Source organism: Dendrobates tinctorius, unplaced genomic scaffold (assembly GCF_039654945.1).
Source record: "Dendrobates tinctorius isolate UK_male_01 unplaced genomic scaffold, ASM3965494v1 ptg000211l, whole genome shotgun sequence".
Classification (NCBI taxonomy): domain Eukaryota; kingdom Metazoa; phylum Chordata; class Amphibia; order Anura; family Dendrobatidae; genus Dendrobates; species Dendrobates tinctorius.
In genome coordinates, this window is record NW_027361878.1 from 16576998 (window position 1) to 16641781 (window position 64784).

A 64784-nucleotide genomic window follows, 5' to 3' on the forward strand; every position below is an offset into this window, starting at 1 on the left:
GGCATATTATTTCTTCAATATATATGAATGATATTTCTTATCAATTGGGGCATTGTTTTCTGTGATTTACTTATGACCACGTGATATTTCAGTTTTTCTTTTTTAATAAATTTGCAAACATTTCTACATTTCTGTTTTTTTCAGTCAAGATGGGGTGCAGAGTGTACAGTTGTGGCCAAAAGTATTGACACCCCTGCAATTTTGACAGATAATACTCAGTTTCTTCCTGAAAATGATTGCAAACACAAATTCTTTGGTATTATTATTTTCATTTAATTTGTCTTAAATGAAAAAACACAAAAAGAATTGTCCTAAAGCCAAATTGGATATAATTCCACACCAAACATAAAAAAGAGGGTGGACAAAAGTATTGGCACTGTTCGAAAAATCATGTGATGCTTCTCTAATTTGTGTAATTAACAGCACCTGTAACTTACCTGTGGCACCTAACAGGTGTTGGCAATAACTAAATCACACTTGCAGCCAGTTGACATGGATTAAAGTTGACTCAACCTCTGTCCTGTGTCCTTGTGTGTACCACATTGAGCATGGAGAAAAGAAAGAAGACCAAAGAACTGTCTGAGGACTTGAGAAACCAAATTGTGAGGAAGCATAAGCAATCTCAAGGCTACAAGTCCATCTCCAAAGACCTGAATGTTCCTGTGTCGGTTCCGAAGATTAGCAAGGCATGCATTTAAGGTCAACAAGGCGGTTTCCAAATTCATAGCACGGAACGGGGGGAGTGATAGTATGCCATGCAGTTCTAGATCTTATGGAAGAGGATTTTTGGTTAGCGGATGGAGTGCACTTGAATGCGGTGGGAATAGATTTATTGACTTTAGGGTTAAAGAGGGATAGAAAAGGCCACAGCATTGCTGGATGGTGGGGACTCGAGTACTTGAGGTGGTCAAGGTGCTCTCGGTGTGGCGTTGGTGGGTCCTCGAAGTTGGTTACAAATTCGGGATTGATTAAATATGTGGATCTCCCTTATTGGATGGTTATTTGATGGTGGTCTGGTGAGATTTGGGGGATCCGGCAATGGAACGTCAGGTTCACATTAACGGTATTGGAGGACAACCTCTTTCCTTGGTTTCACGGTGCTCCTGAGCAGGTGAACACAGCTAGGAGTAAGTCTGGTAAGGGGAGGGGCAATGTCATGCAAAAATCACCAGATTTTTTTGTAGCTTCGAGGACCTCACCAATTGTTTTAATTATCAATAAATTGGCTGCTATGGCCATTTTTATCCAAAGAAAATGGATTATCTGAGTTTTTATTTATGGGAGGGGGGTTGGGAGGAACTTCCTGGGAGAGGTAGGATTGGTGTTAGTGGTCAGGTCACAAAATCGACCTTACCAGAGTCATGCACAATGTATGCACGATGTATGCCCGATGTGGGCCCGATGTAAGCCACAACATTTCATAATACCAGCGAGGTGGATGAGTTTTAACTTAATCTCGTCCACATGCGGTGTTTCTTTTGCATGTGGATGGTCACGATTCCTCTGCTCAGTGCTGTATGTCTTGGACACGGTGACTCACAGCTCAGTTGTCCAATCTGGCGTGTTGAGCGGTCGGTGTTTTTATGGATGGCTCAACCATCCAATCTGAGTCTGGAGGTACTCAGCTTTTTTCAGATATCCGCCGTTTCAGGTGATTACCCAGCTATTTAGCTGAGCTGTCAGTCCCAAACCTCTGTCAGACGTACCTGCTCTGTGGTTTACTCCTTTGCTCTGATTGGCTATCTTCCTGGTATTCCAACCTTGGACCGTAACCTGACTTTGCCTTTGTTTTTCCCCTTTAGTTTACTACCTGCACTGTTAGTAACTGATCCCGAAACATTGGACTATCCTGCCTCATGGGCTGTCTTTGAGTAGTGACTAACGTCACATGGATATTGGGTTTTGTTGTTTTTAAAGGACTTTTCCACTTTTAGAAAAGTGTACACTCAATAAAATACCTGAAATAACACAGCAGATACTCTCCCTCATTGGGTCTAGCATCAGCTGACTGCCACTGCTTGGGTCTCGGTGGTGTTTTGTCTATAGCGGTGAATTCTTGAACTTTGACATCTCAATAGCTTCCAAATATAATTTCGGACACAAAATACTATTTTGCAGCAGTGGGCGACGCTTGTTTAAAGCAGAAATTGACATTTTGTAACTGTTCTGTCTCCAACACGAATAATGACTCTTAACTGTTTATTTCCATTACATACAGTCATGGCCAAAAGTATTGACACCCCTGCAATTCTGTCAGATAATACTCAGTTTCTTCCTGAAAATGATTGCAAACACAAATTCTTTGGTATTATTATCTTCATTCAATTTGTCTTAAATGAAAAAACACAAAAAGAATTGTCCTAAAGCCAAATTGGATATAATTCCACACCAAACATAACAAAGAGGGTGGACAAAAGTATTGGCACTGTTCGAAAAATCATGTGATGCTTCTCTAATTTGTGTAATTAACAGCACCTATAACTTATCTGTGGCACCTAACAGGTGTTGGCAATAACTAAATCACACTTGCAGCCAGTTGACATGGATTAAAGTTGACTCAACCTCTCTCCTGTGTCCTTGTGTGTACCACATTGAGCATGGAGAAAAGAAAGAAGACCAAAGAACTGTCTGAGGACTTGAGAAACCAAATTGTGAGGAAGCATGAGCAATATCAAGGCTACAAGTCCATCTCTAAAGACCTGAATGTTCCTGTGTCTACCGTGTGCAGTGTCATCAAGAAGTTTAAAGCCCATGGCACTGTGGCTAACCTCTCTAGATGTGGCCGGAAAAGAAAAATTGACAAGAGATTTCAATGCAAGATTGTGCGGATGTTGGATAAAGAACCTCGACTAACATCCAAACAAATTCAAGCTGCCCTGCAGTCCGAGGGTACAACGGTGTCAACCCGTACTATCCGTCAGCATCTGAATGAAAAGGGACTGTATGGTAGGAGACCCAGGAAGACTCCACTTCTTACCCCGAGACATAAAAAAGCCAGGCTGGAGTTTGCCAAAACTTACCTGAAAAAGCCTAAAACATTTTGGAAGAATGTTCTCTGGTCAGATGAGACAAAAGTAGAGCTTTTAGGGCAAAAGCATCAACATAGAGTTTACAGGAGAAAAAAGAGGCATTCAAAGAAAAGTACACGGTCCCTACAGTCAAACATGGCGGAGGTTCCCTGATGTTTTGGGGTTGCTTTGCTGCCTCTGGCACTGGACTGCTTGACCGTGTGCTTGGCATTATGAAGTCTGAAGACTACCAACAAATTTTGCAGCATAATATAGGGCCCAGTGTGAGAAAGCTGGGTCTACCTCAGAGGTCATGGGTCTTCCAGCAGGACAATAACCCAAAACACACTTCAAAAAGCACTAGAAAATGGTTTGAGAGAACGCACTGGAGACTTCTAAGGTGGCCAGCAATGAGTCCAGACCTGAATCCCATAGAACACCTGCGGAGAGATCTAAAAATGGCAGTTTGGAGAAGGCACCCTTCAAATATCAGGGACCTGGAGTAGTTTCCAAAGAAGAATGGTCTAAAATTCCAGCAGAGCATTGTAAGAAACTCATTGATGGTTACCGGAAGCAGTTGGTCGCAGTTATTTTGGCTAAAGGTTGTGCAACAAAGTATTAGGCTGAGGGTGCCAATACTTTTGTCCGGCCCATTTTTGGAGTTTTGTGTGAAATAATAATAATAATCTTTATTTTTATATAGCGCTAACATATTCCGCAGCGCTTTACAGTTTGCACATATTATCATCACTGTCCCCGATGGGGCTCACAATCTAAATTCCCTATCAGTATGTCTTTAGAATGTGGGAGGAAACCGGAGTACCCGGAGGAAACCCACGCAAACACGGGGAGAACATACAAACTCCTTGCAGATGTTGTCCTTGGTGGGATTTGAACCCAGGACCTCAGCGCTGCAAGGCTGCAGCGCTAACCACTGAGCCACTGTGCCGCCCTATGAAATGATCAATGTTTTGCTTTTTGCTTCATTCTCTTTTGTGTTTTTTCATTTAAGACAAATTAAATGAAGATAATAATACCAAAGAATTTGTGTTTGCAATCATTTTCAGGAAGAAACTGAGTATTATCTGACAGAATTGCAGGGGTGTCAATACTTTTGGCCATGACTGTAAATTCAGTTATAATGCTCAGTTTGCCATACAGTTTAATGTTTATTGTTCCCTTAGCTCCATCTAGTGGCCAAAAGATATAACTGCAGTGTTATTCTGTTCCTCAGTTTCATTTTCATTCTTGATTTCCCTCCAATTCCTGATGCACCCTGGGTAAGTTGCATAGCATCAAGGTCTAAGACTGCCCCCTTTCTCTGTCCAGTCGGCCATTTCTGCCAAGCCTGCTTCTTGTGGACATCTCATTTCTCCACCTCCCCTTGTGTCAGCATCGTCGGTACGTAATAACCCTATTTCATCTAATTCTTTTTCCTAGATCACCCTCCTTAGTCAGCTCCCCTGTTAGCTGTTAGTGCAGGTTGTCTGTATATGTATATATGTATTTTTATGTATCCATACTGATTCATTGCATTGTATGTCTTATTTGTAGTTTCACCGTGCATCTATATACCATCGTGTTCAATAAACACAGATTCAACCTACAGTCTTCTTATTGGACCCCCGGTATAGCAGTTTAGCTACCCGTATAAGCTATATGAGCCCCGTGCATTTAGCTGAGGACGGAATAGTGAAACAACGGCTGTCCAGCTAATGGGAATACAGAGAGGAGCTTTCCATCTTGCAGGACCCTAGTAAAACACCGGCTCTTCAGCTAGTGGGAATACAGAGAGAACAACCTTCCATCCTGCGGAGGCCACTTACACAGCGCTATGCAGCTAGTGCTATTCAGGGAAAAGACACCCCTTCATCCAGCTTGCAGAAACTGGTGATGCTGCAGAAATCCATCTAGTGAGATTCAAGTCACCGGCTACGCAGAGACTAATACAGCTACAGCAATCTCTGCAGAGCCAAGCGTTTCTCCCAAGACACCATGTCCCACAAATCACACAGGACAAAATCTGCTACATCCGTCTCCTCAAAGACTGTATCCATCAGCAGTGCGGTCGCCATTGCCCGCGCAAACGCTGAAGCCGCCAAAATGCGAGCAAGCTTTGTCGCAGAAGAGATGGAACTTAAATTAGTGAAAGCACGCATAGATGACCAAGAGAGAAGGTCACGCATAGAGAAAGATGACCAAGAGAGAAGGATACAGTTAGAGAAAGCATGCCTAGAAGACCAAGAGAGAAGGTCACGCTTAGAGAGAGATGAGCAAGAGAGAAAGATGCAGTTAGAGAAGGCATGAGTGGATGCAGCCTTAGAGAGCCTAGCTGCAAAAAAGGAAGCGGCTGCAGCACTGGCAGAGGCAGAAGCACTGGAAGCCGCACACAACCCAGAGCTGCATAGTCGCAGCAGTGCGTCAAGTCTGAAGTTGCCACTGCAAGATTCGCCACAACACACATCTCAATATGTTAATGAACTTCCTGATCCAAACTATAACCAAGATCACGACACATCCAGTGAAACGAGTGAGAGTCATCATGAGGCTCAGCTCCAGGAAAACGTGAAGCAAAGCAACTCTCCTGTCTTCCTTGCCCCTCACCAGGTAACCAACGTGAATCACCTTGCTGACACACTGCATGTCAGACCGAAGCAATATAACACCGGCTGGCGCCACCCTGAGGATACTAACAGGTATGACGCACCTCACATCACTATCAGGGTGACCCATCACCAGTATACTCTGCTGACAACCGGTTCACATCAGAACTAGGATCTTCACACGACGCAATCTAGTTGCCAAGGGACTCATGAAATTCACTGACCACGCTGAGGTTACAGAGCTTGGAAAGCTTCCTTTCAAAATGATACTAGAGACTTGGGGCTAAAAAACAGGGAAGAGATAGACCTCTTAGTCAAATACCTGGGAGAAGAGTCAGTCAAACACGCAGTAAGGATCAGAGACATTAATATAAACTACCCTCAAATAGGCCTTAAAGAGATCTGGAAGAGGCTAGATGAGTGTTACGGCTCTGCAGAGGTAATAGAGAGAGCCTTGTTCAAAAGAATCGATGACTTTCCTAAGATATCTAACAAAGGTCTCCCAAAACTTAGAGAGCTTGGTGACCTGCTACAAGAGGTCCTAGTTGCTAAATGTGAAGGTGACCTACCGGGACTTGCATACCTCGACACAGCCAAAGGTGTTAACCCTATAGTCCAAAAGTTGCCCTACAATCTACAGGAGAGGTGGCTCACACGTGGCTCCACGTACAAATACACAGTGTTTCATTCCCTCCCTTCTCCGTTTTTGTAGACTTTATACACGAACAAGCGGCATTCAGAAATGATCCCAGCTTTGACTTTACAAAGTCATATGCCGCACCACCAACAGCTGCAAACCCACGCAGAACATCTGTAGCAGTGCACAAGACTAATGTTTCTTCTCCAAGTTCCAATTACAGGTCTGCTGGCTGCTCCAAGTCAGAGACAAAGGTACGAAAACCTGACAAATTGCCCGCTTCATCAGAAGCCTCATCCTCTCCTAAAATGCAGAGCCTTCAGAGGAAAATCTATGCCGGATCGCAGAATCTTCCTGAAAGAGAACAGTATCTGCTCATCCACCACTCATCTCGCCAAGGATTGTAAGGTCAGTGTAAAATGCACAGAATGTGGTACCACGGATCATAACAGTGCACTTCACCCTGGCCCAGCTCCATGGGGTGCACAAAACACGCTGGCTGACAGTGAGCATGGCGGGGAGGAAAAGAGCACTGATACAGCTAAGCCAGAGATCACTTCACAATGTACTTAAGTCTGTAAAGGGGCAATAGACAGTAGGTCTTGTTCAAAAATATGCCTCGTCAGAGTGTACCCAAAGGGCCATAGAGACAAAGCTGTGAGACTGTATGCTATCTTGGATGATCAAAGTAATCAATCCCTGGCTAGATCAACATTCTTTGACCTATTCAACATTAAAGGACCAAGCACTCCTTACTCATTAAAGACATGTGCAGGTACTGTGACAACAGCGGGTAGGAAAGCCACTGACTACCAAATTGAGTCCTTAGACGGACAATTCTGCCTGCCACTACCTACAATCATCGAGTCTAATCAGATCCCAGACAACAGGTCTGAAATCCCTACACCAGATGTGGCAATCCATCATGCTCACTTAAAACGCATAGCACACCTCATACCGGAACTCGACCCTCAGGCACAGATAATACTGCTGTTGGGAAGAGACATCCTGCAGCTTCATAAAGTGAGAAGTCATATCAATGGACTCAACAATGCTCCCTATGCACAAAAGCTAGACCTAGGATGGGTCATAATAGGAAACGTATGCTTGGGACACATGCACGCCCCATCTTCTATGACAAGCATGCTAACAAATACAGTGGAGAATGGGCGCCCATCTCTGTTTCAACCTTGCAACAACGAGTTCCATGTCAAGGAACTACCACACAGCATCCAACTACACAATCACCTAATAGACTTTGCTCATGACAGCAGTATGGTGTCAGGAAGCTATGAGGATCAGCTGGGGTGCACAGTCTTCCAGAGAACTAAGCAAGACAACCAAGTAGCAATGTCAGTAGAGGATAAGTTGTTCTTAGAGGTAATGGACAAGGGACTCGTAAAAGATGAGACCAACAGCTGGGTCGCACCTATTCCCTTCAGAACCCACAGACCACGTCTACCAAACAATAGAGATCAGGCACTCAAACGTTTCTCCTCTCTCAAACATAATCTGCAGGAGAAACCAGAGATGAGAGATCACTTCTCCTTCATGTCGAAGATATTTGAGAACTATCATGCAGAACTAGCTCCCACTCTCAAAGACTTTGAAGAATGCTGGTTCTTACCCATGTTTGGAGTATACCATCCTAAGAAACCAGGCCAGATTAGAGTGGTGTTCGACTCCAGTGCTAAGTTTGATGATGTCTCCCTGAATGATGTTCTACTGACAGGACCAGATCTCAATAACAAACTACTGGGAGTACTTATGCGCTTCCGTAAGGATTCCATTGCCTTCATCGCTGACATCCGGCAAATGTTCCAGTGTTTCCTTGTGAGAGAGAGAAAGAGGAACTTCCTAAGATTCTTCTGGTACAGAGACAATGATCCTACTAAAGAAGTCACAGAGTACCACATGAGAGTGCACATCTTTGGCAATAGCCCTTCTCCTGCAGTCGTCATCTATGGACTCAAAAGGTCAGCTCTAGAAGGAGAAACAGAATACGGGTCAGATGTCAGACAATTCATAGAGAAAGACTTTTATGTTGATGACTGTCTGAAAGCCATGCCTTCAAATGAGACTGCCATCAGTCTTCTCAAGAGAGCCCAAGAGATGCTTGCTTGCTCTAACCTCAGGCTTCACAAAATAGCCTCAAACAGCCAAGAACTCATGAAAGCATTCCCTTCACAAGACTTGTGTAGTGGTCTCAGAGACCTAGACCTGGGGTCAGACCCCATGCCAATGCAATGCAGCCTAGGGCTTCTCTGGAATCTATAGTCAGACACTTTTACCTTTCAGGTCAGCCAGGAAGAAAAGCCTTTCACACGCAGAGGTGTCCTGTCTACCATCAACAGCCTGTACGATCCCTTAGGTTTTGCAGCTCCTGTTACTATCCAAGGCAAAGCCATACTAAGAGACTTAACCAAGGAGTCTTCTGACTGGGATGCACCTCTGCCACCTGACAAGAGAATCCAGTGGGAAGCATGGAGAACTCTTTAGCAGCGCTCTTCAACCTAAATGTGCCAAGGCCATACACTCCTGTGCCATCTACAGAGATACAGAGCCAAAGACTGCATGTATTTGCAGATGCTTCTGTCAAAGCAATTGCTGCTGTTGCCTATCTGAAAACGGTGGACTCCAAATGTCAGAGCCACGTTGGATTCGTCATGGGGAAAGGCAAACTTGCTCCACAACCAGAGCACACCATACCAAGGTTAGAACTTTGTGCTGCAGTCTTAGCCGTCGAGTTAGCAGAGTTCATCACATCAGAGATGGATATCGACCTGACACAAGCCAAGTTCTACTCAGACAGCAAGGTAGTCCTGGGATACATCCAAAATGAAATCAGGCAATTCTACGTTTATGTCAACAACAGAGTGCTACGAATTAGGAGATCAGGTCATCCAAAACAGTGGCATTACGTCCCCACAGACCACAACCCTGCAGATCATGCAACTAGAGCAGTGGACGCAAGTCGACTAGAGAGTACAACATGGCTCTCAGGACCAAAACTATTGTACACTGAGGAGCATTGTCCAGACACCTTTGAACTGATAGGAGAGGACTCAGATGCTGAAATCCGCCCTCACGTGTCCACACTTCATACAATGGCTTCTGATATTAAGCTTGGATCCCACAGATTTGACAAATTTTCAAGTTGGAAGTCACTTACTCAAGCCATTACCTGCCTGACTCATATAGCTCGCTCATTCAAGACCACCAGAGCTTGTGACACAGAAAAATGTAAAGGTTGGCATCTTTGCAAAAACACCTATGTTACCTCCGACTTGGAATCTTCCAGAAACCACATCATCTTTACAGTTCAGAGAGAAACCTACTCTGTGGAAATCCAATGTCTCATTAACAAAGCTTCAATGCCTGCGAGCAGCTCATTGAGAAAACTCGACCCATTCATCAACAACAACGGCCTGCTGAGAGTAGGAGGTCGCCTCAAAGAAGCTAAAATAGAGTTTGAGGAGAAATTCCCTCTTTTCATTCCTGGAAAATGTCATGTTGCTTACCTAATCGTGCAACACTACCACAATCTGGTCAAACACCAAGGAAGACTATTCACAGAAGGAGCCATCAGAACTGCTGGCCTGTGGATTATTGGTGCAAAGAAACTTGTTAGCGTGGGTGGTCTGGAGCAGGAGACTCCGGGAGTGGACCCTCTAGACTGTGGCACCGAGGGACCCCAGGCGAGCTGCCAGGTGGAGCTGATCCCTATACAGGGACCGTTAGGAGCAGGCCCAGGAGTTCGAGTACCACGGTAGCCGGTACCGAGAGGGGCGGCTCAGGATGGACCGGAGTAAGACTGAGACTGGAGTAAAGAGTGACAAGAGTAGGAACACTGGAGACAGGACTGGAGTAGGACGGCAGGAACACTGAAAGCAGGACTGGAGTAGGACGGCAGGAACAATGGAGACAGGACTGGAGCAGGACAACAGGAACACAGGAGACAGAACTGCGGAAGAGAACAAGGAAAACGGGTAGCAGGACTGAGAAGCTGCTGCAGGGAGCAGCCGAGAACGAAACTGCAGGAGCAGAGTGCACACGATGAATCGAGGCCAGAGTGCTAGGAAACACAACGATCAGGCGCCTCTGTTATGAATGAGTCACCATAGGAGGCAAAAACAGAAATACTAGCCAAGTCCAGAAAACCAGAGAAGTTGGCAGCTATCGGATTGCAGACCCCTGAACCTATCAACAACAACTAGCAGTAGCCATGGGGGGTTCCTACGGTGCCCTAGACCCCTCGATCACAGCCGGAGAACTAAATAGCCTAAAGACAGAAAGGGAAATCTAAACTGCCCCAGAGCAGACCCCAAAGCAATAGGCAGCCCCCAACATATAATGACGGTGAAGCAAGATGAAAAAAACACTCACACAGATAGAAAGATAGGCTGAGCAAATGATGGGGCCCAAGCTAACTAAATAGGACAGGATAGAAAAGCTGCTGTCTGCAATCCGCCCAAAACAAGAGCCAACAGACTGATAGGGAAAAAAGCCCTGAAGACGCTAGGCTTCAAAAAGACTATATCAGTACTCAGGTATTTTCTGAAGACAGAGCAAAAAGGAATTCAGCTCACCCCAGCAGGGAATGGCAGAAATCCAGAAAAACAAGGCAAAACAAAACCAAAACACAAATGCAAAAAGCAGAGCAGAAAACTTAGCTTTTGAGGAGCAGGGATCAGACTGGTCTCCTAGAATCCCTCAGAGAAATCACCCGCAAGGCAGAAGGGCGTCGGCTGCCTTATATCCAGTCAGCAATTCCAGTCACCCAGTCATCATCATCCTGCACATGTGCTTGGTAATCAGCCTCACTACCTTCCTTCACCAGAATAGGGAGTTCATCAGACCTCAAAGGTGAAGGGGAAAATGAACTCACAACAGTACCTCCCCCTTAAGGAGGGGTCACCGAACCCTCATCCACGCCACCAGGGCGATCAGGGTGACCCCGATGAAAGGCACGCACCAATCTTTTGGCATGAATATCAGAGGCAGAGACCCAGGAATTATCCTCCTGACCATAACCCTTCCACTTAACCAAATACTGGAGTCTCCGTCTAGCCAGACGGGAATCCAGTATCTTCTCTACCTCATATTCCATGTTACCTTCAATCAATACAGGGTCCGGAGGTGCCACCCCAGGAACAACTGGTTCAACAAGCCTCTTCAACAAGGACTTATGAAACACATTATGGATTTTAAATGTGACAGGAAGAGCCAAACGAAAAGAGACCGGATTAATAATCTCCAAAATCTTGTAAGGTCCAATAAATCTAGGCTTAAACTTAGGAGAAGCCACCTTCATAGCGATATTTTTTGATGATAAACAAACCATATCACCAACCTTAAACTGGGGACCAATGGTTCTATGTCGGTTGGAAAACCACTGGGCCTTTTCCTGGGAGAGAGATAACGTATCCACCACTTGGTCCCAGATCTGGTGCATTCTCTCCACCACAGTGTCAATACCTGGGCAGGCAGAAGGCTCCACCTGCCCTGAAGAAAATCGAGGATGAAACCCAAAGTTACAAAAAAAAAGGTGACATCAAAGTGGCAGAAATAGCTCTATTATTTAAAGCAAATTCGGCCAAGGGCAAAAATGAAACCCAATCATCCTGATCAGCGGAAATAAGACATCTCAAATACGACTCCAAGGTCTGGTTTGTTCTCTCCGTCTGCCCATTGGTCTGAGGGTGAAAAGCAGAGGAGAAGGACAACTGAATTCCCAGCTTGGGACAGAAAGTCCTCCAAAATCTAGACACAAACTGAACTCCTCTGTCAGATACAATGTTCTCAGGAATCCCGTGCAAGCGAACCACCTGTTGCAAAAACAGGGGCACCAACTCAGAGGAAGATGGCAACTTAGGGAGTGGTACAAGATGAACCATCTTAGAGAACCTATCACAAATCACCCAAATAACAGTCATTCTCTGAGAGATAGGCATATCAGAGATTAAATCCATTGAAATATGGGTCAATGGCCTCCTGGGGACCGGCAAAGGCATCAACAACCCACTAGAGCGAGAACAAGGTTTAGACCGGGAGCAAGTCCCACAGGACTGCACAAAATTCCTGACATCACGAGACAAGGCGGGCCACCAAAATGACCGACTCACCAGATCTCTAGTACCAAAAAAAACCTGGATGACCAGCCAATGCAGAGCAATGAACTTCAGACATCACTCTCTTCTTCCGCTGGTCAGGAACATACAACTTTCCACTGGGACAACGCTCAGGTTTGTCCCCCTGGAACTCTTCCAGAGCACGTCTCAAATCGGGCGAGATGGCACAAAGAACTACCCCTTCGCCTAAGATGGTAGCAGGCTTGGTCACCACAGGAGAATCAGCAAAGAAGCTACTAGAGAGAACGTCAGCCTTGACATTCTTAGTGCCAGGAAGAAAAGAGACCACAAAATCAAAACGTGTAAAAAACAAGGCCCACCTAGCCTGTCTAGGGTTCAAGCGTTTGGCCGACTCCAGGTAAATCAAATTCTTGTGGTCAGTGAGGACCACGACTTGATGTTTAGCTCCCTCCAATCAATGTCTCCACTCCTCAAATGCCCATTTCATGGCTAACAGTTCCCGATTCTCCACATCATAGTTACGTTCAGATGGAGAGAACTTTCGGGAAAAGAAAGCACAGGGATTCATTTTAGATGTTACAGGATCCTTTTGGGACAAAACAGCTCCTGCACCAATCTCAGAAGCGTCCACCTCTACCTGGAACGGGAGTGAGTCATCAGGTTGCCGCAAAACCGGGGCAGAAGTGAATCTTCGCTTTAGCTCCTGAAAGGAAGAAACAGCCTCCGGAGACCAATTCAACACATCAGCACCCTTCTTAGTCAGATCAGTCAATGGCTTGGCAATACTAGAAAATTTTGCTATGAATTTCCGATAAAAATTAGCAAAACCCAAAAACTTCTGGAGGGCCTTCAAAGAAGTGGGCTGAACCCAATCATAAATGGCCTGTACCTTGGCCGGGTCCATTTCAATAGTTGACGGAGACAAAATAAATCCCAAAAATAAAATCCTCTGTACCCCAAAAAGGCATTTCGATCCTTTGACATACAGGGAATTCTCCCTCAAGATCCGGAACACAGTCCGAACATGTTCCACATGAGAATCCCAATCCTTGGAGAAGATCAAAATATCATCCAGATAGATAATCAAAAATTTATCCACAAAGTCTTGGAAAATGTCGTTCATGAAGCACTGGAAGACAGAAGGGGCATTAGTGAGCCGAAAAGGCATCACCAGGTACTCAAAATGTCCCTATTAAACGCCGTCTTCCATTCATCCCCATGCTTAATGCGGATAAGATTATACGCCCCCCTGAGGTCAAGCTTAGTAAACCAGCAAGCACCTTTAACTCTGGAGAATAGACCCGAGATCAGGGGTAACGGATACCGATATTTAATAGTAATTTTGTTGAGGGCACGATAATCAATACAAGGCCTTAATAAACCATCCTTTTTGGCCACAAAAAAAAACCCGGCACTTAAGGGTGAAGAGGATGGTCTAATATGACCCTTCTCCAATGCCTCCTTAATATAGGATCGCATAGCCTCGTGCTCGGGTACAGATAAATTGAAGAGCCGACCCCTGGGAAATTTACACCCCGGTCATAACTCCTATGAGGAGGCAAAGACGCAGACTCATTCTCACTAAATACATCATAAAAGTCCGCGAAATAGTCAGGAACATCATGCGACTGAGGAGAGGTGGAAAAAACCGGAGCCTCACTAAGGGCACACCGACAACCCCAACTCACCACAGACACAGATTTCCAATCCAAAACTGGATTATGAATTTGCAACCAGGGAAACCCCAGAACAATAGTATCATGCAAATTATGCAACACCAAAAATCTGCAATTTTCTTGATGGTCTGGGGCGACCCGCATTACCACCTGGGTCCAAAACTGAGGCTTATTTTTCGCCAAAGGAGTAGCATCAATCCCCCTCAAAGGGATAGGCGTCCGCAGAGGCGTCATCGGAAATCCACAACGTTTAGCAAAATCCAAGTCCATTAGGTTCAGGGCTGCTCCCGAATCCACAAAAGCCTTGGCAGAAAATGTGGATAGGGAGCAGATCAGAGTAATTGCCAGAAGAATCTTAGGTTGAACACCACCCACAGAAAACGTGTGTGCAAAACGTTTCTCTCGTTTAGGACAGACAGAAATAATATGCGAGGCATCTCCACAAAAAAAAACACAGCTTATTACGCCTTCTGAACTCCTGACGTTGCTCCCTGGACAAAACTCTATCACATTGCATAGGTTCAGACACTTGTTCAACAGGTGGCAACAGCTCTCGTGCAGTCCTGCGTTCACGTAAACGCCGATCAACCTGAATGGCTAATGACATAGAATCGTCAAGACCAGAGGGAACAGGAAATCCCACCATAGTATCTTTTACGGCTTCTGACAAACCCTTCCGAAAGAGAGCTGCCAAGGCATTATCATTCCAGGTAGTAAGGACCGCCCACTTTCGGAATTTTTGACAGTACAATTCTGCAGACTCTCGACCCTGGCTCAATGCCAACAGGGTCTTTTCAGCCTGATCAATAGCATTAGGTTTGTCATACAACAACCCCAAGGCTTGAAAAAATGCACTCACATTAGTCAGAATAGGATCATCTGGTTTCAAAGAAAACGCCCAATCCTGGGGATCGCCACGCAGCAAAGAGATGACAATTTTAACCTGCTGCGCGGAGCTCCCTGACGAGTTAGGCTTCAAGGCAAAAAATAATTTACAATTATTTTTGAAATTCAAAAATTTAGACCGATCCCCAAAAAACACATCAGGAGTAGGGATCTTTGGTTCAGCAGCATGTGAATGAGCAAGGTAGGCGGAAATTCCCCGCACTTCCGCAGCGAGCTGCTCCACACGATCAGACATTTGCTTTATCTCCATTGAGAGAAAAAAAATTCCCCCTACGGCCTCAGAGATATAGAGGAAAAAATATACACACACTTTTTTTTTTTTTACAATTCTTTCCTGCTATTGAGTACCCTAGGATCTGCGGTATGGCGGGTGATTCTGTTATGAATGAGTCACCGTAGGAGGCAAAAGCAGAAATACTAGCTAAGTCCAGAAAACCAGAGAAGTTGGCAGCTATCGGATTGCAGACCCCTGAACCTATCAACAACAACTAGCAGTAGCCATGGGGGGTTCCTACGGTGCCCTAGACCCCTCGATCACAGCCGGAGAACTAAATAGCCTAAAGACAGAAAGGGAAATCTAAACTGCCCCAGAGCAGACCCCAAAGCAATAGGCAGCCCCCAACATATAATGACGGTGAGGCAAGATGAAAAAAACACTCACACAGATATAGGCTGAGCAAATGATGGGGCCCAAGCTAACTAAATAGGACAGGATAGAAAAGCTGCTGTCTGCAATCCGCCCAAAACCCTATCAAAAACAAGAGCCAACAGACTGATAGGGAAAAAAGCCCTGAAGACGCTAGGCTTCAAAAAGACTATATCAGTACTCAGGTATTTTCTGAAGACAGAGCAAAAAGGAATTCAGCTCACCCCAGCAGGGAATGGCAGAAATCCAGAAAAACAAGGCAAAACAAAACCAAAACACAAATGCAAAAAGCAGAGCAGAAAACTTAGCTTTTGAGGAGCAGGGATCAGACTGGTCTCCTAGAATCCCTCAGAGAAATCACCCGCAAGGCAGAAAGGCGTCGGCTGCCTTATATCCAGTCAGCAATTCCAGTCACCCAGTCATCATCATCCTGCACATGTGCTTGGTAATCAGCCTCACTACCTTCCTTCACCAGAATAGGGAGTTCATCAGACCTCAATGGTGAAGGGGAAAATGAACTCACAACACGCCTCCCTCAGGGGGAAGCGGCCTATGGCCCCGTCTGGTCAGCCATTGGTCCAAAGGTGCTTCCGGGTCAGGGCACAGCCGAAGCATAAGAAGCAGGAAGGAGGCGTGGCGGCGGCCTATGGCGCATACACATAGCATGCAGGGAAGGCATCGGTCGCGAGCCCGTCTCAGGTGACCGCCGCGGCCTTTGGGTGGAGAGAGGCTGCGGAGTGGGAGCGGAGACCGACTGCAGCGTGGGAGCGGAGGCCGGGTGAGTATGGCGGAGTGGTGTAACAGTACCCCCCCTAAGTAGCCCCCCCCGGATGTTAGCAAGAAACCTCCTGAGGATACGGGGAGCATTGATATTCTCCCGAGGCTCCCAGGATCTCTCCTCAGGACCACAGCCCTTCCAATCAACAAGAAAGAAAGTCCTACCTTTAACCCTTTTCACAGCGAGAATGTCCTGCACTTCAAAAACGTCGTCGGCACACACCGGCTGAGGACCAGGATCAAGCGAGGAATGGAAGCGATTCAGCACCACAGGTTTCAGGAGAGACATGGAAGGTGTTTGGGACCCGGAGCGAAGCAGGCAACCTCAATTTGTAGGCGACTTCGTTGATACGTCCAAGAATTTCAAACGGACCGATGTAGCGTGGCCCCAACTTGTAGGAGGGCAGTTTCAACCGGATGAATTTGGATGAGAGCCAGATCTTGTCCCCAACATGATAGGGTGGAGGATCCAATCTCTTCTTGTCGGCAAAATTCTTCATCCGATCAGCAGACTTCTTGAGTGACGTGTTGGTCTTGGCCCAGATCTTGGAAAACTCGGAGGACAAAGCGTTGGCCGCGGGTACCTCGGAGCCAGGAGTTATCGGAAGAGGAACACCAGGATGACTGCCAAGAACAGTGAAAAATGGAGACTTGGCCGAAGACTCACTAGCATGGTTGTTATAAGCGAACTCTGCCCAGGGGAGTAAGTTGACCCAATCGTTCTGGTGGGCGTTGGAGAAGTGACGTAAGTACCCCGTAAGCATCTGGTTGGTATGCTCTACCTCTCCGTTGGACTGTGGATTGTTATGAATGAGTCACCAAAGGAGGAAAAAACAAAAATACAAGCTAAGTCCAGAAACCGGAGAGGTTGGTAGCTATCGGATTGCAGACCCCTGATCCTATCCACAACAACTAACAGTAGCCGTGGGGGGTTCCTATGATGCCCTAGACCCCTCGATCACATCCGGAGAACTAAATAGGCCTAAAGAAAGAAAGGGGAAATCTAAACTGCCCCAGAGCAGACCCAAAAGCAATAGGTAGCCCCCGACATATAATGACGGTGAAGCAAGATGAAAACACTAACACAGATAGAAAGATAGGTTGAGCAAACGATGGGGCCCAAGCTAACTAAAAAGGACAGGACAGAAAAGCTGCTGTCTGCAATCCGCAAAAAACCCTACCACAAAATGTGCCAACCGTCTGATAGGAAAAACAGGCCCTGAAGTCGCTAGGACTTCAAAAAGACTATATCAGCACTCAGGTAAATTCTGAAAACAGAGCAAAGAGACAAACTGAACAGAGACAAAAATGGAACTCAGCACACCCCCACCGGGGATGGCTGAACTCCAAAAAACAAGGAAAACAAAACAAAACTAATAAGTTCAATAGCAGAGCAAAAACTTATCTTTGGGAAGCTGGAATCAGACTGGTCTCCAAGAATCCAGCAGAGAAATCACCAGCGACTCAGAAGGGCGTCGGCTGCCTTATATCCAGTCAGAATTTCCTGTTACCCAGTCATCATCTACCAGACCAGGTGTTTGGTAATCTGCCTCACTACCTTCCTTCACCAGAAGAGGGAGTTCATCAGACATCGACGGTGAAGGGGAAAATGAACTCACAACAGTGGATGGTAGGCCGAGAAGTCGAGGGAAACGTTCATGAGATTACAAAGCGAACGCCAGAACTTGGAGGTAAACTGAACCCCTCGGTCAGACACAATGCGTCGAGGTAGTCCGTGAAGTCTGAAGATTTGACGAATGAAGATTTTGGCCAGCTCCGGCGCAGAGGGAAGACCGGGCAAAGGGACGAAGTGAGCCATCTTGGAAAAATGATCCACCACCACCAGGATGACTGTGCAGCCCGCAGAGCAGGGTAGGTCGGTGATGAAATCCATGGCGATGTTTTCCCAAGGAACCGTAGGGACTGGCAACGGAAGCAACAAGCCGGACGGAGGTCTCCGTGGCACTTTGTTTTTTGCACAGGATGGACAAGAAGCCACAAAGTCAAGTACATCTTGGCGAAGCATGGACCACCAGTAGTGACGCGTGATAAGGTCAAGGGTCTTAGTTCCGGCATGGCCGGCCAGTTTGGAGGAGTGCCCCCATAGAAGAACCTTTTGCTTGAGATTCTCTGGCACAAGCGTCTTGCCAGGTGGGGGAGTAAGTCAGTTCACCGGAGCCACGGTGATTATCCTAGTGGGATCAATGATGTGCGAAGGTTCTTTCGTGGATTCGTGTGGCTGGAAGACCCTGGACAGGGCGTCGGCTTTGGAATTCTTGTTGCCAGGACGGAATCGGAGCTCAAAATCAAATCGGGCGAAAAATAGGGACCATCTGGCCTGGCAAGGGTTAAGTCTCTGGGCAGACTGGAGATAGGCCAGATTCTTGTGGTCCGATGACAAAAGGATGGACAGCTCCTTCCAGGAGGTGGCGCCATTCCCCCAAGGCCAACTTGATGGCCAAAAGTTCCCGGTCGCCGATCGAGTAGCTACATTCGGATGGAGAAAAGGCCTTCGAGAAGAAGCCACAAGGGTGCAGGCGACAGGAGGCGGTTCTCTGGGATAGTACCGCCCCGGCACCCATCGAGGAAGCGTCCACCTCGAGTACAAAAGCTCGATCGCTCTCAGGGCGATGCAGGACCGGAGCCGTGGAGAAAGCCTGTTTTAGGGTCAGAAAGGCCTCCTCTGCCTCAGGAGACCAATCCTTGGAAGTAGACCCTTTACGGGTGAGCGCAGAAATGGGTCTTGTGATCGCGGAGAAGTGGAAGACAAATTGCCGGTAATAGTTGGCGAACCCGAGGAATCGTTGTATCGCCTTTAATCTGACGGGGCGAGGCCATTTGAGGATGGCAGACAACTTCTCAGGATCCATCCTTAGACTAGTGTCGGAGATAATGAATCCCAGAAACGGCAGAGAGGTCTGCTCAAAGAGACATTTCTCGATCTTCGCATACAGGCGGTTCTCCCGAAGACGCTGAAGCACAAGGCGGACACTCTTTCTGTGGGACGAGAGGTCCGGCGAGAAGACGAGGATGTCGTTTAAGTACACGACCACACGAGAGTACAAGAGATCCCGGAAGATCTCATTGACAAACTCTTGAAAGACTGCAGGAGCATTGCAAAGACTGAAGGGCATGACAAGGTACTCGAAATGGCCACCTCGAGTGTTGAAAGCGGTCTTCCACTCGTCACTTGCACGGATACGGACCAGATTGTAGGCTCCTCTGAGGTCCAGCTTGGAAAAGAACTGAGCCCCTCTGAGACGGTCAAACCGCTCCGGAATGAGTGGAAGAGGGTACCTGTTCTTGATGGTAATCTCATTCAAGCCCCTATAGTCAATGCACGGCTGTAGAGTTCAGTCCTTCTTTCGGACGAAGAACCCGGCTCCCACGGGCGAAGAGGATTTCCGTATAAAGCCTTTGGCGAGGTTCTCTCGGACGTACTCGGACATGGCGGTGGTCTCTGCGGGAGACAGAGGGTAGATTCTGCCCCTTGGAGGGGTTGAACCGGGAACAAGTTCAATTGGGCAGTCAAACGGGCGATGTGGAGGGAGGGCCTCCGCTTCCTTCTTATCAAAAACATCAGCGTAGGAGCTGTAAGCTGGAGGAAGACCCGGGAGGTCTGGAGGTGACCGAGGAGCGGCCGCCAGGCGGACAGGAGTCAGACAGCGAGCTTGGCACGGATGCCCCCAGCGGAGTATCTCCCCTGAAGACCAGTCGAGAACAGGCTGATGAGTCCTTAACCATGGTAGACCGAGTAGAATGGCGTGAGAGAGCTTAGGCAAAACGTAAAAGGCTATCTTCTCTTGATGTAAGACTCCGACTTGCAACTCCACCTCTTCAGTGACCAAGGTGACGGTCACCTGTAGCGGTTTGCCATCCACGGTGGCAATTTGAATTGGGTTAGAGTGACTACAGGAATTTGGTATTTGTCCACCTCTTCCGGCCGAATGAAGTTACCCGCTGAGCCCGAATCCACGTAGGCCACCTTGGAACCATGCCTCCCTCCTGAAACCAAAAGCACAGAAATCGTAAGGGATTGAGAGGGATCATCACCTAGGAAGGCCTCTCTTACCTGACCTAGGTGGAGTCATTTCCCTGTCTCTTAGGACAGGTGCGGACATAGTGTGACAAATCACCGCAATAGAGGCACAGACCTTGTGCCCGTCTCTTTCTCTGACGCAACTCGGCCAACCTGAGATGTTCTATCTGCATGGACTCACCCGAAGAGAACCCGACCAAACAGGAGCTGGCAGACGGGTGAAAGGAGAAACTGACCTGGAGGGTCGCCTATCTCTCGCTGACTCCCGAGCGCGCTCCAGGAAGCGCAGGTCAATGCGGGTAGCCAGCGAGATAAGGTCCTCTAAGGTGGACAGGGTATCTCAACCTGCAAGTTCATCCTTTATTCTGCAAGAAAGACCGCGCCAGAATGCCCCCACCAAAGCCGCATTACTCCAGCTGAGCTCAGAGATAGTGTGAAAGCAAATAGCGTACTGTCCGACCGTGAGAGAGCCCTGGTGTAAGTTAAAGAGTGACTCAGTGAGAGAGGCTAACCGACCCGGCTCATCGAAAACCTTATGAAACGTATCCAGGAAAACCGGGAGACTCGAGACGACAGGGTCGTCACGATCCCAGAGCGGGTTTACCCAAGAGAGGGCCTCTCCCTCCAGATGGGACATGATGAAGGCCACTTTAGCCCGATCCGAGGGATATTGCTGCGGCAGCCATTCAAAGTGGAGACTACACTGATTTAAGAACCCCCTACAGAGCTTAGGATCCCAGGTGAAACGAGGCGGCTTGGCGAGGCGTCGGGAGCAGTAGACGCAGGAGGAGGAGTCAGCACTGCAGTGGCAGCCTGGAGGGCCGACAAGCGACTATCAAAGGAGGCCATGTAGGACAAAATGTGGGCTTGAGTATCTTGCTGCTGACCCAGCTCCTGTTGGAGACTGGCCAGCCGAGTGGCATTTCCAGGATCGGCCACGTGTAAGGCCGACAAACGGGTGTCCATCGACTTCATGACTGACATAATGCGCCCCTGATTCTCCCGTAGGAATAGCAACTCTTTCTGGGTAGCAGCCGTAGTACCGGCGGAGTCCATAGCCTGATCGTACTGTTAGCGTGGGTCGTCTGGAACAGGAGACTCCGGGAGAGGACCCTCTGGACCGTGGCACCGAGGGACCCCGGGCGAGCTGCCAGGTGGAGCCGACCCCTATACAGGGACCGTTATGAGCAGGCCCAGGGGTTCGAGTACCACGGTAGCCGGTACCGAGAGGGGTAAGACTGAGACTGGAGTAAAGAGTGACAGGAGTAGGAACACTGGAGACAGGACTGGAGTAGGATGGCAGGAACACTGAAAGCAGGACGGCAGGAACACTGGAGGCTGGACTGGAGCAGGATGGCAGAAGCACTGGAGGCAGAACTGGAGCGGCGTGGGAGCGGAGGCCGGGTGAATATGGCAGAGCGGTGTAACAAAACTCATCTGTAGTGTCATCTACAAATGTATTACCTGCTGTAAGCTTCGTGGTTCCACTCAAACCCAAAAGATGGCTGACCTACCAGCAGATAGACTCAGCCCAGACCCGCCTTTTACCAACGTTGGTCTCGATGTGTTTGGACCTTGGTCAGTTGTTACTCGTCATATGAGAGGCGGACAAGCCAATAGTAAACGTTGGGCCGTCATGTTTACCTGTCTGTCAATCAGAGCCGTCCACATAGAGCTCATTGAGTCACTTGACACCTCAAGCTTCATCAATGCTTTGAGACGTTTCATTGCCATCCGTGGTCCTATCAAGTATATACGTTCAGAGGTACCAACTTCATTGGTGCAGCAAAGGAATTGGGCATACCTTCAAATTTAGACCATAGAAGTACCTCAGTGACCAAAGTTGCACCTGGTCATTCAACCCACCTTACTCCTCACACATGGGTGGGTCTTGGGAACGAATGATTGGTCTAGTACGAAGAATTCTTGACTCTACTCTTCTTCAAGAAGGAGCAGCGAGACTTGCCCACGAAAGTCTAACCACCTTCATGGCAGAAGCCGCAGCTATAATCAACGTAATGACCCTGAGGAGCCCTTGTTACTGACTCCAGCTACTCTTCTAACCCAGAAAACAGGACTATCCAGTGCCCCTCCAGGACGATTCGATGCTAAGGACTTCTACAAGCACCAATGGAGGCAGATACAAAGTCTAGCCAATACATTCTGGGACAGGTGGCGCAAGCAATATTTGTCTACCTTGCAGCCACGGACAAAGTGGCAATCTTCAAGGCCTAATCTTCGGATTGGTAACCTCGTCCTTGTTAAAGACTGCCAGGCCCATCGGAACCATTGGCCACTTGGACTAGTTACTGCTACATTCCCGAGTAAAGATGGCCATGTCCGCAAAGTCGAACTGAGGATGGCCAAAGGAGATGGACCCAAGACATTCTCCAGACCAGTGACTGAGCTGGTCCTATTGTTGTCTTCACAGGATAAGAATGGTGGCATCCGTTCAATGCCAGACGGGGAGTGTTCTGTCTCCGACACGAATGACTCTTAACTGTTTATTTCCCTTACATAAATTCAGTTATAATGCTCAGTTTGCTATACAGTTTAACATTTATTGTTCCCTTAGCTCCATCTAGAGGCCAAAAGATATAACTGCAGTGTTATTCTGTACCTTAGTTTCATTTTCATTCTTGATTTCCCTCCAATTCCTGATGCACCCTGGGTAAGTTGCATAGCATCATGGTCTAAGACTTCCCCCTTTCTCTGTCCAGTCGCCCATTTCTGCCAAGCCTGCTTCATGTGGACATTTCATTTCTCCACCTCCCCTTGTGTCAGCATCAATCGGTACGTAATCACCCCATTTCATCTAATTCTGTCCTAGATCACCCTCCTTAGTCAGCTCCCCTGTTAGCGCAGGTAGTCTGTATATATGTATTTTGATGTATCCATACTGATTCATTACATTGTATGTCTTATTTGTAGTTTCACCGTGCATCTATATACCATCGTGTACAGTCTTCTTATTGGACCCCCGGTATAGCGGTTTAGCTACCCGTATAAGCTATATGAGCCCCGTGCATTTAGCTGAGGACGGAATAGTAACACTAAATAAACTTGTGTTGTTTTCAGACAAAGAATAATAAAATACTATTCTCTAGGTCATAATTTCTGAGAACTGTGCCGCGCAAGTGCAATATTTACTCGCAGTTTATTTTTGGCAAAAAAGTATCTTGTGTTCTAAATATTGTAACTTTATTCTGAGCTTATAAAATATTCTGTGACCAAAAATGGTGCCGCATACATTTTTGTCACTAAGCCTATAGTGAGCGACTCCGCCAGACCTCCATAACCGCTTGGACATCCGGAGTCATCCGCCATAAGTGGTTTGCAGGTAGTTCAAAGCTTGGAAGTGAGTTTCAAAAAAGTGACTTATAGGAGAACTCCAACTGAAATAAGTTTTTAGAAATGTCAAATATGTATCGGAAGAGAACATCGATGAACTCTATGACCTGGGATCACCACCGATTTTCACTATAAAGGGGCCGAGATCCTCTTTATAGCCTTCAAACCTATCCGGGCTACCACTCAATGTTAGGTTTTGTAAAATGTTGCATTAGATTTCTGCTAAAAATAAAATAATCTGTGGTTCTAAATGTGATTTACTCCTCTCTATAGTATGAAACATACAAGTGGTGGATAAGTTTTCTTTTTATGTTTTGCCATATTCATGGCATAGTGAAAATTATAATAACTTTTTTTAGGCCACGTTCACACATTCAGTATTTGGTCAGTATTTTCCATCAGGATTTGTAAGCAAGAACCAGGAGTGGGTGATAAACACAGAAGTGGTGACGGGTCTCTATTATACTTTTCTTCTGATTGTTCCCTCTCCTGGTTTTGTCTTACAAACATTGATGTAAAATACTGACCAAAAACTGAACGTGGCCTAAAAGATATGTGCACCTTCAGGCCCATATGTATTTTTAGCTGAAAATCATTTTTGCTATTTTGCCTTATAAATCCTTTGTGTTGCACTGGCTGCAGAATGAGTTAACTAAGAATGCGTTAGTGAGCTCTTTCTGATAACTCTATATCTGCTGAATTATGGCCACATGAAAGTTGAGCTGAACTTTGTGGTCATAAATCAGCTGAGAGGAGCTTCAAAAAAAGACTCTTAGATAACTCATTCTGCAGCCAGCAAATGTTCATGGAAACAAAAGAGATTCCAAAAGCCAAAAGGTGCAACGTTTTTTAATTGCAAAAATGATTATCAGCACTAAATACATGCATCGAGTGAAGAATTTGTCCTTCACAGGTGTCCACATCCTCTAATACCAATCTTATGGAGGGTCCTAATATTGGGGTAATCACACGGTGTCTATCAGATGTCTTTTTTGAACGAGATGTTGTTTCTGGTTCTGGGTAAGAGGAACCTCTTCTTTATAGATGACCTTTTGTAATTCTTTTTTAGATCTGCAATAAATAAATTTAAAAAATGATTGTCGAGTTTATGTACAAGTCAGCTGAGAGGAGCTCAGAAAAGACAGATAAGAGTTATAAACGCTCTCACTGGACAATCAGAATGAGCTCACTGACAGATTCTCAGTTAACCCATTCCGCAGCCAGCCATATACAGGACAACACAAAGGCAAAAAAAAAAAAAAGGTGCAAAATTTTTATTGAATCCCAAATCTACAAATTATTTTTAGCCAAGCAAATATACAACGAAGTAAGAAAAAAAAGTTGCCACCAAAGGTGGATAACTTCTTCTAAACTATAACTTTCCATGCGAACCATGAGTTCAAGGGACTCGTCATGGAACCTCATGAGTCATGCGTTCCACCACCGTTACATAGATAGGTACCAAGTAAAGAGCTTTTTTTTTTCGGGGTGGGGGGGTGAGGGACCTTACCTGGCTTCCACTTCTTCTATTGTATCTGGTAATTGTTGGTTGGATGTTTCATTCAAAAATGTCGCAGCTGTCCCAGATATAATGGCAGCAATGCCATAGATAGCAGGGGGGAAAATGGGAGAAATCTCCGACAGCATCAACACCAGAGGGGCCACCATGGAGCCTGCTCGAGCCTTCATGCCAACAACGCCCAACCCGCTCTGTCTGCAAGAGAGAAGAAGGACAAGAATTAGCAGCAGCATGGATCCAATTATAATGCTGGATTCCCACAGGGCAAAAAAGAGGGTAGTAGTGCAACGCAGGGATGCCCCGAGGCTGCCATACGCCTTATGGAACCTGGCCTCCCCGAGGCTGCCATATGCCTTATGGAACCTGGCCTCCCCGAGGCTGCCATACGTCTTATGGAACCTGGCCTCCCCGAGGCTGCCATACGCCTTATGGAACCTGGCCTCCCCGAGGCTGCCATACGCCTTATGGAACCTGGCCTCCCCGAGGCTGCTATACACCTTATGGAACCTGGCCTCCCCGAGGCTGCCATACGTCTTATGGAACCTGGCCTCCCCGAGGCTGCCATACACCTTATGGAACCTGGCCTCCCCGAGGCTGCCATACGCCTTATGGATGTCTGACATTACCTAATGACAGTAGGAAACAGCTCACTGGAATATATGTAAGCGCAGCAAAATGATGAGGCCAGAGCACCTTTGCCAAACACAGCCAACACTAACCGTGCCATCTTCACATCTGGAAGAAAAAAAAAAGAGAAATTAAATTGAAATAATTCAAAAAAGCACTAAACTGATATCCCTGATAAAAGGAAAAAAAGTTGCACGTGATTAAAAAAATATATGGTCGTTTTCTTTCAGAAATCTGCTTGGGTTGTGTCTGATATTGCAGAATGAACCAGCTTACATTCATGACATTTTCTTAGAGCAGGCGCACACGACCGTATTTTAGATACAAATGCAATCCGACAAGACATAGGATCACGCTGAGACCAACATTAGTCTATGGGGCAGCGCAAATGTCCGATTTTTTTCCTTGGACCATAGATTGTTAGAGCTAGAAGGGACCTCCAGGGTCATCATGTCCAACCCCCCTGCTCAATGCAGGGTTCACTAAACCATCTCAGACCGATATCTGTCCAGCCTCTATCCAAGGAGAAAAGTCACTGCTTGCTTGAGTTTGAAATGATATTCGGATTGCACTAGGCAATGCAAGTCAATGAGTGCGCGGAAACAAGCAGACTGCACTCAGATGACATCTGAGTGCAGTCCGATTTCCAAGACTTCACAAAACGGAGACTTTTTTTCCACGTCTTCTCTTCATCTGAGAGCATTTGATCACACTATGATCACATTCTTATCAGGGTGTGATTTGCATAAATTGCCCCAATGAGAGAATGTCCGGTCACCTGCTCCTGTCCCTAGAATAAACAAATAAACATCAACATGATTGGTTGGTTTACAACCCTCTGCAAAGTCAGCTGTCAATCAAAGTACATGGGAGTGATGACAGTGTATTGATTGGTGACTGTAACTGCTTCCTGAATGACTGGCCGCTGCTCCAGTATGCCGGCCAGACGTGATGGTGTTTTTGGAGCTGACAGATTCTCTTTAACAAGGAATTACAATACTAAGACCGATTTGACAGGTCTGACTTTCACAGTCCGAGTACAGACCATGATGTCCGAACCGACTTGAGCTTATATAAGGCTTTCAAGTTTGACAGTGGCCAAGCCGGACATTACAGTCTGGACACAAAAAAATCAATAATTATAACTGATCAATAACAGCAGCTTCTTGCATAGCAACTACAGATTTTTTCTATATTGCTTAATTAAAAAGTATATTAGGAAATTACAGAAAAAAAAAAGCAAAAATTTTGCCATTTTTGATGTTGGATTTTACAATACCAGAATTATTATTTATTATAGTGAACTTTAACATAAAATGACAGATAGTTTCACCTTGAGGCACGAAGGCATTACATAGCAATGCTACACCCGCCAGTATCAGGGAAGCGGCCTGCGTCACTCGTCGCCCAGTATAGCTCATTAGGATGGCACCCGCCAGCTTAGATGGCAAATCAATGGCTCCAAAGATAAATTGCAACAGGAAAATATTAACACCAAAATTTTGTAAGTCCATGCCAAGACCGTAAAATGCAAAACTAGTGGAAAACCTGAAAGAAGCAAAGTGATAACACAACTCAGATAAATAAATATATATATATATATATATATATATATATATATATATATATATATATATATATATATATATATATATATATATATATATATATATATATATACACACACACCAGCGGAAGAGCCCGGCGCTGCCCGGGCATAGTAACTAACTACGGTTAGTTATGACAAATTATAATGATTATATCTATATATATATATAAAGCTGAGTGTAGAGCCCCGCCCACTCCGCATAGCCACATTCACTATAATATTCCACATCATCCCATCAACCAGAGCCACCAGACTACTACCCCTAATATCCCACATCATCCCGTCACAGCCGCCGGACTACTACCCCTAATATCCCACATCATCCCATCACAGCCGCCGGACTACTACCACTAATATCCCACATCATCCCGTCAGAGCCACCGGACTACTACCCCTAATATCCCATATCATCCCGGCACAGCCGCCGGACTACTACCCCTAATATCCCACATCATCCCGTCACAGCCGCTGGACTACTACCCCTAATATCCCACATCATCCCATCAGAGCCACCGGACTACTACCCCTAATATCCCACATCATCCCGTCAGCCAGAGCCACCGGACTACTACCCCTAATATCCCACATTGTCCCGTCAGACGCCGGACTACTACCCCTAATATCCCACATCATCCCGTCAGCCAGAGCCACCGGACTCCTACCACTAATATCCCACATCATCCCGTCACAGCCGCTGGACTATTACCCCTAATATCCCACATCATCCCGTCAGCCAGAGCCACCGGACTACTACCCCCAATATCCCACATTATCCCGTCAGCCAGAGCCACCGGACTACTACCACTAATATCCCACATTGTCCCGTCACAGCCGCCGGACTACTACCACTAATATCCCACATCATCCCATCAGCCAGAGCCACCGGACTACTACCACTAATATCCCACATCATCCCGTCAGCCAGAGCCACCGGACAACTACCACTAATATCCCACATCATCCCGTCAGCCAGAGCCACCGGACAACTACCACTAATATCCCACATCATCCCCTCAGCCAGAGCCACCGGACTACTACCACTAATATCCCACATTGTCCCGTTACAGACGCCGGACTACTACCCCTAATATCCCACATCATCCCGTCAGCCAGAGCCACCGGACTACTACCACTAATATCCCACATCATCCCGTCAGCCAGAGCCACCGGACTACTACCACTAATATCCCACATTGTCCCGTCACAGACTCCGGACTACTACCACTAATATCTCACATCATCCCGTCAGCCAGAGCCACTGGACTACTACCACTAATATCCCACATTGACCCGTTACAGACGCCGGACTACTACCCCTAATATCCCACATCATCCCATCAGCCAGAGCCACCAGACTACTACCGCTAATATCCCACATTATCCCGTCACAGACGCCGGACTACTACCCCTAATATCCCACATCATCCCATCAGACAGAGCCACCGGACTAATACCCCTAATATCCCACATCATCCCCTCAGCCAGAGCCACCGGACAACTACCACTAATATCCCACATCATCTCGTCAGCCAGAGCCACCGGACTACTACCCCTAATATCCCACATCATCCCGTCAGCCAGAGCCACCGGACTACTACCACTAATATCCCACATCATCCCGTCAGCCAGAGCCACCGGACTACTACCACTAATATCCCACATTGTCCCGTCACAGACTCCGGACTACTACCCCTAATATCCCACATCATCCCATCAGCCAGAGCCACCGGACTACTACCCCTAATATCCCACATCATCCCCTCAGCCAGAGCCACCGGACTACTACCCCTAATATCCCACATCATCCCGTCAGCCAGAGCCACCGGACTACTACCACTAATATCCCACATTGTCCCGTCACAGACTCCGGACTACTACCCCTAATATCCCACATCATCCCATCAGCCAGAGCCACCGGACTACTACCGCTAATATCCCACATCATCCAGTCAGCCAGAGCCACTGGACTACTACCACTAATATCCCACATCATCCCGTCAGCCAGAGTCACCGGACTACTACCACTAATATCTCACATCATCCCGTCAGCCAGAGCCACCGGACTACTACCACTAATATCCCACATTGTCCCGTCACAGACTCCGGACTACTACCCCTAATATCCCACATCATCCCATCAGCCAGAGCCACCGGACTACTACCGCTAATATCCCACATTATCCCGTCACAGACGCCGGACTACTACCCCTAATATCCCACATCATCCCGTCAGCCAGAGTCACCGGACTACTACCACTAATATCTCACATCCCGTCAGCCAGAGCCACTGGACTACTACCACTAATATCCCACATTGACCCGTTACAGACGCCGGACTACTACCACTAATATCCCACATCATCCCATCAGCCAGAGCCACCAGACTACTACCGCTAATATCCCACATTATCCCGTCACAGACGCCGGACTACTACCCCTAATATCCCACATCATCCCGTCAGCCAGAGCCACCGGACTACTACCACTAATATCCCACATCATCCCGTCAGCCAGAGCCACTGGACTACTACCACTAATATCCCACATTGACCCGTTACAGACGCCGGACTACTACCCCTAATATCCCACATTATCCCGTCACAGACGCCGGACTACTACCCCTAATATCCCACATCATCCCGTCAGCCAGAGCCACCGGACTCCTACCACTAATATCCCACATCATCCCGTCACAGCCGCTGGACTATTACCCCTAATATCCCACATCATCCCGTCAGCCAGAGCCACCGGACTACTACCCCCAATATCCCACATTATCCCGTCAGCCAGAGCCACCGGACTACTACCACTAATATCCCACATTGTCCCGTCACAGCCGCCGGACTACTACCACTAATATCCCACATCATCCCATCAGCCAGAGCCACCGGACTACTACCACTAATATCCCACATCATCCCGTCAGCCAGAGCCACCGGACAACTACCACTAATATCCCACATCATCCCGTCAGCCAGAGCCACCGGACAACTACCACTAATATCCCACATCATCCCCTCAGCCAGAGCCACCGGACTACTACCACTAATATCCCACATTGTCCCGTTACAGACGCCGGACTACTACCCCTAATATCCCACATCATCCCGTCAGCCAGAGCCACCGGACTACTACCACTAATATCCCACATCATCCCGTCAGCCAGAGCCACCGGACTACTACCACTAATATCCCACATTGTCCCGTCACAGACTCCGGACTACTACCACTAATATCTCACATCATCCCGTCAGCCAGAGCCACTGGACTACTACCACTAATATCCCACATTGACCCGTTACAGACGCCGGACTACTACCCCTAATATCCCACATCATCCCATCAGCCAGAGCCACCAGACTACTACCGCTAATATCCCACATTATCCCGTCACAGACGCCGGACTACTACCCCTAATATCCCACATCATCCCATCAGACAGAGCCACCGGACTAATACCCCTAATATCCCACATCATCCCCTCAGCCAGAGCCACCGGACAACTACCACTAATATCCCACATCATCTCGTCAGCCAGAGCCACCGGACTACTACCCCTAATATCCCACATCATCCCGTCAGCCAGAGCCACCGGACTACTACCACTAATATCCCACATTGTCCCGTCACAGACTCCGGACTACTACCCCTAATATCCCACATCATCCTATCAGCCAGAGCCACCGGACTACTACCCCTAATATCCCACATCATCCCCTCAGCCAGAGCCACCGGACTACTACCCCTAATATCCCACATCATCCCGTCAGCCAGAGCCACCGGACTACTACCACTAATATCCCACATTGTCCCGTCACAGACTCCGGACTACTACCCCTAATATCCCACATCATCCCATCAGCCAGAGCCACCGGACTACTACCGCTAATATCCCACATCATCCAGTCAGCCAGAGCCACTGGACTACTACCACTAATATCCCACATCATCCCGTCAGCCAGAGTCACCGGACTACTACCACTAATATCTCACATCATCCCGTCAGCCAGAGCCACCGGACTACTACCACTAATATCCCACATTGTCCCGTCACAGACTCCGGACTACTACCCCTAATATCCCACATCATCCCATCAGCCAGAGCCACCGGACTACTACCGCTAATATCCCACATTATCCCGTCACAGACGCCGGACTACTACCCCTAATATCCCACATCATCCCGTCAGCCAGAGTCACCGGACTACTACCACTAATATCTCACATCCCGTCAGCCAGAGCCACTGGACTACTACCACTAATATCCCACATTGACCCGTTACAGACGCCGGACTACTACCCCTAATATCCCACATCATCCCATCAGCCAGAGCCACCAGACTACTACCGCTAATATCCCACATTATCCCGTCACAGACGCCGGACTACTACCCCTAATATCCCACATCATCCCGTCAGCCAGAGCCACCGGACTACTACCACTAATATCCCACATCATCCCGTCAGCCAGAGCCACTGGACTACTACCACTAATATCCCACATTGACCCGTTACAGACGCCGGACTACTACCCCTAATATCCCACATTATCCCGTCACAGACGCCGGACTACTACCCCTAATATCCCACATCATCCCGTCAGCCAGAGCCACCGGACTACTACCCCTAATATCCCACATCATCCCGTCAGCCAGAGCCACCGGACTACTACCACTAATATCCCACATCATCCCGTCAGCCAGAGCCACTGGACTACTACCACTAATATCCCACATTGACCCGTCACAGACGCCGGACTACTACCCCTAATATCCCACATCATCCCGTCAGCCAGAGCCACCGGACTACTACCCCTAATATCCCACATCATCCCGTCAGCCAGAGCCACCGGACTACTACCCCTAATATCCCACATCATCCCATCAGCCAGAGCCACCGGACTACTACCCCTAATATCCCACATCATCCCGTCAGCCAGAGCCACCGGACTACTACCCCTAATATCCCACATCATCCCGTCAGCCAGAGCCACCGGACTACTACCCCTAATATCCCACATCATCCCGTCAGCCAGAGCCACCGGACTACTACCACTAATATGCCACATCATCCCGTCAGCCAGAGCCACTGGACTACTACCCCTAATATCCCACATTGACCCGTTACAGACGCCGGACTACTACCCCTAATATCCCACATTATCCCGTCACAGACGCCGGACTACTACCCCTAATATCCCACATCATCCCGTCAGCCAGAGCCACCGGACTACTACCACTAATATCCCACATCATCCCGTCAGCCAGAGCCACTGGACTACTACCACTAATATCCCACATTGACCCGTCACAGACGCCGGACTACTACCCCTAATATCCCACATCATCCCGTCAGCCAGAGCCACCGGACTACTACCCCTAATATCCCACATCATCCCGTCAGCCAGAGCCACCGGACTACTACCCCTAATATCCCACATCATCCCATCAGCCAGAGCCACCGGACTACTACCCCTAATATCCCACATCATCCCGTCAGCCAGAGCCACCGGACTACTACCCCTAATATCCCACATCATCCCGTCAGCCAGAGCCACCGGACTACTACCACTAATATGCCACATCATCCCGTCAGCCAGAGCCACTGGACTACTACCACTAATATCCCACATTGACCCGTTACAGACGCCGGACTACTACCCCTAATATCCCACATCATCCCGTCAGCCAGAGTCACCGGACTACTACCACTAATATCCCACATCATCCCATCAGCCAGAGCCACCGGACTACTACCCCTAATATCCCACATCATCCCGTCAACCTGGGGTCAGAACCAGAGTGCTGAGTGGATTTGCCCTGACTTCCATACCAATGATCCCTTCAATAGAAGCCTGGGGTGAGAATCAGAGCGCTGAGGGATTTACCCTAACTTCCATACTGGAGATCCCTTTAAGAGATGCCTGGGGTCAGTACCAAAGCGCAGAGTGGATTTGCCCTCACTTCCATACCAGGGATCCCTTTAAGAGAGACTGGGATCAGAGCTAGAGTGCTGAGTGGATTTGCCCTGACTTGCATACCAATGATCCCTTTAATAGAACCCTGGGGTCAGAGTCAGAGCGCTGAGGGATTTGCCCTAACTTCCATACAGGAGATCCCTTTAAGAGAGCCTGGGGTCAGTACCAAAGCGCTGGATGGATTTGCCCTGACTTCCACACCGGGGATCCCTTTAAGAGGGAAGATGTGCCTATGGGATGGAGGATGTGTGATGGGGATATGGGCGGGGGGAGGGATTCATTTCTGTCATGTGCTCTGTGCTCCTTTCAGGGGGGCAGACAATGGCTGGGAGCTTATGTTTCCGGGGATGCTAGATTTCTCCCACCATGTCAGTGTCTGCTGAGGTGTTGTCAAGTGGGAAAACTGTTGCTCATAGCAACCAATCACAGCTCAGCTACTTTTGAACAGCCTCTGGTAAAATGAAAGATGCTTCGTGATTGGTTGGTGATACACACACACACATACATTCACTTCTTTCACATATATATATATATATATATATATATATATATATATATATATATAACACTGGTGCTATGGGTAGTGTGACTAGTTACTACTACTCTTGGCCTGCAGAAGTGAGAAGCCTGTTAGATTGATTTGCAATGTGCACAGTAATAAAATGGGTGTCGTAGCTGAATATGAAATATTTTTAACTTTTGATCTTTGGACTTTCAAAGTTAGATTTTTTTAAAACTACAGTTCACGTGCTTGACCACTAGATGGCACCATAACTCTACACAAGACACGGATTGGCAGCTTGCTGGGACTATAAAGCATCATTCTGAGGTTTGCATTTTTTTTTATATTAATTTGTGTACTGTACAGAAATAGAATATATCTTTTCAAGATTTATGTGTTTTAATTAAAAAAATAAAAATATTGCAAACTTATTTAAAATCCTGAGTGTTGGGGAAGATTACTCACCAGACTAACATCAGACAGACTGTGACTTTGCGCATTCCTGCGGTGCGGACGAGGTCCAGGGGTGAATGTGCCCTGTTCACACTACTCAACTCAGACTGCATGTGAGAGACGAGAACCTGCGAAAACGTGGTGCATGTCTTAGGCCGTGTTCACATGAAGTGCTAATGATGCGTTTTTTTCTATTATTTTTGTTTTCTGCAGCTGTCAGCACTTAAAAAAAACAATAACAATCTTCTCTAACTATTGCATTTTTTATGCATTTTACTTATCAATTTTTCATGAATTTTTGGAACAGAAAAGATTTGATTTTGCAATTTTAGATGCTTTTTCCACTCTAGGATTCTATAGGGAGGACGGAAAAAGCAAAATTCCACCAAGAACCGCGCGATTGAACAAGGTCATTAGATGCAGAGAGGGGGTGAATTTTCGTGGACTGTAAAATGCAGATTTTCAGGAAAAAAAAAAAAAACGCGTTTATGTTACGTGGGAACACGGCCTTAGACGTCTGTGACTTATACCACTATACTTCGCCCTTCAGGCCAACGAGGCAGATTTATTAATTCAAGAATTTTTGTTTTTACTTAACATCTGTCGATTGCTGGCTGCAGAATTGATTCAGTAAAAATCCCATCGGAGGAGCTGAACTTTCCATGTGGTCATAAAACAGCACAGGAAAAGACAGATAAAAGAGTGACGCACTCTCTCATCGGAACGAGCTCGCTGACGGATTCTTAGCCGACTCATTCTGCATCCACCACGAGATGGTACAGCACCGAGGCTGGAGAAGGTAAAATAGTGCAAAATTTAGAATGAAACATAATTGCAAAAATTATATTTTACCCCATAATACACGCGTTTGCTCCAGAAGGTGTTTAGTTTAAAGCTACGGTAATTGTGATAAAGTTTCTGCAGCACTTTTCCATCACTTAGAAATGTTTAACGGAAAAGGAGGTAAATGCATCAGAGTAAGGCCGGTGTCACACATCTGAGTTTTTCATGCACGCAAAACTGGTAACGGTGTCAGTGTTTTGGATCAGTGTGGTATCAGTGTACGGTCCGTGTGTCCGTTTTTGCAATCAGTAAGTTGGATCAGTGTGGCATCAGTGTGCAGTCAGTGTGTCCATATTTGCCATCAGTGTTTTGGATCAGTGTGGTATCAGTGTACAGTCCGTGTGTCTGTTTTTGCCATCAGTAATTTGGATCAGTGTGGTATCAGTGTACGGTCCGTGTGTCTGTTTTTGCCATCAGTAATTTGGATCAGTGTGGTATCAGTGTACGGTCCGTGTGTCCGTTTTTGCCATCAGTGTTTTGGATCAGTGTGGCATCAGTGTACGGTCAGCGTGTCCATTTTTGCCATCAGTAATTTGGATCAGTGTGGCATCAGTGTGTGGTCAGTGTGTCCATTTTTGCCATCAGTAATTTGGATCAGTGTGGTATCAGTGTACAGTCCGTGTGTCCGTTTTTGCCATCAGTAATTTGGATCAGTGTGGCATCAGTGTGTGGTCAGTGTGTCCATATTTGCCATCAGTGTTTTGGATCAGTGTGGTATCAGTGTGCAGTCAGTGTGTCCATATTTGCCATCAGTGTTTTGGATCAGTGTGGTATCAGTGTACAGTCCGTGTGTCTGTTTTTGCCATCAGTAATTTGGATCAGTGTGGTATCAGTGTACGGTCCGTGTGTCTGTTTTTGCCATCAGTAATTTGGATCAGTGTGGTATCAGTGTACAGTCCGTGTGTCTGTTTTTGCCATCAGTAATTTGGATCAGTGTGGTATCAGTGTACGGTCCGTGTGTCTGTTTTTGCCATCAGTAATTTGGATCAGTGTGGTATCAGTGTACAGTCCGTGTGTCCGTTTTTGCCATCAGTGTTTTGGATCAGTGTGGCATCAGTGTACGGTCAGCGTGTCCATTTTTGCCATCAGTAATTTGGATCAGTGTGGCATCAGTGTGTGGTCAGTGTGTCCATTTTTGCCATCAGTAATTTGGATCAGTGTGGTATCAGTACGGTCCGTGTGTCCGTTTTTGCCATCAGTAATTTGGATCAGTGTGGCATCAGTTTATGTTCAGTGTGTCCATATTTGCCATCAGTGTTTTGGATCAGTGTGGTATCAGTGTACGGTCCGTGGGTCCATTTTTGCCATCAGTGTTTTGGATCAGTGTGGCATCAGTTTATGTTCAGTGTGTCCATATTTGCCATCAGTGTTTTGGATCAGTGTGGTATCAGTGTGCGGTCCGTGTGTCCGTTTTTGCCATCAGTGTTTTGGATCAGTGTGGCATCAATGTACGGTCCGTGTGTCTGTTTTTCCCATTAGTGTTTTGGATCAGTGTACGGTCAGTGTGCCCGTTTTTCCCATCAGTAATTTGGATCAGTGTGGCATCAGTGTACGGTCCGGTCCGTGTGTCTGTTTTTGCCATCAGTAATTTGGATCAGTGTGGTATCAGTGTACGGTTGGTGTGTCCGTTTTTGCCATCAGTGTTTTGGATCAGTGTGGCATCAGCTTACGTTCAGTGTGTACATATTTGCCATCAGTGTTTTGGATCAGTGTGGTATCAGTGTACGGTCCGTGTGTCTGTTTTTGCCATCAGTGTTTTGGATCAGTGTGGCATCAGTGTGCGGTCCGTGTGTCTGTTTTTGCCATCAGTGTTTTGGATCAGTGTGGCATCAGCTTACGTTCAGTGTGTCCATATTTGCCATCAGTGTTTTGGATCAGTGTGGTATCAGTGTACGGTCCGTGTGTCTGTTTTTGCCATCATTGTTGTGGATCAGTATGGCATCAGTGTGTGGTCAGTGTGTCCATATTTGCCATCAGTGTTTTGGATCAGTGTGGTATCAGTGTACGGTCCGTGTGCCTGTTTTTGCCATCAGTGTTTTGGATCAGTGTGGTATCAGTGTACGGTCCGTGTGTCTGTTTTTGCCATCAGTGTTGTGGATCAGTATGGCATCAGTGTGTGGTCAGTGTGTCCATATTTGCCATCAGTGTTTTGGATCAGTGTGGCATCAGTGTACGGTCCGTGTGCCTGTTTTTGCCATCAGTGTTTTGGATCAGTGTGGTATCAGTGTACGGTCCGTGTGTCTGTTTTTGCCATCAGTAATTTGGATCAGTGTGGTATCAGTGTACGGTCCGTGTGTCCGTTTTTGCCATCAGTGTTTTGGATCAGTGTGGTATCAGTGTACGGTCAGTGTGTCCATATTTGCCATCAGTGTTTTGGATCATGTGGTATCAGTGTACGGTCAGTGTGTCCGTTTCTGCCATCAGTAATTTGGATCAGTGTGGCATCAGTGTACGGTCCGTGTGTCCGTTTTTGCCATCAGTGTTTTGGATCAGTGTGGCATCAGTGTACGGTCAGTGTGTCTGTTTTTGCCATCAGTGTTTTGGATCAGTGTGGCATCAGTGTACGGTCAGTGTGTCTGTTTTTGCCATCAGTGTTTTGGATCAGTGTGGCATCAGTGTACGGTCAGTGTGTCTGTTTTTGCCATCAGTGTTTTGGATCAGTGTGGCATCAGTGTACGGTCAGTGTGTCTGTTTTTGCCATCAGTGTTTTGGATCAGTGTGGCATCAGTGTACGGTCAGCGTGTCTGTTTTTGCCATCAGTGTGGTATCAGTGTGCGGTCCGTGTGTTGATATTTGCCATCGGTGTTTTGGATCAGTGTGGCATCAGTGAGTGGTCAGTGTGTCCATTTTTGCCATCAGTAATTTGGATCAGTGTGGTTTCAGTGTACGGTCTGTGTGTCCATTTTTGCCATCAGTGTTTTGGATCAGTGTGGCATCAGTTTATCTTCAGTGTGTCCACATTTGCCATCAGTGTTTTGGATCAGTGTGGCATCAGTGTGCGGTCCGTGTGTCTGTTTTTGCCATCAGTGTTTTGGATCAGTGTGGTATCAGTGTACGGTCCGTGTGTCCGTTTTTGCAATCAGTAAGTTGGATCAGTGTGGCATCAGTGTGCAGTCAGTGTGTCCATATTTGCCATCAGTGTTTTGGATCAGTGTGGCATCAGTGTGCGGTCCGTGTGTCTGTTTTTGCCATCAGTGTTTTGGATCAGTGTGGCATCAGTGTACGGTCTGTGTGTCTGTTTTTCCCATTAGTGTTTTGGATCAGTGTGGCATCAGTGTACGGTCAGTGTGCCCGTTTTTCCCATCAGTAATTTGGATCAGTGTGGCATCAGAGTACGGTCCGGTCAGTGTGTCCGGTTTTGCCATCAGTGTGGTATCAGTGTACGGTCAGTGTGTCCATATTTGCCATCAGTGTTTTGGATCATGTGGTATCAGTGTACGGTCAGTGTGTCCGTTTCTGCCATCAGTAATTTGGATCAGTGTGGCACCAGTGTACAGTCCGTGTGTCAGTTTTTGCCATCAGTGTTGTGGATTAGTGTGGCATCAGTGTGTGGTCAGTGTGTCCATATTTGCCATCAGTGTGGCATCAGTGTACGGTCCGTGTGTCTGTTTTTGCCATCAGTGTTTGGGATCAGTGTGGCATCAGTGTACGGTCAGTGTGTCTGTTGTTGCCATCAGTCTTTTGGATCAGTGTATGGTCCGTGTGTCTGTTTTTGCCATCAGTAATTTGAATCAGTGTGGTATCAGTGTACGGTCCGTGTGTCTGTTTTTGCCATCAGTAATTTGGATCAGTGTGGTATCAGTGTACGGTCCGTGTGTCTGTTTTTGCCATCAGTGTTTTGGATCAGTGTGGTATCAGTGTACGGTCAGTGTGTCCATATTTGCCATCAGTGTTTTGGATCATGTGGTATCAGTGTACGGTCCGTGTGTCTGTTTTTGCCATCAGTGTTTTGGATCAGTGTGGCATCAGTGTACGGTCCGTGTGTCCGTTTTTGCCATCGGTAATTTGAATCAGTGTGGTATCAGTGTACGGTCCGTGTGTCTGTTTTTGCCATCAGTAATTTGAATCAGTGTGGTATCAGTGTACGGTCCGTGTGTCTGTTTTTGCCATCAGTAATTTGGATCAGTGTGGTATCAGTGTACGGTCCGTGTGTCTGTTTTTGCCATCAGTGTTTTGGATCAGTGTGGTATCAGTGTACGGTCAGTGTGTCCATATTTGCCATCAGTGTTTTGGATCAGTGTGGTATCAGTGTACGGTCAGTGTGTCCATATTTGCCATCAGTGTTTTGGATCATGTGGTATCAGTGTACGGTCCGTGTGTCTGTTTTTGCCATCAGTGTTTTGGATCAGTGTGGCATCAGTGTACGGTCCGCGTGTCCGTTTTTGCCATCAGCAATTTGGATCAGTGTGGTGTCAGCGTACAGTCCGTGTGTCCATATTTGCCATCAGTGTTTTGGATCATGTGGTATCAGTGTACGGTCCGTGTGTCTGTTTTTGCCATCAGTGTTTTGGATCAGTGTACGGTCCGTGTGTCGTCCGTTTTTGCCATCAGTGTTTTGGATCAGTGTGGTATCAGCGTACAGTCCGTGTGTCCATATTTGCCATCACTGTTTTGGATCAGTGTGGTATCAGTGTGCGGTCCGTGTGTTGATATTTGCCATCAGTAATTTGGATCAGTGTGGTATCAGTGTACGGTCCGTGTGTCCATTTTTGCCATCAGTGTTTTGGATCAGTGTGGCATCAGTTTATGTTCAGTGTGTCCATATTTGCCATCAGTGTTTTGGATCAGTGTGGTATCAGTGTACGGTCCGTGTGTCTGTTTTCGCCATCAGTGTTTTGGATCAGTGTGGCATCAGTGTGCGGTCCGTGTGACTGTTTTTGCCATCAGTGTTTTGGATCAGTGTGGTATCAGTGTACGGTCTGTGTGTCCGTTTTTGCAATCAGTAAGTTGGATCAGTGTGGCATCAGTGTACGGTCCGTGTGTCTGTTTTTGCCATCAGTAATTTGGATCAGTGTGGTATCAGTGTACGGTCCGTGTGTCTGTTTTTGCCATCAGTAATTTGGATCAGTGTGGTATCAGTGTACGGTCCGTGTGTCCATTTTTGCCATCAGTAATTTGGATCAGTGTGGCATCAGTGTACGGTCAGTGTGTCTGTTTTTGCCATCAGTAATTTGGATCAGTGTGGTATCAGTGTACGGTCCGTGTGTTGATATTTGCCGTCGGTGTTTTGGATCAGTGTGGTATCAGTGTGTGGTCAGTGTGTCCATTTTTGCCATCAGTAATTTGGATCAGTGTGGTATCAGTGTACGGTCCGTGTGTCCTTTTTTGCCATCAGTAATTTGGATCAGTGTGGTATCAGTGTACGGTCCGTGTGTCCTTTTTTGCCATCAGTGTTTTGGATCAGTGTGGCATTAGTTTATGTTCAGTATGTCCATATTTGCCATCAGTGTTTTGGATCAGTGTGGCATCAGTGTACGGTCTGTTTTTCCCATTAGTGTTTTGGATCAGTGTGGCATCAGTGTACGGTCCGTGTGCCCGTTTTTCCCATCAGTAATTTGGATCAGTGTGGCATCAGTGTACGGTCCGGTCCGTGTGTCTGTTTTTGCCATCAGTGTTTTGAATCAGTGTGGCATCAGTGTACGGTCAGTGTGTCCGTTTTTGCCATCAGTGTTTTGTATCATGTGGTATCAGTGTACGGTCAGTGTGTCTGTTTTTGCCATCAGTGTTTTGTATCATGTGGTATCAGTGTACGGTCCGTGTGTCCGTTTTTGCCATCAGTAATTCGGATCAGTGTGGTATCAGTGTACAGTCAGTGTGTCCGTTTTTGCCATCAGTGTTTTGTATCATGTGGTATCAGTGTACGGTCAGTGTGTCTGTTTTTGCCATCAGTGTTTTGGATCAGTGTGGCACCAGTGTACGGTCCGTGTGTCCGTTTTTGCCATCAGTAATTCGGATCAGTGTGGTATCAGTGTACAGTCAGTGTGTCCGTTTTTGCCATCAGTGTTTTGTATCATGTGGTATCAGTGTACGGTCCGTGTGTCCGTTTTTGCCATCAGTAATTTGGATCAGTGTGGCACCAGTGTACGGTCCGTGTGTCTGTTTTTGCCATCAGTGTTTTGGATCAGTGTGGTATCAGTGTACGGTCAGTGTGTCCATATTTGCCATCAGTGTTTTGGATCATGTGGTATCAGTGTACGGTCAGTGTGTCCGTTTCTGCCATCAGTAATTTGGATCAGTGTGGCACCAGTGTACAGTCCGTGTGTCAGTTTTTGCCATCAGTGTTGTGGATCAGTGTGGCATCAGTGTGTGGTCAGTGTGTCCATATTTGCCATCAGTGTGGCATCAGTGTACGGTCCGTGTGTCTGTTTTTGCCATCAGTGTTTTGGATCAGTGTGGTATCAGTGTACGGTCAGTGTGTCCATATTTGCCATCAGTGTTTTGGATCATGTGGTATCAGTGTACGGTCAGTGTGTCCGTTTCTGCCATCAGTAATTTGGATCAGTGTGGCATCAGTGTACGGTCAGTGTGTCTGTTTTTGCCATCAGTGTTTTGGATCAGTGTGGCATCAGTGTACGGTCCGTGTGTCCATTTTTGCCATCAGTAATTTGGATCAGTGTGGCATCAGTGTACGGTGAGTGTGTCTGTTTTTACCATCAGTGTTTTGGATCAGTGTGGCATCAGTGTACGGTCTGTGTGTTGATATTTGCCATCAGTGTTTTGGATCAGTGTGGCATCAGTGAGTGGTCAGTGTGTCCATTTTTGCCATCAGTATTTTGGATCAGTGTGGTATCAGTGTACGGTCCGTGTGTCTGTTTTTGCCATCAGTAATTTGGATCAGTGTGGTTTCAGTGTACGGTCAGTGTGTCCATATTTGCCATCAGTGTTTTGGATCAGTGTGGCATCAGTGTGCGGTCCGTGTGTCTGTTTTTGCCATCAGTGTTTTGGATCAGTGTGGTATCAGTGTACGGTCCGTGTGTCCGTTTTTGCAATCAGTAAGTTGGATCAGTGTGGCATCAGTGTGCAGTCAGTGTGTCCATATTTGCCATCAGTGTTTTGGATCAGTGTGGCATCAGTGTGCGGTCCGTGTGTCTCTTTTTGCCATCAGTGTTTTGGATCAGTGTGGCATCAGTGTACGGTCAGTGTGTCCGTTGTTGCCATCAGTAATTTGGATCAGTGTGGTATCAGTGTACGGTCCGTGTGTCCTTTTTTGCCATCAGTAATTTGGATCAGTGTGGTATCAGTGTACGGTCCGTGTGTCCATTTTTGCCATCAGTGTTTTGGATCAGTGTGGCATCAGTTTATGTTCAGTATGTCCATATTTGCCATCAGTGTTTTGGATCAGTGTGGCATCAGTGTACGGTCAGTGTGTCCGTTGTTGCCATCAGTGTTTTGGATCAGTGTGGCATCAGTGTACGGTCCGTGTGCCCGTTTTTCCCATCAGTAATTTGGATCAGTGTGGCATCAGTGTACGGTCCGGTCCGTGTGTCTGTTTTTGCCATCAGTGTTTTGGATCAGTGTGGCATCAGTGTACGGTCTGTGTGTCCGTTTTTGCCATCAGTAATTCGGATCAGTGTGGTATCAGTGTACAGTCAGTGTGTCTGTTTTTGCCTTCAGTGTTTTGGATCAGTGTGGCATCAGTGTACGGTCAGTGTGTCTGTTTTTGCCATCAGTGTTTTGGATCAGTGTGGCATCAGTGTACGGTCTGTGTGTCTGTTTTTCCCATTAGTGTTTTGGATCTGTGTGGCATCAGTGTACGGTCAGTGTGCCCGTTTTTCCCATCAGTAATTTGGATCAGTGTGGCATCAGTGTACGGTCCGTGTGTCCGTTTTTGCCATCAGTAATTCGGATCAGTGTGGTATCAGTGTACAGTCAGTGTGTCCGTTTTTGCCATCAGTGTTTTGTATCATGTGGTATCAGTGTACGGTCAGTGTGTCTGTTTTTGCCATCAGTGTTTTGGATCAGTGTGGCATCAGTGTACGGTCCGTGTGTCCGTTTTTGCCATCAGTAATTTGGATCAGTGTGGCACCAGTGTACGGTCCGTGTGTCTGTTTTTGCCATCAGTGTTGTGGATCAGTGTGGCATCAGTGTGTGGTCAGTGTGTCCATATTTGCCATCAGTGTTTTGGATCAGTGTGGCATCAGTGTACGGTCCGTGTGTCTGTTTTTGCCATCAGTGTTTTGGATCAGTGTGGTATCAGTGTACGGTCAGTGTGTCCATATTTGCCATCAGTGTTTTGGATCATGTGGTATCAGTGTACGGTCAGTGTGTCCATATTTGCCATCAGTAATTTGGATCAGTGTGGCATCAGTGTACAGTCCGTGTGTCAGTTTTTGCCATCAGTAATTTGGATCAGTGTGGCACCAGTGTACAGTCCGTGTGTCAGTTTTTGCCATCAGTGTTGTGGATCAGTGTGGCATCAGTGTGTGGTCAGTGTGTCCATATTTGCCATCAGTGTGGCATCAGTGTACAGTCCGGGTGTCTGTTTTTGCCATCAGTGTTTTGGATCAGTGTGGTATCAGTGTACGGTCAGTGTGTCCATATTTGCCATCAGTGTTTTGGATCATGTGGTATCAGTGTACGGTCAGTGTGTCCGTTTCTGCCATCAGTAATTTGGATCAGTGTGGTATCAGTGTACGGTCAGTGTGTCCGTTTTTGCCATCGGTGTTTTGGATCAGTGTGGCATCAGTGTGCGGTCCGTGTGTCTGTTTTTGTCATCAGTGTTTGGGATCAGTGTGGCATCAGTGTACGGTCAGTGTGCCAGTTCTTCCCATCAGTAATTTGGATCAGTGTGGCATCAGTGTACGGTCAGTGTGTCTGTTTTTGCCATCAGTCTTTTGGATCAGTGTGGTATCAGTGTATGGTCCGTGTGTCTGTTTTTGCCATCAGTAATTTGGATCAGTGTGGTATCGGTGTACGGTCCGTGTGTCTGTTTTTGCCATCAGTGTACGGTCCGTGTGTCTGTTTTTGCCATCAGTGTTTTGGATCAGTGTGGTATCAGTGTACGGTCAGTGTGTCCATATTTTCCATCAGTGTTTTGGATCATGTGGTATCAGTGTACGGTCCGTGTGTCCGTTTCTGCCATCAGTGTTTTGGATCAGTGTGGTATCAGTGTATGGTCCGTGTGTCTGTTTTTGCCATCAGTAATTTGGATCAGTGTTGCATCAGTGTACGGTCCGCGTGTCCGTTTTTGCCATCAGCAATTTGGATCATTGTGGTGTCAGCGTACAGTCCGTGTGTCCATATTTGCCATCAGTGTTTTGGATCATGTGGTATCAGTGTACGGTCCGTGTGTCGTCCGTTTTTGCCATCAGTGTTTTGGATCAGTGTGGTATCAGTGTACAGTCCGTGTGTCCATATTTGCCATCACTGTTTTGAATCAGTGTGGTATCAGTGTACGGTCCGTGTGTCTGTTTTTGCCATCAGTAATTTGGATCAGTGTGGCATCAGTGTGTCTGTTTTTGCCATCAGTGTTTTGGATCAGTGTGGCATCAGTGTACGGTCAGCGTGTCTGTTTTTACCATCAGTGTGGTATCAGTGTGCGGTCCGTGTGTTGATATTTGCCATCAGTAATTTGGATCAGTGTGGTATCAGTGTACGGTCCGTGTGTCTGTTTTCGCCATCAGTGTTTTGGATCAGTGTGGTATCAGCGTACAGTCCGTGTGTCCGGTTTTGCCATCAGTGTTTTGGATCAGTGTGGTATCAGTGTACGGTCCGTGTGTCCGTTTTTGCCATCAGTAATTTGGATCAGTGTGGTATCAGTGTACGGTCAGTGTGTCTGTTTTTGCCATCAGTGTTTTGGATCAGTGTGGCATCAGCTTACGTTCAGTGTGTCCATATTTGCCATCAGTGTTTTGGATCAGTGTGGTATCAGTGTACGGTCCGTGTGTCTGTTTTTGCCATCAGTGTTTTGGATCAGTGTGGTATCAGTGTACGGTCCGTGTGTCTGTTTTTGCCATCAGTAATTTGGATCAGTGTGGTATCAGTGTACGGTCCGTGTGTCTGTTTTTGCCATCAGTGTTTTGGATCAGTGTGGTATCAGTGTACGGTCCGTGTGTCCATTTTTGCCATCAGTAATTTGGATCAGTGTGGCATCAATGTACGGTCAGTGTGTCTGTTTTTGCCATCAGTGTTTTGGATCAGTGTCGCATCAGTGTACGGTCAGCGTGTCTGTTTTTGCCATCAGTGTGGTATCAGTGTGCGGTCAGTGTGTCCATTTTTGCCATCAGTAATTTGGATCAGTGTACGGTCCGTGTGTCCGTTTTTGCCATCAGTAATTTGGATCAGTGTGGTATCAGTGTACGGTCCGTGTGTCCATTTTTGCCATCAGTGTTTTGGATCAGTGTATGTTCAGTGTGTCCATATTTGCCATCAGTGTTTTGGATCAGTGTGGTATCAGTGTACGGTCCGTGTGTCTGTTTTCGCCATCAGTGTTTTGGATCAGTGTGGCATCAGTGTGCGGTCCGTGTGTCTGTTTTTGCCATCAGTGTTTTGGATCAGTGTGGTATCAGTGTACGGTCTGTGTGTCCGTTTTTGCAATCAGTAAGTTGGATCAGTGTGGCATCAGTGTGCAGTCAGTGTGTCCATATTTGCCATCAGTTTTTTGGATCAGTGTATGGTCCGTGTGTCTGTTTTTGCCATCAGTAATTTGGATCAGTGTGGTATCAGTGTACGGTCTGTGTGTCTGTTTTTGCCATCAGTAATTTGGATCAGTGTGGTATCAGTGTACGGTCCGTGTGTCTGTTTTTGCCATCAGTGTTTTGGATCAGTGTGGTATCAGTGTACGGTCCGTGTGTCCGTTTTTGCCATCAGTAATTTGGATCAGTGTGGCATCAGTGTACGGTCAGTGTGTCTGTTTTTGCCATCAGTGTTTTGGATCAGTGTGGCATCAGTGTACGGTCAGCGTGTCTGTTTTTGCCATCAGTGTGGTATCAGTGTGCGGTCCGTGTGTTGATATTTGCCGTCGGTGTTTTGGATCAGTGTGGTATCAGTGTGTGGTCAGTATGTCCAATTTTGCCATCAGTAATTTGGATCAGTGTGGTATCAGTGTACGGTCCGTGTGTCCGTTTTTGCCATCAGTAATTTGGATCAGTGTGGTATCAGTGTACGGTCCGTGTGTCCGTTTTTGCCATCAGTAATTTGGATCAGTGTGGTATCAGTGTACGGTCCGTGTGTCTGTTTTTGCCATCAGTGTTGTGGACCAGTGTGGCATCAGTGTGTGGTCAGTGTGTCCATATTTGCCATCAGTCTTTTGGATCAGTGTATGGTCCGTGTGTCTGTTTTTGCCATCAGTAATTTGGATCAGTGTGGTATCGGTGTACGGTCCGTGTGTCTGTTTTTGCCATCAGTGTGGTATCAGTGTACGGTCCGTGTGTCTGTTTTTGCCATCAGTGTTTTGGATCAGTGTGGCATCACTGTGTGGTCCGTGTGTCTGTTTTTGCCATCAGTGTTTTGGATCAGTGTGGCATCACTGTGTGGTCCGTGTGTCTGTTTTTGCCATCAGTGTTTTGGATCAGTGTGGTATCAGTGTACGGTCAGTGTGTCCATATTTTCCATCAGTGTTTTGGATCATGTGGTATCAGTGTACGGTCCGTGTGTCCGTTTCTGCCTTCAGTGTTTTGGATCAGTGTGGTATCAGTGTATGGTCCGTGTGTCTGTTTTTGCCATCAGTAATTTGGATCAGTGTTGCATCAGTGTACGGTCCGCGTGTCCGTTTTTGCCATCAGCAATTTGGATCAGTGTGGTGTCAGCGTACAGTCCGTGTGTCCATATTTGCCATCAGTGTTTTGGATCATGTGGTATCAGTGTACGGTCCGTGTGTCGTCCGTTTTTGCCATCAGTGTTTTGGATCAGTGTGGTATCAGTGTACAGTCCGTGTGTCCATATTTGCCATCACTGTTTTGAATCAGTGTGGTATCAGTGTACGGTCCGTGTGTCTGTTTTTGCCATCAGTAATTTGGATCAGTGTGGCATCAGTGTACGGTCAGTGTGTCTGTTTTTGCCATCAGTGTTTTGGATCAGTGTGGCATCAGTGTACGGTCAGCGTGTCTGTTTTTACCATCAGTGTGGTATCAGTGTGCGGTCCGTGTGTTGATATTTGCCATCAGTAATTTGGATCAGTGTGGTATCAGTGTACGGTCCGTGTGTCTGTTTTCGCCATCAGTGTTTTGGATCAGTGTGGCATCAGTGTACGGTCCGTGTGTCTGTTTTCGCCATCAGTGTTTTGGATCAGTGTGGCATCAGCTTACGTTCAATGTGTCCATATTTGCCATCAGTGTTTTGGATCATGTGGCATCAGTGTACGGTCCGTGTGTCCGTTTTTGCCATCAGTAATTTTGATCAGTGTGGCATCAGTGTACGGTCCGTGTGTCCATTTTTGCCATCAGTGTTTTGGATCAGTGTGGTATCAGCGTACAGTCCGTGTGTCCGGTTTTGCCATCAGTGTTTTGGATCAGTGTGGTATCAGTGTACGGTCCGTGTGTCCGTTTTTGCCATCAGTGTTTTGGATCAGTGTGGTATCAGTGTACGGTCAGTGTGTCCGTTTTTGCCATCAGTGTTTTGGATCAGTGTGGTATCAGTGTACGGTCAGTGTGTCGGATCAGTGTGGTATCAGTGTACGGTCAGTGTGTCCGTTTTTGCCATCAGTAATTTGGATCAGTGTGGCATCAGTGTACGGTCAGCGTGTCTGTTTTTACCATCAGTGTGGTATCAGTGTGCGGTCCGTGTGTTGATATTTGCCATCAGTAATTTGGATCAGTGTGGTATCAGTGTACGGTCCGTGTGTCTGTTTTCGCCATCAGTGTTTTGGATCAGTGTGGCATCAGTGTGCGGTCCGTGTGTCTGTTTTTGCCATCAGTGTTTTGGATCAGTGTGGTATCAGCGTACAGTCCGTGTGTCCGGTTTTGCCATCAGTGTTTTGGATCAGTGTGGTATCAGTGTACGGTCCGTGTGTCCGTTTTTGCCATCAGTAATTTGGATCAGTGTGGTATCAGTGTACGGTCAGTGTGTCCGTTTTTGCCATCAGTGTTTTGGATTAGTGTGGTATCAGTGTACGGTCCCTATGTCCGTTTTTGCCCTCAGTGTTTTGGATCAGTGTGGTATCAGTGTACGGTCAGTGTGTCCGGTTTTGCCATCAGTGTTTTGGATCAGTGTGGCATCAGTGTACGGTCCGTGTGTCCGTTTTTGCCATCAGTAATTTTGATCAGTGTGGTATCAGTGTACGGTCAGTGTGTCCGTTTTTGCCATCAGTAATTTGGATCAGTGTGGTATCAGTGTACGGTCAGTGTGTCCGTTTTTGCCATCAGTAATTTGGATCAGTGTGGTATCAGTGTACGGTCAGTGTGTCCGTTTTTGCCATCAGTAATTTGGATCAGTGTGGTATCAGTGTACGGTCAGTGTGTCCGTTTTTGCCATCAGTGTTTTGGATCAGTGTGGCATCAGCTTACGTTCAATGTGTCCATATTTGCCATCAGTGTTTTGGATCATGTGGCATCAGTGTACGGTCCGTGTGTCCGTTTTTGCCATCAGTAATTTTGATCAGTGTGGCATCAGTGTACGGTCCGTGTGTCCATTTTTGCCATCAGTGTTTTGGATCAGTGTGGTATCAGCGTACAGTCCGTGTGTCCGGTTTTGCCATCAGTGTTTTGGATCAGTGTGGTATCAGTGTACGGTCCGTGTGTCCGTTTTTGCCATCAGTGTTTTGGATCAGTGTGGTATCAGTGTACGGTCAGTGTGTCCGTTTTTGCCATCAGTGTTTTGGATCAGTGTGGTATCAGTGTACGGTCAGTGTGTCGGATCAGTGTGGTATCAGTGTACGGTCAGTGTGTCCGTTTTTGCCATCAGTAATTTGGATCAGTGTGGTATCAGTGTACGGTCAGTGTGTCCGTTTTTGCCATCAGTAATTTGGATCAGTGTGGTATCAGTGTACGGTCAGTGTGTCGGATCAGTGTGGTATCAGTGTACGGTCAATGTGTCGGATCAGTGTACGGTCAGTGTGTCCGTTTTTGCCATCAGTAATTTGGATCAGTGTGGTATCAGTGTACGGTCAGTGTGTCCGTTTTTGCCATCAGTAATTTGGATCAGTGTGGTATCAGTGTACGGTCAGTGTGTCGGATCAGTGTGGTATCAGTGTACGGTCAGTGTGTCGGATCAGTGTACGGTCAGTGTGTCCGTTTTTGCCATCAGTGTTTTGGATCAGTGTGGTATCAGTGTACGGTCAGTGTGTCCATTTTTGCCATCAGTGTTTTACACGTATGGATAAAGATATAAATACATTACACAGCTTCTCCTAACCTTTGCGATACTAATCACGGACTGCACATAGACTGTGCTCTCATGTCATCTGTGTGCTGTGCGTGATTTTCAAGGGTCATGTGAACAGCAACATAAATTACAATGGTACGTGCTGAATATGTGAAAATCACAGATAGAAAGTGTACGTGCAACGCGGGTGTCTGAATGAGGGCACTCTGTGACTGCAGACGTGGGAATCCTCACAGTGCACGCTGTCAGGATTCTCCGGTGCTGGGAGTGGGCGGTCATGTGATTTCCATACATTTGGCCACATTCCTACTAGACTTGTCAGTTATCGCTCAATTTGCCTGCGTGGAGCGAGACAGAAGCATATTTAGTTGGCAAATCACATACTTGCGCTCACATGGCCGCAGAGAATCTCGAGATCACGCTGTGAAGATTCACAAGTCTCGACAGTACCACAAGTGTGGCCACTGCAGGTCTGGCTGCTAAAATTAAGCAAAAAACGTGCACTGTCCTGATCCGGCAACCAGTCCGGTCCTCTGTGGCAGGAAACTAAGCGACGCCCTCGCTTGTTACGCGTCGTCGCTGGTTCTCATCGCTGGTGAGATCTGCCTGTTTCACAGCTCACCAGCGATCATGTAGCGACACACCAGAGATCCTGACAAGGTCATATCGTTGTCGGGATCACTGGTGCGTCGCTATGTGTGACGGGGGCCTTACTCTCCAAGTGTTAACGATAAAGTGTTTTTTTTTTCTTCCGAGGACGCCTTTGCCGATCAAACTTGTAGTTTTGAGACAAACTTGCATGCCTGTTAGGCAATTCTCTCCTTTTTTTGCAAACTCCCAAAATAGTTTAGTAAAGTTTGAAAATACAACATGACCCCCTCATGTGCCCCACAGACTATTCTTCTATCATAGCAGATTACATAACACACTATCAGTATTAGATTATATGTTAGAAATAAACAGTATTACAAGTTTTGGAATGTTACCTTCTCCGAGAGCTTTTTCCCTTCCTCTGCCTTTCCATTGATCCTGGCTACTCTTTGTAGATTTCTCAGTGCCTGATGGGACCGGCCATTCATGATGAGCCAGCGGGCAGATTCTGGAACACAGCTGTAGCACATGGATCACTCAGGAGAACATTATATACAATGGTGACCAGCTGGAACACTGGGCAGATAATGCTATATAGTGACTGTGCAATCACTATTATTGCATTAATATATTTGTTACAGCATATAGCATAGACAAACATTCTTTTGCAATGCCTTTTTGGATGCATGAGCCAAATTTAAAGGGTTATTCCAAGAAGTGAAAGTTATCCCCACCCCACCGATGGGATAGGGAATATACTGGTGATCTCTGGGAGGGTTTCCTCTGAATCCAAAGAACTGAGATCTGTAGAGCCCCATCTACAATGGAGCAAAGGTGCATAATCTCTGCTCCATTCATTTTCAGTAGGAATGCCGGAGAAAGCGGAGTACAGCACCTGGCTGTCTCCAATGAATGTCCGATGACTGAGCATGCAATTCTGCACCTGGCAGAGTCTCGTTCCTAGTGGCTGGACCTTCAGCTATCAGTACGTAATCTCCTATTCCATGGCTAGGGCATAACTTTCATTCTTAGGAGTACCCCTTTAATAGACCAATGAAATCAACATGGAATACCTGTGGTGAGGACCCTGCAAAACAACATGCTATAAAAAAAACACACTGTCAAGACTGTGCTGGATTATGCAAAAACTGTGGCACAACTGTAATGTGTTACCCTAAGGGCTCATGCAGAGATGTCCATGAATCTTGGTCCAGGTAAGTACCTCAGTACACAGACTGGACTCGTAGAATCGTGTGAAGCTGACATGCTGGGGTTGGGAGACCCCCGGCCATTCCGTGCATTACAGTCCATGTGAAGCTGACATGCTCGGGTTGGGAGACCCCCGGCCATTCCGTGCATTACAGTCCATGTGAAGCTGACATGCTCGGGTTGGGAGACCCCCGGCCATTCCGTGCATTACAGTCCATGCTCCCTGACATGCTCGGGTTGGGAGACCCCCGGTCATTACGTGCATTACAGTCCATGTGAAGCTGACATGCTCGGGTTGGGAGACCCCCCGGCCATTCCGTGCATTACAGTCCATGCTCCCTGACATGCTCGGGTTGGGAGACCCCCGGCCATTCCGTGCATTACAGTCCATGCTCCCTGACATGCTCGGGTTGGGAGACCCCCGGCCATTCCGTGCATTACAGTCCATGCTCCCTGACATGCTCGGGTTGGGAGACCCCCGGCCATTCCGTGCATTACAGTCCATGCTCCATGACATGCTCGGGTTGGGAGACCCCCGGCCATTCCGTGCATTACAGTCCATGCTCCCTGACATGCTCGGGTTGGGAGACCCCCGGCCATTCCGTGCATTACAGTCCATGCTGTCACCGTTTTGTATAGACATCTGCATAGACCCTAAGGCTGAATTTATCATAATAGCTAAAAAGAAATGTGGTCAAGATGAAGATGTAACATTAGATGCCATAAATTCATGTAAATTGCTAACTACGTAATCAGGCTCAGACTGGCCCACAGGAGGCTAGGGGAATCCTCCGGTAGGCCGCCCCTGTAAAAGAGTGTTAATAAGTAGTGCTATTACACTTAATTCATTGCAGAAAAAAGGGTATCATATAATCATTCATTAAACAAGCTAACTCCATTAATATTACATAGAAGCAAAAGTACATTTGTGCAGTAGAGTCAGGGAGTCAGGTTATTTTTGCATGTAGTCGAACAGTGGGCCCCAAGAATCAATGTTACTGGTGGGCCAGCCTAGTCCAGCACTGTATGTAATACATGATCACTGCTGAGTGAGAGGAACTTGTTATCGTACATTTCCAGGAGAAAAATGACAGTCTTTATTTCGGGAATATATATCCTTACCATGAGGTCAAGAAGAAGATGTAATACGGTGCAGAAACACTAAACTGAAGCCATCGCCAGTCTCGCACCCCATATGCAATTCCTGCCAGAACCAGCTGTCCACATGTAAAACCATAAGCAAAGAGTGTGCCGACCAGAGTCCGACCTCTGGGTGCTGTCCATTCTAGACCTGCAAAAGAGAATAGTTTTGGTTGACTTTCAGTGTCAGACATTACACTGATTTCAATGCATAATCTAGTCCTAGAAACTCTTTAAAAGGCAACAGATTTTTGTTTTCTAATCTGAGAGCAGGATGACGTAGGGGCGGAGGCCCTAATTCCAGTAATGTGTCACTTGCTGGTCTGCATGTTGTCATTTTGGTCCAATCAGATTTCTCTGCTGCTGATCTAGCAGAGCTCTGAATGCAAAGCCCTGTGAAACCCCGCCCACATCACTGATTGGAAGAAAGCTTTCAATGAGTGGTGGGGACAGGGTTAACAGTGCACTTGACTAGGAGGCACGAGTCACATAGTCCTCTAGTGATAATCTACTGGTCAACACACCCTTATAAGTGAGACATAGCTGAAATAGGGGTCTCAGCCCCCACATCATACAGCGCTCAGATTACTTAGGAAAAACCTACTGAAAATTTACCATCAGGTGAAAAATTTGGCATCCTGAAATAAGTTGTCATATGAAGCTCTTAAGGAGTTTTCCAGAGTTACAGTACGGTGCCCAACATAAGGATAGGTGTAGTGTTGGTTTGGAAATTTTTGGAAACACAGGAAAACCCATTTAAAGAGATGTAGTTGGAGAACCAATGTATAAAAAAAATTAAAAATGATGCTCCATTTACTCTAAAGTTTAAGGCTAGTTTCACACTAGCGTTTATGAGCGCAGCAACGGCCTGCGCACGGCCGCCGCTAAGCCCCGCCCCCTGCCGCGCCCCGGTAGCTCCGCCCACCGGCGCATGACGCTGCATGCGACCTGCGTCCCCTATCTTTATCACAGGGGGCGCAGGCCGTGCGCAGTATGCATTTGGCGGCGCATGCGTCCTTTTGACGGTGCGCCGACCTGCGCCAAACGCAACCTGCTGCAGTTTGGTTGCGTCGGCGCACCGTCAAAAAGGCGCATGCGCCGCCAAACGCATACTGCGCACGGCCTGCGTCCCCTGTGATAAAGATAGGGGACGCAGGGCGCATGCAGCGTCATGCGCCGGTGGGCGGAGCTACCGGCGGGGCGCGGCAGGGGGCGGGGCTTAGCGGCGGCCGTGCGCAGGCCGTCGCTGCGCTCATAAACGCTAGTGTGAAACTAGCCTTAAACTTTAGAGTAAATGGAGCAACATTTTTAATTTTTTTTTATACATTGGTTCTCCAACTACATCTCTTTAAATGGGTTTTCCTGTGTTTCCAAAAATTTCCAAACCAACACTACACCTATCCTTATGTTGGGCACCGTACTGTAACTCTGGAAAACTCCTTAAGAGCTTCATATGACAACTTCTTTCAGGATGCCAAATTTTTCACCTGATGGAAACTAGTCTAAGAAACCATTGGGTGTAAGCAAACCTTTAAAGGAGTTTTCTCATAATCATAAATAGGTGAAATTGCAAAATTGCAAGCAGGAATCCAGGAAAGCGGATACTGAGTTTAATCCTTTCATTTTGTTAATAAACTAATGTTATATTAAGTGGAATATTGACAATTTTCAAAGCTATAATTTGGGATTACAGGGAGAGTTGTCCACATACACAAAGAGATGGTGTTGAGAACAATCCCAGAGAAAGCCATCCCGCACAAGTACCGGAAGACGCAGTAAGTCACAAAGCTGGGAAGGAAGGCAGCACATGTGCCCGATGCAGCCATAGTCAGGCATGAACTACTCAGAATGGCTTTTCGTCCAAACCTAATAAATACAAAATCAAAATGTATAATTTATTGAATAAAACAATAGGACAACCCATTTGTCTTCACTTTCTTTTATCAGTCTTATCCTAAACTACTTCTAAAGCATAGTTTATAATATACATTATACAGGACAACATTCACTAGAAACATTGCTAAGCTGTTAATAACTGTAGTCTCCACAAAAACATATTTCCCCCCTAAAAGTCTCACAGTCTTCAAGGCAGGCAATGGGGTGACAGAAGGAGCCTTCTCCCTCTGTCAAACACCAAACACCTGAGATGCTGCAATCACTATTGGATGCAACATCTAAGAGGCTGAACTCCAACCCCGTGAGAGGCTGTAACCATTTAAAGCCCTTTTCTGATATTGTTTTCTGTTTTTTTTATTTATTTTTTTTCATAAAAGAAAAACAGGTTTTTTCTCACCAGTGCTGTCCTGTGTTTTGCCAGATCTGATTTTTTTTATCCACTTTTTGATCCATGTGTCCACTTTTACCATTAGAATTTCATTCATTTTTATTGTTGTGGACCAAAGGGAGACGTAGGAGGGACTTGGTCTGGGCGGCTTTTGCGAGTAGGGCCATGTGGGTTATCGAGCCGTGGCAAAATCTGTGACAAAATCTGTGGCGCCCCTGAGGCTCAGTCGCCACAGAGGTACTGCACCTTCTCCTAAGGTGTGGTGCCCCACCATCCAGGTAAGTTGGAGGCTCCTGACCACATTCCAACACTCGCATCCCACACAATAGAGTAGTTCAGCAAAACCACATTGCGGCTCCTTGCTTAGAGAGAAGCAGAGCACCTTTGGTGGTTCCCTGCTTGGAACACTAGACATGCTGGGAGGTGGGTGGAGTTCAGATATATATATATATATATAATGAGCGGGACAGTTCCAGGATTGAGTTCAGTCAGGAGGTTGAGTAGGAGAGGAAGCCACTCGGGAGGAGTGGGGATCCCTGGAAGAGAAATGGAGGAAGGAGTGCTGCAGCTTCTCAGTGACCAGAGCCAGCTGGCACGGGAAAGGAAAGAAGGAGAAGGACATTGAACCGAAGCCTGAGCTTCCATAGAAGTGAAACGACAAGTACGGAACGTAGGCGTAAAAGGGAACACAGAGGACGTGGGTTAGAGGAAGAAGCCTGCCTAGAAGTTCTAAGCGCAAGGCCGAGGCCCGGTCCCCGAGGGTGTATGAACACTAATGGTTCTGCAGCAGACACCGGTGGAGTATTGGGCTGTAAATACACTACTCCCATCTAAGACTTGAGGGCACAACAGCAACACGGATAGAGAGCCGGCATTTAGGAGTAGAGAGTCCCCGAAGCAGGCTACAGCTGTCTGCCGTGCAAGTAGAGTTCTTGGGAACATCTGTCAGGAGGAACTCCAGTGTAACTCAGTACTAGGAGATCTTCACACTTAAAGGCGCTATAGAGGAGACGTTCAGGAAAGGCACATAAGTTGGCGGAGTGTGGAAGGGAGCATTCCATCTTGCCTGGAGGTTGACTGAGTCCCTGACCCGGAGGACACGGCACAGAAGCGGGCACTACAGACTGTGAGTAAAGCTTTGGAACTACATGCCCTGGTGTCCTCCATTCCTTCCTGCGTCCGTCCGCCTGGCACTGCTACATTCCCTGCGCCGGACACTACACCATCTAAGTGTCTCCATATCTACACTGCCCTGGGACAACAGCCCTGCCTGTGGAGGGCTATACCATCACTGCTGCACCACACCATCTGTCCCAGAGGATCTATCTGCAGCGTCGCTTAACACCTCCCTTGTCGAACACCACAGGTGGCGTCACGAACTATTCATCTAACTACATTCCACCATTCACATCCCCCTATCCGTTGGGCGCCCGGGGCCACGGTCCGGGTCACCGCTGCTGTGACACATCCCACCGATACCGGCCCGGTACCGAGTACCCCACGGCCCTGGGAGGGCGACCCAACTGCGTGGCAAAATAAGTTGAGAATTATTGCGCGGACTGCATCCTATGCATTGCAAAGGGTGAAATCTAACTTGACTTGGTACAAATTACATTTCAGCACGGAATCAAAAAATCCAAAAAAAAAGAAAAAAATGGCGTCTCCGATAAAATATATGCAGCTTTATTACACGTCCATTAAAAAGAAGTCACAATAGGACAGTGTTCTGGTGTTGACGCGTTTCGACTCAAACAGTTTTCATCGTAACATGTCCCTTTTGTCGAAACGCGTCAACACCACAGCGCTGTCCTTTTGTGACCTCTTTTTTAGTGTAATAAAGCTGCATATATTTTATCTGAGACGCCCGTTTTTTCTTTGCATTGGATTTACCTGCCCTAGCCGAGGGGCTTGCTGTATCTCTGAACTTCATGCATTGGTGGAGACTCTACAACGGTGAGCTGACTTATCTTTCTGCTTTACAGAATCAAGAAAACCTGGGCGAAAAAAATCTGTAGCGTATCTGCCTCGTTTGAACATACCTTAACTTAGAGTCTTAGATTATTTCTTTAAGGGAGCAATCAGACAGCCATATAACACAGACGATAATCTGCTCGGACTGGCCGGCGGCTGTCCTCACCCCAGCGTGACAGGCTGTATTTCTAAGCAGCTGCCTCGCTTGGGTCAGGAGAGCCGCCGGCCAGTCCATGCAAAGCGATGCAATCTTTGTCCGAGTTATCTGACTGAGCCCTACGTGTGTGCCCACCACCATAAATACATATTATGTGAGATTACCTGTCAGACAAACTCCCGAGCATGAAAGCTCCAGCCAACACCCCGGCCATGTAAATTGATTGAGCTACTTGCCTCATTTTTCGATAGTTACAGACTAAGTCCCACTGCGGAGAGAGAGAGAGAGAGAGAGAGAGAGAGAGAGAGAGAGAGAGAGAGAGAGAGAAATCTGTAAGTCATATCACACAAAGCAACAGATTATTAAATTCTTAAAAAGGGTGTCAGCCCAAACAAGAAGATTACGGAAGGCATGGATGTGTTAAAAATAATGAAATCAAGCATACTTACTTTGTGTCAGCTGTGCCGACATGTGGGAAAATAGGGCAATGATTGCAGTCAGGTCTAAAATTGGCTATACACATGGACAGTGGTTGGTCGAAAGCTAGCCCTGCTAATTTGCTTCCAAACATGAACTTTCATGGTGGTTGAGAGTTCATGTGTTTTTATTGGGGAGAGAGGAGAAATCCGCTGCCAGAAAGTTCTGGGGTCGGCTCTTCTCCCGGCGATCATCATCTCAGCCGATGGTCAGACATTTCTACCGATTATGGCATGTTCACCTTTAGGCCTCATTCACAAGGAAGAATTTTCCGAAAACGAGGAAAAAGGACAGAATATTTTAATCAGATTTTGAACACGGTGTGATCTGGGTATCATCGGTTTTTCTCATACATGGAGAAAAAAAAAAAGGTTCTGCATCTTGCCCTATGTGACAGCCTCTGAAAATTGGACCACACCTGGATGTCACCCGAGTGCGGTTCTATTTCTTCATGGAGGCAGAGACTTGCATTGCTGATTTTGATCCGACGCTTGTATTAAAAAACGATACATCTCCGTGATTTTCTGATGAATGCGCCGTCTGAGAAAAATTACATGTGACTGTCCCCATAGGCCATCACCGGTACAAGTGTTATCCGTGAAAATCATGGATAGCACTGGTACGAGAAACCTGGATGTCTGAATGAGGTCGTGAGTGTAGGTAATATTTTAAGGCTTTGCCCCCTGAAGACAAAAAGTGTGCATAAATCCGGACTACTAATCTGACAGACTCATGCATTCATCTCATTTAAAAGGGTTTTCCCATGAACAAAGTACATTTTAATTAATGGATCTTGGAATAATAATTGGATGTTAAAAAAAAAGTGATCCTGTACTATGATAATGTTCCATTGCATAACTCATGTATGATAAGAGACTATACAGATGAAACAGCAGGAGCTCACTACTGCTCCTTTTTGAGGTGACACATTTCCCTGTATGTTTTATCACAGAAGCTAGTGTTTTTTGCTGAGTCACAAGTGCTGTGCGCTCATCATAAAGCAAGTCAGCGACATATAAGCTCAGTGGCTGCTAGAGCTCCTTTGTCACTCTCTTGATTTATGATGAGCTCAGAGGCTGGAGACGTGGCAGAAATACTCACTCCTGTGATAAAACAGGCAGGGAAATGTGTTCTCTAATAAAATAGCAGCTTTAAGCCATTGTTGCTTTGTCTGTATATTCACTTATCATAAGTGACTTATACTATCTCCTCTGGCCAGAAGCTGTGGTATGTGAAGACCATGAACTGGAGCAGCTCTATATGGTCAGACACAGCCATTACACAGTACACAACAGGAGCACATTTACTGTATAAGACTGTCTCAGCACAGGAACATTTTTTAACACATCCAATTGTGGAACTTATTATTATTCCAATATCTGGTAATTTAAAAATGTACTTTTTTTTTCGACAACTCCTTTATGAAATGTAACACTACATTTCACCTGCAGAGGAAATGGCTGTGAGGCTTCCCCCAGAAACTAGCTGATTTTAGGAGGGGGAAAATGTTACCAGTCAGAAATTTTCCCTACAGGCTGTAGCACCCTTTGATGAGACAACCCTTTAAGTATTCAGCGAGATTAAAGGGACACCCTGTGTTTTATAGCAATACTAATGGAGAGAGAATATAACAAAATATCCATAGGTCTAGTAATACATTTTCCATAGGATCCTGAAAATCTTTACACCCTCTTTGAATCTATCTTTTCTCTGAAACCCCGCAGAGTTAAACATGCTTATCTGCAGCTGCGCAGCCGGGCTCGGATTTATATTGCCAGTAGTTGGGCAATGTCAATATGATGACATGATCCCTTTAAAGGGATTTTTCACAAAAATGCACTGAATGAACAATAAGTGAATACTGGTATCATAATAGATGGATAAACAGAATTTGTACGTACCTCAGTGACGATGGTGGAGGAGAAGACACTCCGATCATAAACCCAACCATCTTTACAAGGTTCAGTTTCCTTCTTGAAAGTACCGTTTTTCCAATAAAGATGCTCAGAATTCGTGAACCGCATGCACCTCTTGGAATTTTGATCCTCATCCCGTGGTATGAATGCACCCAAGTTACTTTGGTTAGAATTAATTGTGGAGTTATCCACACCCGGTATCCAACAGCGGTGCGCCGGTATCGCAGCAGTAAAATTTTGAAGAAAGCTATGAGAAGCCATAAAAGTCATTGGGATCAAAAGCATTGCAGTGTTGATCACCTGAAATCTTCCTAGCCCCCCAACAATTTCTAGGACGTCATTAAACCCCATTATAATTCACTTTCTAGTTTGTGCCCCCCCTGCTGTTGACAGTAAAGAAGAAAATAAAAATTGAAATTTGCCAGTCCAATAGTGGATTTATAGCTCTACCTCCAAGGGGTCAAACTATATTAAGTACCCAAAATTGCTGCCCGGACTGTGTCTGTCTTGACACTGTGTAAGGCACCGGTGATATTCTCTGTGCCATAAATATGGACCAGACTAAGTGAAGAGGGAGGAGAACCGCTCATGTGTGTAATGGCCAATTCCTCATGTTGCAATGTTATTTCTGGAAAAGTTAATTTTTGGCTAGTTAAAACAGATTGATTACAGATATGGATGAAAGGCTACTGGCCATCAGCAATAATTTATACAGTTAAAGAGCTACTGAATGCCAATGAAGAACGGATATATCACCAGCTGTATTCATTGCTAACTTTGTAGCGATGAGTCTCGCATCGTAAGTGTGGAGAAGATGGAAAACTTAATTTCTCCATCTTCTCCATTGTTTGAGTCCACAGATGACATCAGTGTGCAGCCCGATGTTTCACACGCACCCATAGTCTTGTATTGGTGCGCGTGATCCGAATTCCAGAGCCGCTCGCGGAATGCTGCTATGTTTTTCTCATGCTAAATCGGCATGAGAAAAAAATGAGCAGATCTGCACCGCCTCACAGTATAACACTGGTCCGAGAGCTGTCTGATAAAACATCGGAGAGCACTCGGCTGTTTTGTACGCTTGTGTGAGCGAGCCCTTAAAAACAAAATCCAGTTATTATACTTTATTTTCTTTTTTTTTTTTAAATAATGTTCCTATTAGCATTTTTCAGATTACAAAAAAGCATAAAAGTATAAAAAAAAGGAAAAAGAGTAATAAATGGTTGATTTGACTAAAGAGAACCCATTCTATACAGTGACATGTAAAAGTTTAGGAACCCCTGGTCAAAATTACTGTAATTGTAAACAGTTAAGCAAGTTAAACATGAAATGATCGCTAAAAGGCCTAAAGTTAAAGGTGACACATTTCCTCTGTATTTTAGGCAATATATATAGTATTTTTTTAAATTAAAAACAAAACAAAAAAGAAAATGAGCCGATGCAAAAGTTTGGGCACTCTGCATGGTTAGTACCAAGTAGCACCCACTTTTGCAAATATCACATCTTGTAAACGCTTTTTGTAGCCAGGCAAGAGGCTTTCAATTTTTATTCGAGGGATTTTCATCCATTCTTCCTTGGACAATTCTTCCAGTGCTGTGAGATTCCTTAGTCCTCTTGCATCCTCTGCTATTTTGAGGTCTAGCCACAGATTTTCAATGATGTTCAGATCAGGGGACTGTGAGGGCCATTGTAAAACCTTCAGCACAAGCCTTTTGATGTAGTCTATTGTAGATTTTGACGAGTGTTTAGGACCATTATCCATTTGTAGAAGCCATCCTATTTTCAACTTCACTTTTTATTTAGATGATGTTATGTTTGCATCAAGAATTTGTTGAAATTGAATCCATTCTTCCCTCTACCCAAGAAATGTTACCTGTTCCATTAGCTGCAACACAACCCCAAAGCATGATTGATCCACCCCCATGCTTAATAGTTGGTGAGATGTTCTTTTCCTGAAATTCTGTGCCCTTTTTTCACAAATCATTGTGGTAGAAGAGGTCTATTTTAACCTCATCGGTCCACACAACTTGTGTCCAAAATGCATCAGGCTTGTTTAGATATTCTTTTGCATACTTCTGATGCTGAATTTTATGGTGAGGACGCAGAAGAGGTTTTCTTCTGATGACTGTTCCATGAAGGCCATATTTGTGCGGGTGTCTCTGAAGAGTAGAACAATGTGTCACAATCCCAGTGTAACGCTGTGATGGTCTTTGGTAAAGAAGGGGATCCTCAAACTGTCGTCTTTAACTGGGAATCTAACTATTCCTGTCCCAGGGGTACTCTTGCAGGTAGAGAAGCCCAAGTCTCTGACTTTACTATGCGCCTGTTAAACCCTAATCTGTCCATTCCCCCACACCATGAGGCCTGGGACAGAAATTAAAGGTAAACAAGACACAAACACAAAACAGGGATAACAGAAAGGAACATACAGGTGCTTCTCACAAAATTAGAATATCATCAAAAAGTTAATTTATTTCAGTTCTGCAATACAAAAAGTGAAACTCATATATTATATAGAGTCATTATACACAGAGTGATCTATTTCACGTGTTTATTTCTGTTAATGTTGATGATTACGGCTTACAGCCAATGAAAACCCAAAAGTCATTATCTCAGTAAATTAGAATAATTTATAACACCAGCTTGAAAAATGATTTTAAAATCTGAAATGTTATCCTACTGAAATGTATGTTCAGTAAATGCACTCAATACTTGGTCGGGGCTTCTTTTGCATCAATTACTGCATCAATGCGGCGTGGCATGGAGGCGATCAGCCTGTGGCACTGCTGAGGGGTTATGGAATCCCAGGTTGCTTTGATAGCAGCCTTCAGCTCGTCAGCATTGTGGGGTCTGGTGTCTCTCATCTTCCTCTTGACAATACACCCATAGATTCTCTATAGGGTTAAGGTCAGGCGAGTTTGCTGCCAATCAAGCACAGTGATACTGTTGTTTGTAAACCAGGTATTGGTACTTTTGGCAGCGTGGACAGGAGCCAAGTCCTGCTGGAGAATGAAATCTCCATCTCCAAAAAGCTTGTCGGCAGAGGGAAGAATGAAGTGCTCTAAAATTTCCTGGTAGACCGCCGCGCTGACTTTGGTCTTGATAAAACCCAGTGGACCTACACCAGCAGATGACATGGATCCCCAAACCATCACTGATTGTGGAAACTTCACACTAGACCTCAAGCAGCTTGGATTGTGGCCTGTCCACTCTTCCTCCAGACTCTGGGACCTTGATTTCCAAGGACTAGTGTGAAGTAGAGAGGTATATAAAGGATAGAAATGTACAAACCAAATGGGAATAGGACAATGAAGAAAGCATACACCCAAAAACAGCACGCAATAATCTCCAGTAGCAACAACGATCTCCAATTTAAGGCAGCTGCTTAGAAGAACTCATGGATTCAGATTTTTGGCACAAGGTTTGAGGAGGCTGGGTTTTCATAAAGCATCACCTGGCCTTTCCTAACGATGATGGTGAACAAGCCATAATCCTAACAGGCTAATTAAGGTTTGAAATCTTAGTCAAAGTTATCTGAGCACATACAGTAATTGCCCAAACTTTTGCATTAGCCCATTTTCCTTTTTGTATTTTTTAAAAGGAAAGGTGTCATCTTTAACTTTAGGCCTTTTAGAGATCATTTCATCTTCAACTTGCTTAACTATTCACAGTAACAGTAATTTTGACAAGAGCCGAAAACATTAAGTGCGCATGAGCCCGTAGTAGGTCAAACCATAGTACGCAGGCGCGGGCTGTGATTTCAAGTCAATAAAAGGAGGACAGTGAGCAGCAGTCAGGGGGAGGGAGGGAGAGGCCCAAAACCACGCTCAAGTTTTTTGGGGGTATACAGGGGCAGTCATGGGGTTATATAAGCATTTGTGGAATGCACCATAGGCGCTGAATAAGGTGATAGTTTTAGCTGATATATGACAACACTGGTGACAGGGTCGCTTTAAGGCCGGATGCCGGATGCACTATAGCCTGATGTTGGTTCTCGGGCAGTGCACACTGCGCATGCCCGAGAACTCTTGTCACAGCGCAGGCGCCGGCATTCAAATCAGGAGGCAGCGACGCACAGGGGCATCATGCTGGACGGACGGTGGGCGGCGTCGAGGCCTTGGACAGGCATGATGGACGGATGGTAGGCAACTGATACAGGGGGACACAACATACCTATGGGACACATTACAGGTATGAAGAGCTATTTATAAAAGTCGATATTTCAGCGTTACTGTGGGTCAGAAACGGAAGAGCCACCTTCACAGATGCAGCGTTAGTGCTGCTGAAGGTGGCTCTTTAACTGAAAAACGCCCAGGGGGTGACAGGTTCCCTTTAATTGATTATATACACGGAGGATAAACAAACTTTAAAAACACTAAAATGAAATAATAAATCTAGGTCAACCCCTCCCAAATTATGATATGTAGACCCAGCTGACAACACATATGTGTAAGAAGAAGTTTGAAAATAATGGTAAGAAATGAGCTATCAAAATCAAAATGAAAAAGAAAGAAAAGATTATATTCCTAGGACTAAGCGTGTGGGTCAGAGTTCCGCATGTTTCGCCATTAATTCGGCTTCACCAGGGGTCAGGGACATCTATAAATGTTACCTGGTTGCATTGTACGTAAGTTCTATATGCTTGAAGAGCATCTTATTTTGATGGAATAAGGTACTTGTCTTTTACACAACACGCAATTAAAGTATCATTTTCAGGAGCCCAAATGTTGCCCGAGAGTCTAATCCATATCTAAATCAATTTAGTTTTCAGAGTCAAGTTCCAGGTACGGACTGGGACCAAAATTCAGCTCTGGCATTTGAAATCACACAGGCCCATGTTGTCCCCGTCCCCAAGCACCAAATGGCATATATTACTAATATTACCCTGAATGGAGGAAAGCAAGATTTACTACAAGACTAATATTTCTATTGATACCCATGGCCTGCTGGGGTAAGTGATGGAGTCAGCAATTCCATGCTTCGTCACAACCCATAACAGTAAAACTCTGATTCTGTTAACAATGTAGCAGACAAGGCCCTTCTGGCGTTTGCCAGAATTGCTAGTCCAAAGAAAAGGGGGAGACAGGGCGCTTCCAATGCGTAGGTCTGTATGGAAAGTAGATGAGTGCACAGCAAGTGTTAGGCTCACCTGATAGGGTTGTGAGAGTCACAACACCTATAATCGCATAAAACAGCTGCAGCAGTCTGCACAAGGTCCAAGGACTTGGTACAAAGAGAAGGCTGGTAGTGCAATAAGAGACTGCGCTGCTGTGGTAGAATTCAAGGTATCTTTATTGCCAACGCGTTTCCTGAGCCAGTCCCAGCTCACTTCATCAGGGCATCCCTGCCCTGATGAAGTGAGCTGGGACTGGCTCAGGAAACGCGTTGGCAATAAAGATACCTTGAATTCTACCACAGCAGCGCAGTCTCTTATTGCACTACCAGCCTTCTCTTTGTACCAAGAATTGCTAGTCCGGCATTCTATTTTCCACCATCAGTGATTATGTTACTAGATGGT

General features: G+C 46.3%; 1 protein-coding gene across 1 annotated transcript; it reads right to left on the reverse strand.

The window, feature by feature from the left end:
• Window positions 1-24568: 24568 nt before the first annotated feature.
• Window positions 24569-57138, reverse strand: LOC141058310 (solute carrier family 22 member 6-A-like). Its single transcript, XM_073554515.1, has 9 exons — window positions 57041-57138; window positions 54176-54330; window positions 52447-52615; window positions 50511-50634; window positions 34435-34550; window positions 27215-27429; window positions 25974-25989; window positions 25246-25449; window positions 24569-24806 (listed from the first exon to the last, which is right to left on the reverse strand). Exons 1-9 carry the CDS (start codon window positions 57115-57117, stop codon window positions 24701-24703), a joined length of 1182 nt encoding a protein of 393 aa, XP_073410616.1. The 5' UTR covers window positions 57118-57138; the 3' UTR covers window positions 24569-24700.
• Between the last annotated feature and the right edge of the window lie 7646 nt (window positions 57139-64784).

Coding starts and splice junctions, on each gene's coding strand:
- LOC141058310 (XM_073554515.1), bottom strand. CDS start 57,117: ATGAGGCAAGTAGCTCAATCAATTTACATGGCCGGGGTGTTGGCTGGA. Junction 50,635..52,446: donor ATCTTCTTCTTGACCTCATG/GTAAGGATATAT, acceptor CATGTGCTACAG/CTGTGTTCCAGAATCTGCCC. Junction 27,430..34,434: donor GTCTGTCTGATGTTAGTCTG/GTGAGTAATCTT, acceptor TGCTTCTTTCAG/GTTTTCCACTAGTTTTGCAT.